Source organism: Phyllopteryx taeniolatus, chromosome 16 (genome assembly GCF_024500385.1).
Source record: "Phyllopteryx taeniolatus isolate TA_2022b chromosome 16, UOR_Ptae_1.2, whole genome shotgun sequence".
Classification (NCBI taxonomy): Eukaryota; Metazoa; Chordata; class Actinopteri; order Syngnathiformes; family Syngnathidae; genus Phyllopteryx; species Phyllopteryx taeniolatus.
In genome coordinates, this window is record NC_084517.1 from 9,330,677 (window position 1) to 9,401,118 (window position 70,442).

Genomic DNA, 70,442 nt, shown 5'->3' on the forward strand with positions numbered 1-70,442 from the left:
GCACTCTCGCTACCAAGAAGTAAGAGAAAAGCTTGGAAATTGTCCACAGCGACTGCGTGGACAGACGAGTCTTAATGTCTCCCGCGCCTAATGGTGGTTTCTCAGTAAACCTTTGTCGCTCCTACCAGGCTTTCACTTGATCCAGTCCGTTCCTTATCACGCCGTGGGCTGCTGTGGAGAGTGGATGTGGCCCCAACACGATTTCCTGCAGTCTGAATCCCACTTGGCGTAACTCCTAGTGAGGAGGGAGTCTGGGTGGGCTGATCCACGGTCAGATTAGTCTCCCATTACTGGGCAGAGCTTGGTTTGGATGTGTGGTCTGGGATCTGTATTTCCTCTCGTACTCTGCTCCTCTACTCCGCACAACCATTTCAGTCAGCTCCCCTCCCATTCCATCATTTTATTTTAATACCGAGACATCATTTGATTATTTCCATTACGTTGCTGCTCTTGTTTGTTGCATCTCCCTCATCGAAATAAAAATTTGAATGGTGAAATAGGATTAATAAATCAAACAATAACTAAACAATAAGCAAAAACACCTATCATTGTCTATAACTTCATGTAAATTGTTTTGTTGAGGGTAATGTTTCTACGTGAAGATTGCGAATGATTACATTTAAGTCAACTGTGCTGTATTCCTCGCTTTACGACGGGGTTATGTTCGTACGGCGGCGATGTAACCGAGAGTCGCAGTTAAGTCGGGACGCGTCACAGACAATCTATCATTACAAACCTACGCTTACACTGTATTAAAGTCATAATTCCAGTACATATTTGAATGAAAAAACAATTTTAGACCGTAAATATAAAATAACCAAATGAAAAACAGTCGGCCTGCGGCAGTAACTGAGTGTGCTTTCTTATATCGAGTGACGTTTGTAACATGAAATGTCGTATGTCGCACGTAAAATAAAGCCACTCTCGATGCTGCATTATCATGTTTGTAATGTTTGTGCGCCTCCTGGTGGATCGTAAGCGACAGTTGTTGTGTGAAATGTGTGTAGACCACTCAAATGAGAGAGCGAGAGAGAGATTTTGTTGTGTGAAATGTGTGTAGATACACAGGTCAAATGAGAGAGAGAGATTTTGTTGAAATGTGTGTAAAAACAGCTCAAATGAGAGAGAGAGAAGACACACAGGGTATTTCCTTTCCATCACACAACCTTTTCTTACGGGATCAAATTTGCCGAGATCCTTCACCTCAGTCGCCTGTCTCCTAGCAGATGATGATTGGTGTCCCCGAGACCAGCAGCCAATGCGTAAACGTGTGTGTGGTATTTGTCACTGTGACTCACTCGATCAAGTACCGCTTCTCCCCTGCTACCTATCCCTCTGCCACCCACTGAACCTACCATGATGGATGGCATGAGGTCACACCTACACTTCGCTGACAGTGGCACTATAATGACCATTATTGTCTTCATGCAGCCATACACACTCATGGCTCATGCTGCAAATGTGGACGGTCTCATCGCAAGATTGACATGCTTTGCCCTTAACCTGCGATGCTAAAGACAATTTGCTTGAGAGCTTGCAGTCATTGGATGTGTAGTGGTTTCCATAATGATCATACACTACTCACAGAAAGTTAGGGATCTTTAGCTGGATGGACTTACTGAAAAAGCTTAAAATGCATTTAACCTTTACATATGAATTTAATTTCAACCTTTCTCTAAACTTTTGCATGCGTATGTCCAACTCTTCAGTCTTTCAGCATAACTTGCTGTTCTCAACAAAGAACCGAATGGACCAATACATTTCCTGGTTCAATAAGAATTGTTTTTCAAACATTGCGAGGCTTCAAACAGGATGTTCTCCATTGGGAAGTTGCCACTGAGCTTGGAGTGTCACAGTGTCATCCACTGGTTGCAACAGAGATACAGAGTGATTGGAGGAGTCACAGAAAGTTATAGAAGTGACAACCTTGGAGGAAAAAAAATAGTGAAGTGAGGCTAAAAACGGCACATTCCTCCAAGTTCACCTAAAGATTATAGTGCATTTTAGGGTCATCCTGGAATTTCACCTGTAAGCAGAATACTGTAGCCCTAACTTTTTGTGAGTAGTGCGTATAAATGGAGGTAGAGGGTAGACCTCCACCATTGCTGAACTGTTCGTAAAAGTGAAAAAGTGAAGTGTTGGTTTGTCTGTTTGTTAGTTAGCTTCTTTCTGGTCCATGGAGGATGAAAATCAGACTGGAGGTGCCATTATGATTTTGGCAGGGGAAGGGGAGGGTGGGTTTAGTGGGGTGGGGTGGTCAGTTCAATTGATGCCATACTGACTCAAATGGTAAAAAAAAAAAAAAAAAAAAAACTATCTCCACCCTTGTCCTGGGCCTTATCAAAATAAATCTTTCTCTTCCTCTAATGCACCATAATGCTAAGTTCTATGTGGAAATGTGTTTAATATGTTTGTTATCCTGCTAACTGTATGTGCCCTTTTATTGAATGGTTTAAAAATGTAGATGATTACAGTGAAAAGGGTCATGATGAAAATATGTTGACCAAAACGTGTCCCTAAGTGACTCTTTTTTCTCTCAGGGGGTCCCAACTTCATGGCGGCCAGGCGTGCCAATATTTTTTAACACAACTATGAAAACACACATTACATTTTTTTTTCTTGACAGTCTGACATGAAATCAGACTGTTTTAGGTCAATTATTATTACCAAAACTATTTCTATTTGCTAAATACCAGAATGGTGAGAGAGGGATTTATATACTAGACAATACAATCATGCCACGGGTGCCAATATTTTTTAGCACAACTGTGAATGCTCGGTAGGGCGGACTGAAAAATGTAGCCCACCCCTAATTTAGAGTCTTCAATTAGCCTAACATGCACATTTTTAGAATGTGGAAGGAAGCCGCTGTAACCGAGGAAAACTCAGACAAGCACAGAGGAGAACATATCGACATAAGTGTCGAGACACACTTCTTTATCAATTAATCCATTTGGGTTGGATTCAACCTCTTATTTGCCGCCTAATTTTTAGTTATTCATCTGATAAAAGGTTGTGGCCCAATGCACAGTGCGAGGTCCTGTGGTGGAAAACCGGTCTTCCTATTTTACCTTTATTGCTTGACCTCTTTGCTCTCTATATCTTGAATGGCATCTCATGACTCCCTGCCCTCTGGGATGTCAGGAGGATTATTCGAGCCAAAGGTTTAAGGAGCTCTGTGCATGGAAGAGTGATGCTTACAGCAAAAGCTCTGGGCCTTCATCAGGGTGGTGAAAAAGAACCTGATTGTCACTCTGTCAGAGCCAGGCGGAAGCCACTTCTTAGGAATAGGCACATTGTAGCCTGCCTAGAGTTTTCCCAAAGACCCTTTCTGTGGTCTGATAGTAGTACAAAGATTGTACTCTCTGACATGAATGCCATATGTCTTGTTTGGAGGAAACCAGGTACCGCTCATCACCTGGCCAATACCATCCCTATAGTGAAGCATGGAGTGCCAAGCATCATGCTGTGAGGATGTTTAGGGAAACTGGTGACAATTTGCAGCATTGTACAGAGTCGTCCAGGACGAAAACCCGTTCTCGGGGGCCTTTGACCTCAGACTGAGGCGACAGTTCTTTTTTCAGCAAACGATGACCCTAAGCACACATGGAAGATAATAAAAGAGTTGCTTCAGGACAACTCTTGATATCCTTGAATGGCCGAGCCAGGGCCCAGACTTGAATCTGATTAAACATCTCTGGGGAGATCGGACAATGGCTTTCCACAGATGCCCCCATCCAACTTGATTGAGCTTTGAAGGTAATGCAAAGAGGAATGGGTGAATTCCCCAAAGATGCTGTATGTGTGCTAAGCTTATGGCGTCATATTGCAAAAGCTATCTAACAAGGCATTTTACGGCATGACGTCGGTGTACTTCTTGTCTTAGAGCAGGCTTTTCCAAGGTTTTTCAGGTCAAGACCTACATTAGAAATGTGGATCCTCCTCAGGAGCCAACACTGCAAAAATATCAAGTACTGCTGAAACATTTACATATAAATTAACGATAAAGATCACAATTATCATGAAAAAAAAAGCCCTTTGCCAAGTCAAAAGTGTGCATCAGTTGAAAACATTTACTCCATCCATCCATTTTCCGTACCGCTTATCCTGGTCAGGGTCACGGGCATGTGGGACTCTATCCCAGCTATCTTCAGGAGAGAGGTGGGGTACACCCTGAACTGGTCACCAGTCAGTCACAGGGCACATGTAGACACAGACAACGATTCACACTCACATTCAAACCGTCACTAAGTGGGAACTGAACCCACGCTGCCCACACCAAAGTCAGGCGAGTGTACCACTACACCATCAGTGACAACATTTACTTGATCCATGCAATAAAAACTGACCCTTAATTTTGGAAAGGCTTCGATTGTAGTCCAGTCCTAAAGACTCCAGTCAGTGTCATGTGATGCAACATAGGTTGTTCAAAAGACCTCATGACAATAGACGCTAGCACAGCAGACCTGGAGCCACAGTCTTGCGATGACAGGCTTCTTGGCAAATGACATGATGACGTGCGGCTGCAAGAGTAGGAGTTGAAGATCTGTGTTAAGACTGGAACCAGATGTTTTGCACAGATTTTGAGACTGAAAGAATCATCTCCCAGGGTATCATGGGTGACTGTTGACTTTGGGGTGGAGTGGTCAAGGGGCGTGGATGTCTTTTTTTTTAAGCTTGCATTGAGGTTTTCAGCCAAGCCTTTGTTTCCTTCAGCTCGCCCAGGCCTCTAAATACAGACTGTTATCCTGTTCAGGGTCGCGGGGTGCTGGTGCCTATCTCAACTGACTTTGGGTGAAAGGCAGACTGCACCCTGAACTGCTCACCAGTCAATCACAGGGCACATAAGGAGACAGAATCAGAATCATCTCTATTTGCCAAAAACACACAAGGAATGTGTCTCCAGTAGTTGGAGCCGCTCTCGTACGACAACAGACAGTCAATTGACAGAGAACACTTTTGAGACATAAAGTGACATTCACATGTCACTGAACACACGCTTCCTGCATGGAAGTCAGGCAAGTGAACAACTACTACACTATCCATACATCCATTCTCCGTACCGCTTAACATCCATATTCATACATTATCAGAATCTGAATCATCTTTATTTGCAAAGTATGTCCAAAAACCACACAAGGAATTTGTCTCCGGTAATTGGAGCCGCTCTAGTACGACAACAGACAGTCAATTGACAGAGAACACTTTTTGAGACATAAAGACATTGAGAAAAACAGTTACTGAGCAATAAAGGGTTGCTAGTTATCTGGTAATGCCGGTACATTTTTTATTTGATTTTTTGGACCATTGTGAAAAAAGATGCAGAGTCCTCTAGCACTTAGACCAGTTCAAATGACTAATATTGCAATAGTCCGGTGCAATGTCCATTGTGCAAAGGACGCCGAGACTTCAAGCGAGTAGTACGATAATCTGGGACAATGTTGATTGTGCAAATGTTGCAGATACTCCTCAGTCAGTGTGCAAATGGAGCAGATGCTACTCTGGCATGAGTGGCCAGTATTGGTCAACAACAGATATGCAAATAGTGCAGTGTGGTGAGACTACTACAGTGAGTGCATGAGTAATATATAATTGGCCCGACAGTAATGTGATAACAGACTCAAGACAAAAAAATTGCCAGCATGTTGCAATGCAATTTTAGGTTAGGTGTTTAAGAAGTTGATTGCAAGAGGGAAGAAGCTGTTGGAATGTCTGCTAGTTCTAGTTTGCATTGATCGGTAGCGCCTACCTGAGGGAAGGAGCTGGAAGAGCTGGTCACCGGGATGTGGAGGGTCTGAGAGGATTTTGCACGCTCTTGTTTTAGTTCTGGCAGTGTGAAAGTCCTCAAGGGTGGGTAGGGTGGTACCGACAATCCTTTCAGCAGTTTTAATTGTCCGTTGCAGTCGGAGTTTGTCCTTTTTTCTAGCAGCACCAAACCAGACTGTGATGGAAGAACACAGGACTGATTCGATGACCGCTGTGTAGAACTGCCTCAGCAGCTCCTGTGGCAGGGCGTGCTTTCTCAGAAGCCGCAGGAAGTACATCCTCTGCTGGGCCTTTTTGAGGACGGAGTTGATGTTGATCGCCCACTTCAGGTCCTGAGAGACTGTAATTCCCAGGAACTTGAAGGTCTCGACAGTTGACAGAAGGCAGCTGGACAGCGTGAGGTGCACCTGTGGCGAAGGATGCCTCTTGAAGTCCACGATCATCTCTACAGTCTTGAGCGTGTTCAGCTCCAGGTTGTGTCGGCCGCACCACAGCTCCAGCCGCCCATGTCGATATGCAGACTCGTCACCGTCCTTGATGAGGCCAATGACAGTGGTGTCATCTCCAAACTTCAGGAGTTTGACAACCGGGTGCGTTGAGGTGCAGTCGTTCATGTAGAGAGAGAAGAGCAGCGGAGAAAGGGCACAACCTTTCCTTTGTGAAAGTGTCCTTTTCAAATCTGCAGTAGAAGGTATTCAAGTCGTTGGCTAGTGTACTATTGGTCTCAGCTTGGGGGGATCGTCGCTTGTAATTTGTCAGCGATTGGAATGCATGCCAGACTGATTTAGAGTCGTTAGCGCTAAACTGTTTTTCCAACTTTGCTGCATAGTTCCTCTTTGCAATGTTAATTTCTTTAGTCAGCTGGTTTCTAGCTCGATTATACAGGGCCCTATCCCCACTTTGAAATGCGTCCTCCTTAGCTTGGCGAAGCTGCTTAAGTTTGGCAGTGAACCATGGCTTGTTGTTGTTGAATGTGCGAAATGACTTTGGTGGTACACAAACCTCTTCACAGAAATTGATATAGGATGTGACAGTGTCCATATAGGATGTGACAGTGTCCATATATTCATCCAGGCTGCCAGCTGAATTTTCAAAGACACTCCAGTCTGTGCAGTCTAAACAGCTTTGAAGTTCCATCTTTGCTTCATTGGTCCACTTTTTCACTGTTTTCTTATACATGTTATACAATGTTATACATTGTATTAAAAAAAAACCTTGAATTTCAAAAGCCACCTAAAAGCTGTGACTAACATTGTATTAAAAAAAAAAACTTGAATTTCAAAAGTCACCTAAAAGCTGTGACTAAGTCTGTTTAAACCTGTAGAATCAAAGATCTTCCGCACGAGACAGAAAAGCTGGTTAAAGGTGGTTTTGCGGCTTCAGTGCTTCGCGGGTTTTTCCAAAATATTCATAAAAAAAAAGAAAATTCATCAAAAAATAAAAATGAAAAAATACAGCCATATCAGCAGCCATATTGCGGAAAGATGCGTTGTTTCGTGTTGATGCACGAGAGAGAAGGTTTCCCTGTATGCCAAACAAAGAGATGAGTTGACTCAGAGGCTTTGTACATGCCTGTACTGTACTGTACATGCCACGACACTCATACAAGGCGCGTAATTGGTTCCCGGCGCAACATCGACCAATAAGAGCATGAATGGAGTTATCCCGTGAGCTGATTGGCTGCGCATCATTGCAGCCTCACCCAGCATCTTCCCTTATTGTGTATTGCCAGTCTCGTCCTCGCTGTTGACTGTCTCGCTTAACTTTTTTTGTTTAAGCGATAACTTTTTGGGATTAGTTAAGCCCTTACAATGCCGCCTAAGCGCTGTGCCCCTGCGAAAGCTACCTCCCGGGCGCCCAAGAGGAAGAAGAAGATGATGACCAGCAGTGAAAAAGTGAAACTTTTAGATATGATCAAAGAGGGCAGACGTTATGCATCTGTGGCACGCCATTATGGCGTGAATGAATCTACAGTGCGGTACATCACGAAAGAGAACGCAAACATCCGCAAAACTGCTTCAATAAGGAAGCGAAATGTGTAGTAACTCCATGTAATAAGAGACGGGGTTATGTCCTTGTTCAGGGGAATTTTGAAGCAAAAGAAAAAACAAAGACAACAACTACCCTTCACCATGTTTTTCTCCAAGGTAAACCCCAGCTACACCATCAGCGGCTCCAGCAGAAGAGTCTCTGAGTGAACCTAAAGCCACTACGAGTCAAGTGAGAGCCTCTCCTCCGCCACCAACGCAAGCCTCTTCGCCTCTCTCAGAAGGCAATGTTGATGAATGTTAATTACTGTATAAGGTTTTAGAATTAAAGATTTAAGTAAATACGTGTACTGTTGTAGCGGCACGGCTGTGTGGAGTTTGCATGTTCTCCCCGTGCCTGCGTGGGTTTTGTCCGGGCACTCTGGTTTCTTCCCACATCCCAAAAACATGCATGGTAGGTTAATTGACAACTCTAAATTGCCCGTAGGTGTGAATGTGAGTGCGAATGGTTGTTTGTTTGTATGTGCCCTGCGATTGGCTGGCAACCAGTTCAGGGTGTACCCCGCCTCCTGCCCGATGATAGCTGGGATAGGCTCCAGCATGCCCCGCGACCCTAGTGAGGAGAAGCAGCTCAGAAAATGGATGGATGGATGGGTGTACTGTTGTAATCTTTGTCTCAAATTTCCATCCATTTTCTGAGCTGCTTCTCCTCATTAGGGTCGCAGGCGTGCTGGAGGCTATCCCAGCTACCATCGGGCGGGAGGCGGGGTACACCCTGAACTGGTTGCCAGCCAATCGCTGGGCACATACAAACAAAGAACCATTCGCACTCACAGTCACACCTACGGGCAATTTAGAGTCTCCAATTAATGCATGTTTTTGGGATGTGGGAGGAAACCGGAGTACCCGGAGAAAACCCACGCAGGCATGGGGAGAACATGCAAACTCCACACAGGCGGGGCCGGGGATTGGACCCCGGTCCTCAGAACTGTTGAGGCTGACGTTCTAACCAATCGTCCACCGTGCCACCTGTCTCAAATATCCATCCATCCATCCATTTTCTGAGCCGCTTATCCACACTAGGGTCGCGGCCGTGCTGGAGCCTATCCCAGCTGTCATCGGGCAGGAGGCGGGGTACACCCTGAACTGGTTGCCAGCCAATCACAGGGCACATACAAACAGACAACCATTCGCACTCACAGTCACACCTACGGGCAATTTAGAGTCTCCAATTTATGCATGTTTTTGGTATGTGGGAGGAAACCGGAGTGCCCGGAGAAAACCCACGCAGGCACGGGGAGAACATGCAAACTCCACACAGTCGGGGCCGGGGATTGAACCCGGGTCCTCAGAACTGTGAGGCTGACGCTCTAACCAGTCGCCCACCGTGCCTGTCTCAAATATGTAAAATATAAATACTGTTTACATATTTTAAACATTCTGGTACCCACATACACATACACGAAAATTCCTAGGTGGGGGATCCTACTTCGCGGTTTTTCACAGTTCTGGTCCCCATTAACCGCGAAAAACGAGGGATCACTATTATTTATTTATTTGTTTTAGTTTTTTGTTTTTTTTAAACGAAGCACCAGTGCAGAATGCTGCTGTTTATGTTCTTACAAGGTCTTACAGGTACTCAGAACTGAACCCCATCACACCAGTCCTAAAATCTCTACACTGCATGGCTTCCTGTGAATCAGACAACTCATTTTAAAATGTTACTGTTTGTCTACAAAGCTCTGAATGGAAGCTCTTGGATCTAAATACGGTATATTCAAGACCTTTTCCCTTTTGTGATTTTAACCTGATTTTATGTTGGTATATTACCTTGGTTTCATCTTTTAATTTAATCTCGGTTTTGATTAGTTGGAGATGTGATGACACAACTACTATGATGGTCGAAGTTAAGAGTTCCACTTGTACTGCACTACTGTTTCCTTACGTTACGATTCTGGTTTTTGGAATGGATGTTTTCATGCGCATCCGCCCTACGTCATCGTTTGTTTTGTGTCGGCCAATCGCATCATTGAACACGCCCTAAGAGGCGGGGATTAACGTTCCTTGGATGGTTAGAGTAGAAACAGTTAGTAGAGGATTTTGACTCGGTTCTTTTACCACACAGGTACGGGGAGAAAACACGAACACGAATATAATTTGCAGATGATGTACGGCAAATATTGACTGTGTCTTTTTAATGCTTATACGCTAACGATGGTCTCTTAATTGTAACAGCGTGTGTTGCGTATGTATATTAAATGTGTGTATTGTTACAAGTGATGCCCTAACCGCGTGCTTAAAACGTTTTACAGACTCGTCGCATCACGAAGGAGTCATGGCTTTGGACGGATGCGGCCTCTTTTGCAAATATATCCTGTTCCTCTTCAATCTGATCTTTGCGGTAAGACGAATTTAGGTGTCTGGGATGTATGAAGGTGGTCGTCACAGTCGGTTTGCATGGGCCACTATCAAGCCCACGAACCACAAAGTGCAATAATCAGTTCGACAGTAAATCAATCAGACTGAAAGTTGCGTCTGGCCTCAAAATTGTATCGATAGACGATGTTAAGTGAAAGTTGAGACCAAAAAAAAAAAAAAGCAATTGCGTGGGCTGGACTGCGCTGTTTAGTTTCGTTTCTCTAGAAAAGTAGCTCATGCTGTTTGACTTCGTTTTTTTCTCTCTCTCTCTCTGTCCCCTCAGTACTAAGGCTTATTGCACAAGAGGCTTAAAGACAAATCACGTATTCCCCATCAATACGCCCAACATTTGAACAATGTTGCATGTTAAACGTAGAGATGGAAAAGTATAGAGACTCGTGTTAAAAAAAATATTTTTTTAATCCTCCTGTAAAAGTACGTAATTCAACTCCTTCACTGAAAAAAGTAAAGAAATTACAGACTTTGAAATGTACAAATTGTTGTTATTATTATTAAACAGTTGATTAGCCTATATATAGTACTCGTTTTGATGACTTGGCACAACAAAAAGTACTTCGGCAGACAAAATGGTTTCCCTCTTTTATGAACTTCTATGGCGCTTGTATTGGGAAAACCAAAATAATCACTGGACGTTTGATCAAAACAACGTGTTCACTACATGGCTGTGCTATTGTTAACGTTGTGAACTTGACTAACAAAAGAATGCTCAATTAGCTAATGATGAACACATAAGCGGGTGGTTTGACTTTGGCTCACACAAGACAACACATATTTCCATGAATTATTCTGACAACATCAAACAATTCTCCCCATTGCATTATTGCGGTCAAGCCAACCTCCACTCGTAAAGTAGCAGTCAAGCCAGCCGCCCCTAATTTTGTTCATACTAGGCATTACGGTAATAAGTCGCCAACTCGCGGCGAAGCCACCTTCAAAATAAAAGCTTCCCAATAATACGGACGTCAGTGCTCTTCGGTTTAGGAATGCAACCAGCAAAGTTAATTTGAATCTTGAGATACATTAAAAAAATGTACTTTATTTGATATCTTACGAAAAATAAATGGTAATGGACTGCACTTATATAGCGCACTTATATCATCATCACAGTGCCCAAAGCGCTTTACAAAGACTCACATTCACACACACATTCATAAACCAATAGGCGACTGCTGCCATGCGAGGCGCTGCCAGGCCCAATGGGAGCAAATTAGGGTTCAGTGTCCTGCCCAAGGACACTTCGACATGCGGACAGTCGTAGCAGGGATTCAAACCTGTTCTACCTACTGAGCCAAAGCCACCCCAACATAATCCCATTGGTATCGCAAGACAAGTCCAGATCTGTGTGACAGAGACCACCAAGGACTCCACGAAAAGAGGTTTGATGAAGATCTGATATTGTATTTCAAAATAAAAATCTCTGAAAACTGCATATTTTGCTGTCATTCCCCCTGACCGAAAAAATCTGTTAAATATTTTTAATGAGATATCGCAACACCGGTCCAGTTCTGGGGGACACTACACCTCCCCAGGTCTCCAACAAAAGAGGTCCCATCCAAATCTGATGTAGCATTTCAAAAATAAAAGTCCCCTGAAATTTGGATATTTCACTATCACTACCACCGATTTAAAATATTCATTAAAAAAATCTATGAGTTATCGCAACACCAGTCCAGTTCTGGGGGACACTACACCTCCCCAGGTCTCCAACGAAAGAGGTCCCATCCAAATCTGATGTTGCATTTCAAAATAAAAGTCCCCTGAAATTGGTATATTTCACTCACTACCACCGATTTAAAATATTCATGAAAAAAATCTATGAGTTATCGCAACACCAGTTCAGTTCTGGTGGACACTACACTACCCCAGGTCGCCAACAAAAGAGGTCCCATCCAAATCTGATGTTGCATTTCAAAATAAAAGTCCCCTGAAATTTGGATATTTCACTGTCATGAACACGGATTTCAAAAATTCATTAAAAAAAATCTGAGTTATCGCAACACCAGTCCAGTTCTGGGGGACACTAAACCTCCCCAGGTCTCCAACGAAAGAGGTCCCATACAAATCTGATGTTGCATTTCAAAATAAAAGTCCCCTACAATTGATATATTTCACTATCACTACCACAGATTTAAAATATTCATTAAAAAAATCTGAGTTATCGCAACACCAGTCCAGTTCTGGTGGACACTACACTACCCCAGGTCGCCAACAAAAGAGGTCCCATCCAAATCTGATGTTGCATTTCAAAATAAAAGTCCCCTGAAATTGGTATATTTCACTGTCATTACCACGGATTTAAAAAATTCATTTAAAAACAAATCTGAGTTATCGCAACACCAGTCCAGTTCTGGGGGACACTACACCACCCTAGAGCTCCAACAAAAGAGGACCCATCCAAATCTGATGTGGCATTTCAAAATAAAAGTCCCCTGAAATTGGTATATTTCATTGTCATGAACACGGATTTCAAAAATTCATAAAACAAAAACTATGAGTTATCGCAACACCACTTTAGTTCTGGGGCACACTACACCTCCCCAGGTCTTCAACAAAAGAGGTCCCATCCAAATCTGATGTGGCATTACAAAATAAGTTTTATTTTGAAGGTGGCTTCTCAGCGAGTTGGCGACTTATTACCGTAATGCCTAGTATGAACAAGATTAGGGGCGGCTGGCTTGACTGCTACTTTACGAATGGAGGCTGGCTTGACCGGAGTATGGCATTGCTTCTCCGAATCTGTACTTGAGTTGTAGTTTAGTTTTGTTGGTGTTTATCTAGCTGCCCCTGCATTTTGTCTGATTGGGGTCATCCAGCGGCATGGTGGACAACTGGTTAGAGCGTCCGCCTCACAGCTCTGAGGTCTGGGGTTCAATCCCCGACCCCGCCTGTGTGGAGTTTGCATGTTCTCTGCGTGGGTTTTCTCCGGTCACTCCGGTTTCATCCCACATCCCAAAAACATGCATGCTAGGTTAATTGAAGATTCTAAATTGCCCGTAGGTGTGAATGTGAGTGCGAGTGGTTGTTTGTTTATATGTGCCCTGCGATTGGCTGGCAACCAGTTCAGGGTGTACCCCGCCTCCTGCCCGATGATAGCTGGAATTGGCTCCAGCACTCCCGCGACCCTTGTGAGGATAAGCGGCTCAGGAAATGGATGGATGGATGGATGGGGTCATCCAAAGACTTTCATTTTTGTGGTGTACCTTGACAGCTGACCATACAAAAGGATGCAAAAAATATATGAAGCCAGTGTACTCCACATGAACACGTTTTTGCTGCTTTTGCTTTGCAGGTGCTGGGTTTTGCCTTGTTGGGCCTGGGCCTGTGGCTGAGGTTCAGTAACAACACCAGACCAATCTTTGAAATAACTGCCCTCAACTCCAGCACATTTGTCTTGGGTAAGTTTGGTGTTTGTCCTTTGACCTGACTCAGGGTGTGTTTGTTTCATTCACTTAAATCTGCTCTCTCCTTTTTGATGAAGGTGTGATTTTACTGATAGCACTTGGCACAGTGATGCTGGTCGTAGTTACGGTTGGAGACTACGGGGCCTGTAGCGAGAAGAAATATGCTCTCCAAGTGGTGAGATGCTTTGCTTTTTATATCATTTAAACTTAATGTAGACCTATTGTGCTAGGGATGGGCTACATGGCCTTAAAATAAAATGCCAGATTCCACCCCCACCCCTCCTTTGTTTACAGAAAAAGCTAATAACAAGGACTTTATTCAAAATAGCATAATAAAATGAGCCACCAAATTACATTGCTTGGCTGGTCCATACAGTATGTCTTACATTAGCTCCCACAATCTTTTTTTCAGAGAGTTAGTTGTACAGCTGATGCAAAGCAACAAGCTATGAAGCACATACTGTAGCTCGGGTCATAAGTTTCCAACATGTCAGTAAATCACTGCTTTTGCAACATATAAATGGGCACCATGTCTCTCTGCACGATTGACTCATGGAAAACAACGAGAAATTATTCTCCCCATGTTATCTGTTTCTTAGCAGGAATTAAACACGCTAGTCGCCGTTTTTGAAAAATAGTCGCTAGAGCGGGTGGAAAAGTCACTAAATGTAAAAAGCAAATCGGATACAGTAAGTTGGCAACACTGACTGCTTTTGTAAACTAGCTTCCTCTCTGTTTGCAGTCAGTGCACGTCAGCGGGGATGCGCTTTTAACTAAAAAAGTCCTGACAAATGCATTTGAATTAATCTATAATTAATTGCCAAGCCTTATATTATACATTGTTTTTCCACAATTCACCACAGTTTAATAAAAGGTATCTTGACATTCTCAATCACAATTGCAGCACAGCGTGGTTTTGTTTATATTTGCATGAATTAAAATGAATATCATTTTGTTGCGGTAACATGAAAACACTAAAGAGATAACCAAAGAAAAATATTCCCAACATTGCTGTACTTTGAGATCCTTGAAAACGTTAAAGGCTTTGCCAGCTCTCAATGATTTGGGAGGCTTTCATCCAGAGAAAGGTTATCTTGTTTCCAAGGCCACATTCCCTGTATTATCGAGCCTCGGGAGGAACAGCTGGACAAATGAACACATTTGTGTGAGAATGTTGTGTTCTTGATTACTTTATCCCTGAACTTTGCTCTCCCTGCACGCACGTTCAAAGTTTTTAAGTGTTCAGGTGTCTAGGCATGTCCACCAATATTACAAACTCGAAGTACAGGTTTATCTCAACTAAATTAGAAAATTCTGGAAAACACAATTTATTTTACTAGTTCAAGTCCAAAAAGTGGCTCATTATAAAAATTCACTACACACAGTGACATTTTTCATGATTTTATTTTTTACATTGATGATTCTTGCTGACAGCTAACAAAAACCCCAAATTCACCATCTCAAAAAATATGCATATTACAAAAAACACTTGGAAAGGAATCTGCCTTCTGAAAACTATTTTCATACAGTTTGTGTTTAATGAATCTATAAAATATGTGAGTTTCACTTTTTGAGTTGAACTACTGAAATAAACTATTCTATGATATTCAAATGTATTGATGCGCCTGTATATGATCCTGGGTAGCCAAAAATTATTTTGAAGGAAAATACAAACCTATAGTAATAAAAGTTTACTTTATTAAAATAGCATAATCAGTGATTTGTGTTCAGATATACAAACATTTTGGTAACCGGACCAATATTTATTGAACATATTGTAAGGTAGCATGTGTATTGTTCCATGCCATCTCCTTCCCCTTTCGTTCAAGTTTATAGAATTACCATAATTTGTATAATAAATAATGCGCACCCATGTATAATACACACCTAAAAAGTTGACCTCAAAATTCTGGAAAACACTTCTACCTATGTATGATGCATTTTTAAAATGCATGATTTTGTTTCTACCCATATGATCAAAACATGAAGTATTATCTATCTGTATTTTGTTAGTTTTTTCAAATAATTATTCTGAAGTTAAGCACTTTATTTGAACACGTAATACTTTTTATTTACTTGCTCTTATTTTGTAATTCACAGCCCTGCCTTTATTTACTAAATGAGAAAACACAGTTGTGCTCATATGTTTGATCACCAAGGCAGAATTTGTAACATGTGTACAACTCTTAAAAGAAAACGTGAAGGACCAGACGAAACACATTTAATTTTATTTTAAAGGGATTCAAATTAAACTGTCAAGCATTTCAGAAAAACATTATCATTAAACAAAACATAACCATGAAGAAATTAATGATAGTTGTTGCTCAGTCATCAGTTGTATTTAAAAAAACAAAACAAAATATTTCACAAATTCTGCCAGGGTAAACTTATGAGCACATCTGGACATGTATGCAGTCATGCGTACGTACCCCTGTCATATTGGAATGGAAGTGTAGGCTACACCTTTTTATAACCTCTAGGTGACGGTGGCATACTAGAATGAAAGTGTACACCTTTTTCATAACCTCTAGGGGGCGGTGGCATATTGGAATGAAAGTGTACAGCTTTTTCATAACCTGTATATGGCGGCATACATTTATAAAATGTGTGAGGTTTTTTTCACTTTCCCCTATACCAATGCATAATGCAAACTATTGACTTTTGACATTTTTGGGGGGGAAAAATGGGCATTATACATGAGAAATTACGGTACCTTTATTTACAGTATTAATTCTCATGGTCCGTTAAATAAATTGTGATCATCTTCAACATACAGGAGTTACTTGAACCACACACAAGTGAAATCATCTCAAAACCATGTTGGGAAAGCCCCAGCACTACAGATGTTAAAACAAGTTACCCTGAAAAATTTATAACTTGTTGATAAGTTTGTGTTTGAATAAGTGTGTGGAAGGGGAAAAATGCATTTTTCTCCCTACTTTCCTGTTAACCTATAGAGTAATTAATAAACTGCTCTGAGTATGCCGCTGCTATTCTATGCCACTAAACTACAACAATAACCACATTAATAACATGGTTAAATTAAAACCATGCATTTTATGATTATATTGCATAGAATGCTGTGGACGATCAATGTGAAGTCATCCTCAAGTGACACTGATAAATATCAACTTGCTCTTTCAGTTCTCTGTTCTCTTGTTCATCCTGGCGGTTGCCGAGACCGTTGTTGGAGTGCTCGCTTACACATGGAGGGAAGAGGTAATGGTGACCAGCAAAGAGAGGCTTAACAAATAGAAATCGGGTAATTCAGTTAACCTTTATAAGCCTAACGTTTTCCCTGTCATTTGAAGGTTGGGATGAGGGTTGTGGAGTTCTACACTAGCATCTATACTTTGTTTGCAGCCAGCAGTGACGCGGGCATTGGTGTCACACTATTGTTCATTCATAAGATGGTGAGAACAAACGCTCTTCTCTAAAATGCTACTTGATTTTTGTCATCTTATTTTCTCTACCGTTTATTGAATTTGCACCAGTTATGTAATAAAACTTACCTTAAGCACACAATGGAGGACTAAGACCAGCTCTCATGGTGCAGTGCTTTTCTACACCACTACAACCACAAACACATGGATGAACAGGACAACAATTACCGTATTTTCATGACCATAGGGCGCACCATATTAAAAGGCGCAGTCTCATTTACGGGGTTTATTTCTGTATTTAACACATACATAAGGCGCACTGTATTATTGGGCGCAGGCATGGTAAAACATATGCTAGCTTAAAACATACGGTAGCATGCATGCACGCTAAAACAATGTTTTTAAAAAGGCAGCGGGAGCAAAACCGAGTTCGGTTGTACTTTATTGAAGTATTTAACAATGTACTCACGTTATTTTTTGATCAATCCTCATCCACAAATCCATCAAAGTCCTCATCTTCTGTATCCGAAATGAACAGCTGTGCAAGTTCTCCAACAAACACGCCGGGTTCCCTCTCGTCATTGTCGGAGTCAGTCTCGTTGCCGGGGGGCTGTTCAGCAATGATGCCGGCTTTCGCGAAAGCTCGGACAACAGTCAAAGCAGATACCTTAGCCCAGGCATCCACAATCCATTCACATATGGTGGCGTAACTAACTTGGCATTGCCTCCCAGTCTTAGTTGAACTTGATTTTTCACAGCGGCTGTGAGATGGGCGTGCATGGAGTCACAGATCAACAGGGACGATGACGCGTGGAAAAAAACATCCGGTCTCTTGACGTACACCTCACTCAGCCACTCTCTCATTTTCTCCTCGTCATTGATTGGCCTTAACAATGACTTCGGCTGGAAACTTTTCTTTAGGCAGCGTCTTCCTCTTAAAAATCACCATAGGTGGCAGTTTCTGTCCATTACCATGGCAACCAAGCACAACAGTAAAAGGCAACTTCTCGTGCCCCGTTCTGCGTATCGCTACCGTGGTGGTCCCCTTATTCTCTACAGTGTGGTTCACCGGGATGTCGAAAGTGAGAGGCAGCTCGTCCATGTTGGTGATGTGGTTGGGCTGGATGTATTTGTCGGCAATCTTTTTATTGCAGAAGGAGCGGAAGATGGCCAGCTTTCCCTTGTAATCCGCTGGAAATTGCTGCGCCACGGTAGTCTTTGCCCGGATGGATAGATGCCACCATTTCATAAAACGAAAGCACCAAGACTGACCTCCTTGAAAATGTTCTATTTTCATTTCTTCTGCAAGCATTATTGCCTTCAATTGAATGGTGACTGTAGAGACGCTTCTCCCGGCTGTTCTTTGATCATTAATCCATTGCTCGAGTTGGTCTTCCGACTCGGGCCACCTCCCCTTGTTTCCGCGGAAACTCAGCTTCGTCTTCTTGACGTGGCGAAGCTCGTTTTCCTGCTTCCTCCACTTGCGAACCATGGATTCGTTGATCTTGAATTCTCTCGCGGCTGCTCGATTCCCATTTTCCTACGCGTAACTGACAGCTTGCAGTTTAAACTGTGCTTCGTAAGCGTGTCTCTTCGTAGGTGCCGTTTTCGGGGGTCCTAAGCCAAACCGATGTTGTTTTGCACAATGCACATACCGGTGCTATATACCTACTGGGGGGGGTGGCTTTAGCATCCGCCTTCACATCCGCATGCTGTACTCAGTCACGTCCGCCTTTCCTCTATATAAGCAGCGTGTCGGCAGGAAATGCTCCCAGTCACTCAAGCGGAGCGCTCATCACACAACAACATTCATAGATTTTGGAACTCGGTGCACACATAAGGCGCCCTGTCCATTTTGGAGAAAATGTAAGACTTTTAAGTGCGCCTTATGGTCGTGAAAATACGGTACTGCTGATTGATTTGAGTGGAGTGGATGCTGCTTACCTGCACGCAGAGAAAATATTTGGAATCAGTTGCTCAAATTTTCTCACTCGACAGTGATAAGAGATCATCTGTTTTTAACACACCTTCATCTTCCTCCAACGTGTAGCTTCACTGCTGTGGTGTGACAGGGGTCACGTTGTTGGAGGCTGTTTCACAGACCTGCCCCGAGCCAAAAAGCTTCTTCGAGAACATTGCCATGCGTGTAAGATGGTCCCCACAGAGATTTTTAGGTTTCACGTTTGCCTATTATATCGTTTCTCCAAATGTGCTCAGTGTTCGCTGTCTGCTTTCAGACATGTCCTGGGGTCATCACTGATTTCTTCAACAGCAACGCACCTATGGTGATGGGCATCTTCATTGGAACTGGAGCTCTTTTGGTAAGCAAAATGTTTAAAAGTTGAAAATCATGCAACAAATTGGGACGGGGGGGGCGGGGAATATAGTATCAAAATTGTATTTGTATTAAATGGATGGTTAGGGTTAACCCGAACCTTGTGGGCTACATACCCGCTGAGTTCTTTAATCCGATCCACTGAACATTTTTATTATCAAGAGTCCTGTAATATTTTTGCAGTCATTTAACCTTCTCCCTTAAAATTGGTTAAGCAAAATGTTGTTTTTCCTTCATTCATTTAGTTTATTAAATAATTGGTTATTTGACTGATTGTAAATAAAAAAAGTTCAAATTAAATCAGGTATACATTAAATAAATATACATACATTTACATATTTTACTATTTTTTTTTTATATACCTCATCTGCAAATGGCATGGTCCATCTATGTTTTAATAATTAAATGTGGCCTTTGAATGTAAAGGTTTGCCCACCCCTGGTGTAAATTTAAGATGTAAGCCAAGTTGTCTGGGGTCATTTACTGGCTGAAAAATATGCCTTTTCCACTTTTGACAGGCTGAGTCAGTAAGTAGCACATTTGAAACATTTCTACAAACATCACTTTATACAAAAGAGCTGAAAAGGTTAGAAATTATTATTTTTAAAGATGAATGTATAACATACTTTCATAACATACTCTTTTGCATTTGCACCCTTAATATTTTGGAGTAAATTTAATCATACTTTTGTTTTGGTCCCCCAAAAAATTGTCATTGACAAACTCATTTGTTTCAAAGCCCAAACTGTTACCATCATAAAACCTTTAATTGTATAGGCAATGTTTAGTTACAAATAATTTAACATTGTATAAGTACAGTATATGTATAATACCTATAGTTCGTTAACTAAGTTCGTCTTTAAAAACGTTCTTAACCTTAACAAATGGGGTAGTAAACCTAGCATCTCTGATGCACCTCACACATCTTATTCTCCAATAATAACAACACACAAGTATAAAAATAAATCAATGATAATCTCTACCTCACAGTTTTGAGGTTCATGGCTCAAATCTAAATTTGGGCCTTCCTGTGTGGAGTTTGTATGCTCTCCCCATGCTTGTATGGGTTTCCACTGGGTATTCCGGCTTCCTCCCACGTTCCAACAACATTCATGTTGGATTAATTGAAGACACTAAATTGTCCTTACGTGCGAATGTGAGTGTGAATGTTTGCTTGTTTATATGCCTTGCGATTGGCTAGCTACGGGTCCAGGGTATACCCTGCCTCACACTCAAATCATCTGCAACCCTAATGAGGATACAAAGTATAGAACATGTATGGATTGATTTACAGTATATAGCACCTTTCAAGGGACCGAAGGACTCAACAACTGGAACCATGGTTGTAACAGCAAACGGCATTTCTAGAGTCCTAACGTGTAAATGCTGCGATTGGCTGGCAACCAGTTCAGGGTGTACCCCGCCTCCTGCCCGATGACAGCTAGGATAGGCTCCAGCACGCCCGCGACCCTAGTGAGGAGAAGCAGCTCAGAAAATGGATGGATGGCTAACGTGTAAATTGGCATACATTTAAACCCAAATTAGATATGATCAAATGTAAAGAAAAGATAGAGATGGTGTTACTTTTTAAAGACGTTGTATACCAAGATGTAACGGAAAGAAAAACATTAATCCTACTATGATAAAATATGAGAAACACGTTTTAAGAGACAGCTTCATGGCGGAGCTAAGTCATGTTCAAAGTTCTAACTAATTGAAACTCTGTCCCCCTCTTTTCTTTCATCAATTCCAATCATTTTCTTGCCTTTATTTCTTTCACCCCAACCCCTTCCAAAGATCATTGCTCTCATATGCAGCTTGATCCTCAATCAGAAGCTTCATGTGTCCAGCTCATCTCCTCAGTACATCATGTTGACCAACGCTGCTCCATCCCTGCCCAACGTTTCCCAGCATGGACATGTCTCCAGCTTGAACCCTGACCAAGAACCAGTCCTCTTCAACCCTCTCACTGAGGGCAATATCACTGTGGTCCAGACTTAGTCTGCTCAGATTACAATTATTCCACAATTGAAAATAAAAGCTTCTCCTGGTAGGAGCTGGGATATCGCATAACCTACAACCTATATAACCCGCTGCTGAAATACCTTTACTTGCATTAGGAACTACGACAAAACAAGTTACATCAGTGACATTAACAAGGCTACCCAATCATGGCATGATAAAAATTGAATTTCTTTCTAATAAGCACTTGCATATATATTTTAAACACTTTCATGTTTCCTTTTATAAATAGGCCATTTCCTTCCTGTTCATGATCTGCTATCACTACACTCTGTTCTAAAATATCATACAAATACCCAAGTCCAGACTCGATAATATTTTCACTCTCTTTGTATGGCAAGTTTCATCTTAGCTTTCAGAAGGGGGGTCATTCATTGCTTTATTTCCCCTCTACTTTCTATGTCGTGCATGACAGATCACTGCTCTGGGGTGCGCCATTATCCTCTTGAGACAGATCAAGAAAGACCTGATGGCTGCCGCTACCCACTACTCCACTGTCTACTAGGTGGAGGATTCCAATTTCAGCCCAGACTCTGCAGCAAACTATCATTTGCACGTGTGCTTTTTTTCTTAACTACCGACATGATGCTTTGAATCACCATTTATCACATTAATATAGGATTTACATTTCACATTACATTAGAAAGGAAAGCTACACTGAAAGTTGAACCAATCATATTGCATTAAACATGTCCAGAATAAATTACCCTCTGTACTGCTTTGGTGGTAGTTGCACAATTAGTTTTATTTTTGCACCTTGAGATATGTGAAGTAGAAAGTGGTGGGTTTTTGGAAAGATCAGATTTAACGCAGGGCAAAATAAAACCGTGCTAACAACATATGTCATATTTTGTTCTTTTGCGGAGATATCCCTATAGAAGACTTGCTGCTACTCAATGCCTAGGATTTGTGTTCTTTTTCTGTTTTAGAAACTTTGTGTTGCACTATATTGTTAAGACTGCTTTTCCTAAAAAAATAAATTGCCACTTTGTTATACTATGGAAGTGATTTCTTCAATTCAACAATTACTGATTTAATTCCAAAATCTGTCATTCAAATGTGCTTTTAGATAATTTATTGCTTGGAACAAAAACAATTTTGAATTTAGCATTTGGGTTTTTATATATATATATACACCAATTTTTACAGCTTGTCTTGAAAATATAGGCATAATGTACTCCAAACATGGCAATGTTTAATATGTTCTCTCAAGATAAAGGTGAGGACATCTTGGTTATTTATAAAGTCCCAAATTGCTGAAGCAGACATTGCTTGTCTTATGCTACTCTGTGTTAGAATGGAGTTGGGATAAACAAACTAACATTATTACTGTTGTCTTTCACTCATGTAACTTCCAAGAGGTTTATGCACTTAATGCAATAGACAGTGAGAAAGGTTTGCAGTTGTGTACCAGGTTCTTTATTTCCAAGTTTACACATCACTAGTGGGACCTGTGAAGATAAAAAGAAAACATGACAATTATTTTTTCCTTTGCATCTTAATATAGGATTTTTTTTAATGAGTTGCCTGTTTTGAGTCATACAATATACTATATAAAATATAAAGACAAATGTTTCAGGCATGTGTCACATTTTTCAAAACTCACTGCGGATGCAGCCTACAACGCAGTCATGCTCTGCTGCAGAGCACACTTCTGTCACACAAAGTAAATCTAAGGACAGGGAAAGAAATGATGTTTCTTGAATTTAGTTACAATTGTGGTCAACAATTTGTCAATGCTTTTAGTTGTTTGTACCGTACCACTCTGTAGTTTAAAATAGTCCATCGGAAGTTGTATGATGTGTTCTGGGTGAGGTACCTCTGGGTCATCCAGGTGAGACAGCATGCCATAGTTCATGGAGGCAATGTGTAAGGGTAGTGACAGAAAGTGAGAGATTAAGATCTTCCGGATGTGGTGGGGGTCGATGTGTGGCAAAGGAAGCAGCTGTGAAGCTCCTCGGCTGGGGCAGCTTAATTTTCAATGGGAAAATGAAACATTTCCTTTAAACAGAAATAGCATTTTTGAATGCACATTGAACAGGCCAAATGTGCAGCTCTCTGCACACCAATTAAAATCAGTACTATTCGTTTGTTGTCAAGGCATAAGAAACATTTAAGAAAAAAAGGTAAAACTGAGCTTTTCTGTCAAAGCTTCAGGAGGCCAAATAGAAATTCCAGCCATTTACATATTTCACCTCATCAGATGTGAGATCATATGATCACAATGAAACTTGGCCTGACAGTCGAACTGTACATACAGGTGATACTTGCTAGAATATAAAGAGCTAAACAAAACCGACATTGTCTTGAAATGCAAAATGATACTAAGCAAAACCCTGTCAAGAATGTGTGTCTTGTTTCATGATTCTTCCATAACATACCAATCATCGATAAGAATGTAGGAGTGATATGAAGGTTGTGTGGAAGCCACGCAGGAGTGAACCAGCAGCATGAGGTCAGGCTCTTGGGGGTCAAGCAATCTCACTTCCAAATATACTTGTCTTCCTTGCAGGTAGCTGAGAGGCAGGTGGCCCTCAGGATGGAAGCTGGCAAAGGATTTGTCTAAAAGAAAGTATGCGGTAATGTAACATTTACAATTAAGTATGTAAAAGGCAAAAGGTAAATAAGGCCGATAATAGTTGCTATGACATCAATAGGCATTATTTCAATCGCTGAAAATGTAGCAAGGGTGGGGCATGGTGACCCCACTACTGGGTGAAGAGTGTACTGCCATCTAGCGGTGGTCTGATGTAGCGTCAGCCACTACTACAACAAATATAGTTGTGCGTGACGATGTATATGGATACAAATAAAATAGCCTGATAGTCTTGTAAGATAAATGGCAAACCGCTGTACAAGACCGCAATAAGTGCCTAAAGCCTCAATCCTGACTTACACACCTGCTGTGGAATGCTGGCTTACCGATCGTTTCATCGAGCTTGTCCTCTTCCCCACCAGCATGCTCAAAAAAATCATATGGCTGTTGTTGACTGATAAAATTTGGATGCATGTATAGAGGCCATGATTCTGATGAGGCAGTTTCTTTTTCAGAGTGGACATTGACAGGGTAGTAGAGGTGGTGGAGGTAAGGATGTGCTTGGACCTTTTGAACATTATCCATCTCTTCTGTGGTTAGTGGGATAGAAATGTGTTGAAATGGTGACTGTTTAGGAGGGTGCTGGGAAGGTGGAGCCACAGGATACATCTGATTGTAGCGATGAGGGTGGTGGGGGTATACATGAGGGGAAGGATGGTCAGACAAGTGAGTAGTTAAGAAAGCTTGCTTAAGAAAAGGAGCCATATGAGGAGTGTCTGATTCCAGAGTGTCATGAGAAGGGAGGAAACCTGCATTAGACTCAGGCATGGAATTACTCTCCATATAATTCAGTTGTGCTTCATCACCAGCAAACAAAGGACTTTGGATCAATTTAGAGTTAGATTTTTTGAGAGGATCTTTTTCAATTTCACCTGGCTCCCCTAAAGAGGGTTCCAACTCACGTGCTGGACTGACAGAAGGCCAAGGAGGTGCAGAAACATGGCTCCTCCTCATGTTTTTCGCATGACTATCAGAGGACTTTGTCGTCATGTCTCTTTGTGGATAGAGAAGAGGCAATGAATTTGAGTCATTCCAAGCACTATGTGGAAAATCGTAGTAGTGGTATGGATAGCGGTGTGGTGATTGAGAGAACATTGTCTCAGCTTCAGACTGTTGATTGACGCGGAATAACTCTGTAGACGCCATGTTATAGTATTTTGGGGACAGCTCCTCCAGAGCCACAAGGCCTGGATCAGAACCTCCGGGTGGATCAGATTGAAGGATTTTGGGGTGATGGTAGTAGTGGTAATATGAATTGAAGGCATGGCTTGGGGGTTGAATAGTGGCAGTTTGAACTTGAACCGGGGAACCAGCTGTACCATGCTGCTCAGACAAGCCTTGTAAATCTAAATCCACAATTTCTGGATCTGTTAATCCAGGAAGACTTTGAGCATCAAAATACTTTAATAAGTCCTTCACAGAATTCTGATGAGAGTGGTCATGATCCGCCTGCTGGGAGCCATCGAGAGGGTGAGACTGTGTATCAATTGTAGGTTCAGGAGTTGAAGATGTGTCCGTAGAAGAAGTATATGCCTCTTGGGGAGTAGGATTCCTGTGTCGGTAAGTTGGATGGGGGTAGTAAGGGGGTGCAAGGAAAAAAGGTGGAGCCCATGGATGAGAATCCACAGTTTTTGATACAGTTCTTGATGGCTTACTAGGTAAATGAGAGCTGCCCATCAGAGGCTGAGGAGTTAAAGGGGGCTCTTGGGAGGGAGACATGGGACAGGCCAAAGTAAAGTTACTGTCTCCAATTTGAAGATGAAGTGTGTGTTTGCCATTCTGAGGAAAAAAAGATCAGATATCTTTGTGAGGCCGTGTGGCAAATAAAACAGCAATACAAATGTCTGTTGAAATTATAGACATTTAAAGCCTTTTTATTTAGGGTCATTGTCTACTTTTTATATCAAATCGCTGGATTTATTTCAGCGATATAGACTACCCTAAAGTGTGCAATGTATGTCAATTGGAGATAGTATTTCAATAAGCTATTCTATGATTTGCTATTGAGAAAAAGTACAGTAGCAGGTTAGCCTATTTTTTTTTTTTTTATTTTACATTAAACTATGCTTCTGACATAAAATCATTTAATCGGGTACACCCGCAAATCTTAATGTGATTGAATACAATAGCTGTATAAATTATTATTATTATTTTTTAAATCTGTCTTTACCAAGATAACACTGTTTTGACTAACATAACGGGAGAGAAGTAAACTAGTAGTTCTCTATTTTATCCCTTTGGCGTTGCCAAAAAAGGATGCATATATAGAAAGTCCATCAGTTGGCTGCAGTGTAGTTCTAAAATCCACCTGAAACAGTGTCTGAGCATTATCATAAACATTATATATTTATTTACATTTGATTTTTTTATTAGATTGTATAGGTGTACTGAAGATTTTGACCAAACGATTTGGATAACTTGACATACCTAAATTTTAACTATCATACTGGATATTTGATGTAATTATCAGTATTGAGAAAAATACAGGTAGACCCACCTTTACAGTGATGCCACATGTAATGAATGGAGCAGCAATTAACATATCTGTATCTTGTCTGTCCAACGTGTAGCCACACTGCTGAGCCAGTGATAACACTGGGGTCCATTCTTCTCGAACTGCATAACAGTTAAGTCAAGAAACTCGTAGAGCAGTCATGAATATTCCATTCAAGTTGCTACCTTGTGTTAATATGGCTTACCTTTAACACTCACTTCTTGTGTAGCTGGAAGTCTGACATTCATGCCATGAAGGGAGCAACAGAGTGAAGAAGGGCTCATGCCCGGCTTGATGGGAGAGACCGGGCATGACATCTTGACTGGAGTCCCCCTCCATAGCAGAGGTAACACATAACTGTCTCCCTAGTCAATGCAAATCTTTAATTATTTTTGGGGACATTGAAACTAGATTTATTATTGATGATGTGCAACCAGGGGTGCTGCTTGGAATTTGGGCCCCACCATTCAAAGGGCACAAATCGAAAATACCTTTTTCTAGGGCCTGGCACTGGCATCCATATACAGAATGTATTCTAGGAAATCTGCTGTACCTGTTGTGTGACATGACAGGCACTGTACTGAGCTATCAAGCTGAGGTCTCTCCATGTGGTCTCCACAGAGTAGCCACACCGAGGGGGCAGCTGGGAGAGGCGAATGGATGAGTCATTCTCTGATTTAAAAAACAAAAAAAAGTCTTAATTCAATGAAATACTGTACTGTCAATTAACAAATGTACAAATGTATGTATAATTCAAAAGAAAATCGAGGTGAGTGTGCAACAAAAACAAAAATCTCAAACTAAACCTGGAGGAAGCTGTTGCTTCACCTCGGTCCAGCAGGAGCTGTACAGCTCGTCGCCTCCTGACAGTGAGGGTCATGGCGTCGTCTGCACAATGCACCTCAGGCTGCAGCTTCTGCCAGGTCTCCTCGGAGCTGCCCAGCTGCTCACCTGGCATCCTCGCTTTACCTTTTCCTTGTGGGTGGACTGACAAGTCACAGCAGTCACATGACAGAAGAACGTTGCAGCGCTGTCTAGGCACTTCCCTGTTCGGACAATCTCACAAACCAATCTGACATAGTAAATTCACTGGGGATCAAACTAGTGTTGACTGAGTCAAGCATCATTATTAACTGATTCGACTTCTTGAATGCCAACAGCACGTCCATTTACTAGTACACTATTACCTCACTAGTAAGAAAATCCAGTGCACTATTAGAATGACTCTTAGTAAAACGACTGTCTTACTAGTAATGTTTTTGGCTTACTAGTCCAAAATTAAACTTTACTAGTAAAATTACTGTGCTGTACTTTTAACACTACTAGATCCAACTAGTAGATGTGTCACGCACTTGTAGCTTCCAACGAGTTGGGCCTAATAGTGTAGATGGGGAACTACTAGAGAAAACCTGACTAGAAAGCCACATTCGTTCTGCCAGTGTGCCCAAGTTGTTCTACTGAAACGCTGAATTGTTCTACCGATGTAGACCAAAAAAAACAACCAAAAAGGTGTACTAGTACAGTATATGGCCCTTGAGATGGATGTTAAAGATCTCAAATAAATGCACAAATGGCTTTCCAAGGGTGTACCAAAAGTCAGCTGGAATAGGGTTCAGCTCACCAAATGAGGACGAGCGCTTTTGAAAATAAACATATGGACATTCAGTGTCAGCTACATAGTTTGAAAGTCCTCAAACAAAACCCATAGTAAGATTTGTCACAAGAATTCACACAATCAAAGCTATTCGTAAGAAAATGCACACGCGTACACACTTTGTGTCTGTCCTTACCTGCGACATCTGAATGAGACTGGCGGTCCAAATGAGGAATGTTTGCTTCAAGTTGCCCACTGATGAAAAACTTTCCATAGACCACATGTTGGATTTGACCTGAGCTGCAGTCCTCATTTGTAAGCTTCACAGAAACACTAGTCTCCTCCCTTCCCATTTTCTTTGCCTCGTCACAGGGTTTATCAAAGGTTTGGGCAGTTTCAGAAGAAGACGCCATGTTGTGTTTGGGCTTCTGGTCGGTCTCTTGGTTAAAAGTTTGACTCCATGTTCTGCCATTGTTCTGAAAGTTGTCTGTGACCATTGTAGATATTGTAGTCGAGTCTTTTACTTGCCTGCTCGAAAGTAATAGATGTCTCTTTGCGTCTTCTGGGCTGAAATTATTGTTGTGACTTTTTGCCATTTCACTGTTATCCTTGTGTTGAAGAGAGGTCAGATTTAAACTGAGGTGCGAATAATGAGACATAGGTTTGCAGATTGCATAGGGTAGCGTTATTGTTAAGATGGTGGAAAGTAGGAAGACCACGATGTGATATCGTTTGGCTTTCAAATGCATTGCCAAGTTCAGTTTGTTTCTCTGCGTCAAAACGCTGGGGATGAAGCGCCTCTGCAAAAAAGCTTTTAAGGCCTCTTGGCAGCACACCTGTTCACTAATTGGCCCTTAATTGACCACGTGACCAGAAGCAAACACAATACCTGTATGTTAATGTTACACTGTTGTTTAAACGCTGTACTATAGTTGGAAATTAACACAATATAGACAGCTGACTTGGTTTTGACAAAAAAAATAAAAAAAATGTTAAATAATCTTTTTCAACATGTATTGTATTTTCTCATTTTGTATTTGACCATTTGGCTCTCTTACGGCCAAAAGGGGGAAAAGTAAAAGTACTTAAGCACGACTGCTTATGCCGTACAATGGAGTTGAATTTTGTTTGTTTGTTTGCCCACCATATATTGCAAGGATGGGGAAACTTTTTCATTTAATTTTTAAAACAGACACATGGGCCAGGTCATTCGTAAATAAGCTAGAAATAAAAACAGTTAAAATGTGTATGAAAAATATTATATTTTGGATTATTATATAATGAATTTTATTTTTATGTATAATTATTTCATTATTTACAGGAAACTAATTAACCAATTATTTAATTAACAGCAAAATTATCTGCTTCTTTCTATCCATCCATCCATCTTCCGCTTATCCAAGGTGGGGTCGGTGGGGGCAACAGCCTCAGCAGGCTAGCCCAGACTCGAAATTAATGCAACAAATATAGCACTCTTGATCATGTAAATGCTCAGTGGCCAGGTTAAAGAAAGGAGCAGACCGTATGTGGTCCGGGGGCCATAATATGCCCATCCCTGCCTGATATCCAGTATACACAGTACACATGCGCAATTTTATGAGATCACTACTCCGTTCCGTCCACTAGAGGACGCCCTACTGCATTCTATCTATCTATCTATCTATCTATCTATCTATCTATCTATCTATCTATCTATCTATCTATCTATCTATCTATCTATCTATCTATCATTACCTACTGATCCATAAAGGTTAGTTTAGAGAGATTAAACTCCCATTGACCATGTAGTGGAAATGATATTTTCCTTCTTTAAACTTGATAAAATGTGTGACAAATGCTTTCCACTGCCTTGATCATGCTGGTGTCCTCATGTTGTCAAGATGGCTACCGGTACTATGTCTCATTTTGTAACATGCCACTAGTTAGTTGGGAGTGAGAGTTATAACCTTTTTTTTTTTTTTTTTTTAATTCTTTTTCCTCTCAAGTTAAACTAAATTTGAAGACTTGATAAGTCATGTCTTTCCAAAATGTTTGTGCGTGTGTTGGCGGAAGAGGGGCATCATCAGTAGACGATGGGTGCGGCAGTTGGATGACTCACATTTTAGAGTTGCCTAGTTACCGCCCAGTGTTGTTTTCTTTTAGTCGAAGTGAGAATACAGTGTGCATGTCTGCATTTCAGAGAGAGAGAGAGAGAGAGAGAGACTTTTGGGAGGCAGGGGTGGCACGCAGCCGGAAGCGGGCGGAGTCCAAATGTTCCCAAAAAGGACTCCAATCACGTGAGGAGAAACTGGAGTTGAATGTAGTTATGCCGACACAGAAAAACCCAGCAGTGGGGGTGAAGTAGTGAATCAAGAATCAAAAACCGCTGGCCAGTAACCATGGAAACGGGTCAGCCTGGGCAAATGTGAGGTATTCCTTTTTTGGAAACTGAATGTAAACAGTGACTTGGACCCACTGGAAGCCGTAATGTAGCAAAACACAAGTGCCTCGTGTCAGCTCTACAGTAGCCACTAAGTCTGTTTTTAAAAAAAATACATTTTTTTTTGTAATGAATTCCTCAATTTTCTTATTTTCTTCAGACCAAAGGCAAGCTGCCAACAGGAGTGATGCAAATGATAAGACTGGGTCCCAATTTGCTTATCTTAATGTTTGATGTTTTAATTTGAATTTCATCGCATGTTCAGTGAAGCTTTTCCTCACTTTGTTTAAGCTTCTCTCTCTCTTTTTTGTCTTAGCTCTTTGCACACTGAGATATTTGTTTTCCATACATACTGTACAAACACCAATTCGTTAGTGGTGAGTCACTGAGAATTAGAGTGGGGTAACTCAATTTTTGTCATTTTGCAGGAGAGTAAGATTTTATGGCGGCAACAAAATCTGGGGACTCTTGATTATTTATATGTCAATTTATACTTCTACTGGATACTTGTTTGTTTTTTTAACAGAAATTGTGGTTTTCCACAGAGTTTGGTTTATTCCAAACAAATTATACAACCCCAATTCCAATGAAGTTGGGACGTCGTGTTAAACATAAATAAAAACAGAATACAATTATTTGTAAATCATGTTCAACCTATATTTAATTGAATACACTACAAAGACAAGATATTTAATGTTCAAACTGATCAACTTTATTGTTTTTAGCAAATAATCATTAACTTAGAATTTTATGGCTGCAACACGTTCCAAAAAAGCTTGGAAAGGGTCATGTTTACCACTGTGTTACATCACCTTTTCTTTTAACAACATTCAATAAACGTTTGGGAACTGAGGACACTAATTGTTGAAGCTTTGAAGGTGGAATTCTTTCCCATTCTTGCTTGATGTACAGCTTCTGCTGTTCAACAGTCCGGGGGCTCCGTTGTCGTATTTTACGCTTCATAATGCGCCACACTTTTTCAATGGGAGACAGGTCTGGACTGCAGGCAGACCAGTCTAGTAGCCGCACTCTTTACTACGAAGCCACGCTGTTGTAACACAAGGACAATGTGGTTTGGCATTGTCTTGCTGAAATAAGCATGGGCGTCCATGAAAAAGACATTGCTCGGATGGCAGCATGTGTTTGTCCAAAACCTGTACCTGTGCATGTACCGTTCAGCATTAATGGTGCCTTCACAGATGTGTAAGTTACCCATGCCATTGGCACTAACACAGCCCCATACTATCACAGATGCTGGCTTTTGAACTTTGCGTCCATAACAGTCCGGATGGTTCTTTTCCTCTTTGGCCCGGAGGACACCACGTCCACAATTTCCAAAAACAATTTGAAATGTGGACTCGTCGAACCACAGAACACATTTCCACTTTGTATCAGTCCATCTTAAATGAGCTCGGGCCCAGAGAAGCCGGCGCCGTTTCTGGAGTCCGTGTGGTGATATCTTTACACATTGATGTCGGTTTTTGATGCAGTGCCGCCTGAGGGATCGAAGGTCACGGGCATTCAATGTTGGTTTTCGGCCTTGCCGCTTACGTGCAGTTATTTCTCCAGATTCTCTGAACCTTTTGATGATATTAGGGACCGTAGATGATGAAATCCCTAAATTCCTTGCAATTGTACGTTGAGGAACATTGTCCTTGAACTGTTCGACTATTTTCTCTACATTTGTTCACAAAGAGGTGAACCTCGCCCCATCTTTGCTTGTGAATGACTGAGCAATTGAGGGAAGCAATCATGGCACCCACCTGTTCCCAATTAGCCTGTTCACCTGTGGGATGTTCTAAACAGGTGTTTGATGAGCATTCCTCAACTTTCTCACTCTTTTTTGCCACCTGTCCCAACTTCTTTGGAACGTGTTGCAGCCATAAAATTCTAAGTTAATGATTATTTGCTAAAAACAATAAACTTTATCAGTTTGAAGATTAAATATCTTGTCTTTGTAGTGTATTCAATTAAATATAGGTTGAACATGATTTGCAAATCATTGTATTCTGTTTTTACTAATGTTTAACCCAACGTCCCAACTTCATTGGAATTGGGGTTGTAGATAACATTCACTAACATGCAGATGCTCTGGCACCCAAGCTAAAGCGCTACTGTACTTCTATCAATCTCTGAACTTCACTGAGGTGAAGCCTGGTTTCACAGGTGCAGCCATTTTTGAGATGGGAGTTGGCCCAGTTGTTACACATGAATCGGGAATTGTGCTGAATACCATAACTGACTGTCCCGTGTATGTTACAATTAAAAGTAAAGTTTGATTTAGACCAGTATTCATCCTTTTGTCTATTCATTTATGCACTTACGTGACTTAAAAATGACCAAAAAAGGAGTTAGCCCACTCTAGTTCTCAGTAACTCTTTATTGTAGGGTAAGTCCTGAAATGGGGTCTCTTGTAGTAGAATCATCTATAGTCCCACTTTTTCTATCAGTTTTATTTCTGGATTTATTATTAAGTTCAAGCAAAGACAATCATACTTTCAGGAAGGGGTAATACATATATCCAGCCCTTAGAGAATGATATTACAGAGTTCTACCCAGTCCCTTCGACTGTGTGGCACACGTGCCAACCACATGCAGCGCACAACATCAAAAAAAGAATTCATTTACGCCATTCTTCGTTTCGTATTCATGTTCCAAATATGCACATACTGTATGCCCCCCGAAATAGCAAGCATACTCAATTACATAATGTGAAGTTTTTCTACGGTAGTAAATTTTCATAATGCGAAGGGCAACAACATAAACAAACAAGACGTAAACACAAAGTACAACAACTAATGACCAATCCTGTGAAACATATTGCGGGGGGGGGGGGAACAACATATTTCTGTTTCCTTGGTGAATGAGTAAGTGTTTTGCCTTTGTTTGTCTCGGGAGCAGATGTGTCACGAGCCAAATGTGTGTTCCGCATGTAAGACTGTGCGATTAGGTTTGTGAGAACTTGCGTATGTGTCACTCGGGAGCAAGCCCGTGCAGTAGCGATATTATTATCATCAAAAGCCGCTCGGCCACACCGGAAGCGAGGCCAGTAGCACCGCTAGACTCAAAAATGAACCTTTGAGGCCCCGAGCTTGCCCTTCTAACGTAAAACCTCCCACTTCAAAGTCCAAAATACTTCAAACTACTTTTAATAGAAACGTTCCTGTTTGCTTTTTCAAAATTACAATTCATATGTGTTTTGGAAGGGTGACGTGCAAGGCAGCAAAGGAATGAGTGGCTTGAATAAGGAACCACAGACGAGGAGTTTTACTATTGTGTAATGCTGCAGTGTTATTGCCTGCGGTCAGGCTCGCTCATCTGGCATGTGCACGCTGCTTTACTTCCCACAGACATGTTGAAAGCCACCCTCCCTTCGCAAACACCTTCATCAAGGAATTATTGTCCAACAAACATTTGCCACATGCCATGCTGCAGCGCTTGGATATCAAATGAAATTATAATTGAGCTGAGGCTTATGTCAAACAGATGAAAATCTCATATTAGTGATTAAAATGCCACAGTTTTAAGAGAGCAGCTGTGGCATTGTGACTCTAATAAGGGAGCATTTCAGTTGTGCGAAGCTACTGAAATTCGTATCGTGACGGGGCTCATAACTCATTCTGGGGAAATATAAAAATGTCAAAACGTTGCATAGCTCAGTTCTGCGCGTTGAATAGCAGATTGTGCCCTGCATTCACTTCTCATAAGATCCCACAGTAATTTCCAAACAGGAACTTTATGGAACCACCCTGAAGTAGGCATGCTTGGGAGCACTTAATTTCATGGATTCGTTATTTCTTCATGTGCGCTCGGCATTTGGTATCGCACACACACACACACACACACACACACACACAATATCACACTGCTCAAAGTGTCCTTTATGATTCTGGTTTTTCCAGTACTCATCGGCATTGCAGTATGACAAAGGGCTGTTTGTTGAGCAAGCTACCCCATTGGTCTCCTCAATAGTTAAACAGGCATGTGATTAGTTGACTTGTGCTTGGTTCAAAACAGCGTCTTGTTAGCCAAGTCTCTGTCTGCCCCCGCCCCCCTTAGACAAGTAGGCATTGGTAGCAAAACACTTCCTGCATCATCCAAGTGCCCCCCCAAAATTAGCATGTCCACAGGTTTTATTCAGCGCAAAAGATGTCACAGAGTGTTTGATCACACTGTATGTACGGTACAGTGCAAAAGCTTGGTTTGCCTCGCCTAAAGGTGGGGTCGACACGCCCAGGACGCAATCGGGTTCGGCCACATTCTCTCCTCTCTATCCTGTCTCACTCTTCTCTCTGCTTAACGCTCCACACTACATCATATTCACTTGCGTCTCACAATGCATTTCTAACCAAGATTAAGCACCGTGTTGTTTATTGAATCTCTTTAAGGTTGTGATGTGAGCATGGCTCTAGCGCAGCAGTTCAAACGGTTTATATTCCATCACGTTCACATGAATGAAGTGTTATCTATGCGGTACTATGAAAAGAATATTCTTTTTTTTCTGACTTGAGTAAGTCATAGGAATGGATAATGTGTTTACAAATCCAGCTCGATGTGAGTGAAATGATTGTGTTTGCATTCATCCATGTGTGCGTACTGGAACTGATAGCATTTCCATGACTTACAGCAGGCAATGGTAGCCTTTTATCGGGCAAGGAACCATATTTGGTAATAGGACAATTTCGAAAAGCCCTTCAGCAACATTTGGAAAAACAAGTTCAAACAGGTTTAAAAAATATTTAAATAAAATATAATTCTCCTTAAAAAGTAATGGCTCCAAAGCTAGTCAAAATCATTCGCATGGTATCCAAATGGCGTAATCAGCCACTGCTCATTCCTTGTCCTAAACTGTCAGGTCCAAGCAAGGCCTTCTCTGCTGTCCTAAACTGACTGACAACATCCACAGCCATAGTTCGAATACTTATGCCATGAAATTGCATTAACTTATTCCCAACAGTCTCGTCTCTTCATATCGTAGCATGACTGCGCTGCTTCCAGTACTTGTTTGTGGGTGTTAGATTCTTTTTTTTTTTTTTTTGTGCCATCAGATTTCAGCCTCTACCCTGTATGTGGTACCAGTTCATCTACTATGCCCAGGGTCATCAGAATTAAGAGTGTTGCCTGACGTAACGTAAAACTATTAGCTATGGGACTGTTTATTTAACCAATCAGATTTCGGATTCATCCTCATAGTTAGCTGGTCCTCGATGATGTCAGCATTTTTTTTTAATTTATATTTTTTTGAGCAAGGCACAGACCCCAACCCTCCAACTTAAGAGGTGCAGCACTGTTTGCACTCCCCTTTAACTCTGACATATCTCTATGCATGCCAGAGATTATGTTGAATTTCCCCTTGAATTATAATGACTACAATAAATTAGGAAATTAAATAAAAATAAAAAAAAATTAGTGGCCTTTTCTGAAGATGGGTCCCATACTAATCATCCTAATGCTTCAACTACTTTCTGGCATGAGTGTAACCCATTACACATGTGCTTCAAACTGGGCACACCACTAAATAATCACAAAGCATACAGAACCATAGTGACAACACAAATCCTTTTTCAGAGTTTTTTGTTCCCATCCCAATCCTCGTAGTGGTTCACCCTCTGTCTGGGATGTCTCCCACAACAATTAGTTATCCCAATGTCACAAATTACTTCTCTCCATCCCACTTGCGACACCAGTTGTCACAAAAGGCAGGAGAGCATTTCCCTTCATCTTGATTTTAACCCGTCTTTTGAAAGTTTTGTTGTTGTTGCTTTTTCCCCCCCCAATTTCCACGTGATGTCAGTCAATCTGCCCTACAAGGGCTTAAACACCCCCCTCTTGTGTATCAGCTGCTTCACTGATACTGTATATTTGTTGGGCCCTTTTTACATGGATGCTTTTGTAGAATGGTTTTTTTGGGGGATGTTTTTATCTTATGTTATTCTCCCCTCTAACTTCTGTCTAACGCGTCATCCTAGCCTTAAGCTCTTTACTAGTTTCCAGTCACCCTTCTGCATTCCACCAGTTCCAGTTTTCCAAACTCCTCCAGCGCATCTGCCCATTCCCCAGTCGACCCCGTCGGAGCAGCTCCTTGCCCCTCAATCTTCCGCAATCTTCTGCCTCATGTGACCTCCAGCTGCCGATTGCACCTCATCCTCAACTCTGGTCTTACCCCCTACTCTTGGACTAGATTACTGTCTTCCTTCTCCAGAATGAATGCACTCATCTGAACTGCCTTCAGTTTATCCGTTAGTCACTTTTAAGGTCACTTTCCTGGCTGTTAAATAACCTGGTTCATGATTAGCATACTGCTAGATTATACAGTACACGAAAACAAGGCTCTGAATAGTGAAATGTATCAGTCCTGCACTGCCAATTTATCCTAAGTAGTTCTGTGTATCAAAGGGGCACAAGCAGATCACACAAGTAAATATATCAAATATTTTGTGCATATATACAACCCCAATGAAGTTGGGACGTTGTGTTAAACATAAATAAAACAGAATACAATGATTTGCAAACATGTTCAACCTATATTTAATTAAATACACTAGAAAGATATTTATGTTCAAACTGATGAACTTTATTGTTTTTAGCAAATAATCATTAACTTAGAATTTTATGGCTGCAACACGTTCCAAAAAAGCTGGGACAGGTGGCAAAAAAGACTGAGAAAGTTGAGGAATGCTCATCAAACACCTGTTTGGAACATCCCACAGGTGAACAGGCTAATTGGGAACAGGTGGGTGCCATTGTTGGGTATAAAAGGAGCTTCCCTGAATTGCTCAGTCATTCACAAGCAAAGACGGGTCGAGGTTCACCTCTTTGTGAACAAGTGCATGAGAGAATAGTCGAACAGTTTAAGGACAATGTTCCTAAACGTACAGTTGCAAAGAATTTAGGGATTTCATCATCTACGGTCCATAATATCATCAAAAGGCTCAGAAAACCTGGAGAAATCACTGCATGTAAGCGGCAAGGCCGAAAACCAACATTGAATGCCCGTGACCTTCGATCCCTCAGGCGGCACTGCATCAAAAACCGACATCAATGTGTAAAGCATATCACCACATGGGCTCAGGAACACTTCAGAAAAGCAATGTCAGTAAATACAGTTCGACGCTACAGCCGTAAGTGCAACTTGAAACTCTACTATGCAAAAGCAAAAGCCATTTATCAACAACACCCAGAAACGCCGCCGGCTTCTCTGGGCCCGAGCTCATCTAAGATGGACTGGAAAAGTGTTCTGTGGTCCGACGAGTCCACATTTCAAATTGTTTTTGGAAATTGTGGACGTCGTGTCCTTCGAGCCAAAGAGGAAAAGAACCATCCGGACTGTTATGGACGCAAATTTCAAAAGCCAGCATCTGTGATGGTATGGGGCTGTGTTACTGCCAATGGCATGGGTAACATCTGTGACCATTAATGCTTAAAGGTACATACAGGTTTTGGAGAAACACGCTGCCATCCAAGCAACGTCTTTTTCATGGACACCCCTGCTTATTTCAGCAAGACAATACCAAACCACATTCTGCACGTGTTACAACAGCGTGGCTTCGTAGTAAAAGAGTGCAGGTACTAGACTGGCCTGCCTGCAGTCCAGACCTGTCTCCCATTGAAAATGTGTGGCGCATTTGAAGCTTAAAATACGACAACAGAGACCCCGGTCTGTTGAACAGCTGAAGCTTTACATCAAGCAAGAATGGGAAAGAATTCCACCTACAAAGCTTCAACAATTAGTGTCCTCAGTTCCCAAACGTTTATTGAATGTTGTTAAAAGAAAAGGTGATGTAACACAGTGGTAAACATGACCCTGTCCCAGATTTTTTGGAACGTGTTGCAGCCATAAAATTCAAAGTTTATGATTATTTGCTAAAAACAAAGTTTATCAGTTTGAACATTAAATATCATATCTTTGTCGTGTATTCAATTAATTATAGGTTGAACATGATTTGCAAATCATTGTATTCTGTTTTTATTTATGTTTAACACAACGTCCCAAATTCATTGGAATTGGGGTTGTATATAACCATATTTATATCTGGCTAAAATAACTTATGGAAGTGGTGTCATCATACATGGTTGGCATGTTCTGCTGTGAGGATTTTTCATTCTTTACCTCTTGAAATTTACCACTGTAGGAAAGCAAAGAGCTCAGTGACAAAGAAACGTGCAATGATGTGCTTACTGTATATTCAGCAACATGATATGATTTGAGAGACTTTGGCCGTTAAATTTTCCGTTTTACTCAAAGAATGTGGTGCCGCTACACGTGGTTGAGGGGCAGATGACTGACTCACTGGAAACATTTTAACCATATAATCACAAGATGTAAATGAGCAATGTGGAATATTAATATATTAATCCTCCTCCTCATTACCTTTTGCCTGTAGTCTTTATCTTCACTCCACCCCTCTCTTTCCCACCCCTTTTTTCTCTCCCTCTTTCTTACTCAAGCTGTGACTCGCACTCATTTGCCCCCACCTCTTTCTCGATTGCAACCAACAACATTCTTTCTTCCTGAAACTCCTTCCTCTGAAACAAAAGCAGGAAAAGAAGGGTGTTGATCCGGAAGAAATGCTACTGGAACCTTATGTTTCTGTTCGCTTGTGTTTATATATACTGCAATTATACACTACATGAATACAAAAATATATGTACATAAACTGACCAGCCATAATATAATTTGCGATAGTTTTCAGTGGCCTGTGGCCTTCTGGATTAATGGGCAAAAAAAATCCCAAACACACCCCACTATTCTCCAGTAGAAGCTGTTAAAGATGTAAAATCAGAGACATTCTGTTCAATTTATGCGCTCTTCCTGTAGGCGTAAGGTCCAATACCTGTGTCTGTATAGAGTGTGATTATGATTTGGCCGGTCTGTCACCATGGTAACCTCTGCACATTCATCAATGTCCACTGTTTGGGAGTTCCCCCACCAAACCTCAGTGAGTCATCTGCTGCCCTCCCACAACAAGATCGCCATCAGCTGAGTGACAAAGTCAGGAGACACCAAATGAGGAAAGTATGTTGCGTGAAAGCTGTGTATGTACGCGTGTGTTTGTGTGTGTGTGTGTGGACAGAAAGAAGAGGGGCTGGGCCGGCAGCATCAGGGAATGGCGGGGGTGCGAGGCGGGCGAGTACAAACTTGGGGTGGGTCGAAGACAGCGAAACAGAGTGTTACTTTTTGCGTCAGAGGAGACAAGAGGGGTGTGGACTTGAAAAAGAAGGTGGGGCAAAAGTAGGCGGACGGGTAGTCTCTCATGTTTGTACTTTGCCAGACTGAGTCCCAAATTAGTGCTCGAGACAGACGGCCATCAAACAGTAAGTTGAAGATTCCTATTTACTATCGCTTAAACAACAATGATTAAGTTTGATGAATTGTTGTTTATTGTATTGAGTAGTTTCAAGGGTGACTGTGTGTACCCAGTAGTTCTTTATCAATAGTGTCTTTAAAAATGCCATTTAAGATGTTTTATAAAAGTGTTCTACTTCTGTAGAAATATCAATTCTAGCTTTGAAATGTTTGGATTAATGTCATTAATGTAACGTGTGTTTGTTTAAAGTGTAGAGGAAAATTTAGTGTGTGTAAGTGTGTGTGCATGTTTTTCCATTTCAAGTATCCAACTTCTTGGCATTCCTTCTTTGATATATTTTTCCAGCAACTTATTAAAACAGACAGAAAAAGACGTCTGTATTTGTGCTCCTCTCGCCTCAGGCACAGATTATACAACACAAATATTTGGGAACTCAATCGCTCACTTTTCTGTAGCAGTGCAAGGCCAATACAAGGTGGGAAAACATTTATGTAGATGTGTCGGGCGTGAACACGTGTGTCGGCGTTCACGTTTGCAATCATGGCTGCGTGCGTGCGTGCGTGCGTGAGACAGAGGGATTTGGCCCAACCCTTGACCGCTCCTTTTTACTGCGGAGAGAAGCAGCACATTCCAGATGCGCCTCTTCCATACTTCGCACCCAGTCTGACCACTGTAAAAAATACCAATAAAATCTAAAAAAATAAATAAATAAATATATATATATATATATATATGCCAAAAAAAAAACCTGATTAAATATGTCATTAAAGTACTCACTCAGGGAGGGGCCACCTCTTTACATTGATGGAAATTACAATACATCTGGAACGTATGTTAACTGGTGGTTTTTCTTTGCTTTGGGAGTGAGTATTTGTGTGCAGAAATTCAAAATCGAGGAGGGATAAATTTAGGCCCAGTCACGTGGGGGAATATTCTTTACAGTTATTTTAAGGAGTGGCAGGTTTCTTGCAGGCGTCGGCAGGCAAGTCCGAACTCATCTTCCCGCCATTAGCTTTGCTCCTTCAAACACTCAAAAGTTTCCTCAAGCATAGTCAAGATTTGGTTTGTTGTATTTCGTCCTCACAAATAATTGTGCTTTGGCTATAACTCAAAGTAATTAGAAGTTAGAAAACCAAACGGATGAGTGTGAGCCAGGAACTGGCTTTGCTCTGCTCATGTGTATTTATGAAGATGGGTGTGTATGTGTGTGTCTTGGAGCTGACATTACTGGCTCATCTTCAGAAACCTAGCAGCCATATTTAACTTTTACTGTCTTCTTGTTTGGTTACAAATTAATGAGAAAATTATGCTGAAGTGCATTCGAAAAGCCGCACAACAACTTTGCTGTCCTCATCTCACACAGCACCGCCATCATGCTGATTCTCCTCGCCGCCATCTTTGCCCTGCACATCATAGGCATCATCCTACTCCTGGTGGCTACCATCGACAATGTGAGTGTTTGAGGTCATACATACCTGTGCGCGCGCACACTCACATGAACGTAAAGCGTCCTCCTAGCCCGAAGGCTTAAATGCATGCCAAACCACAGCAGAGTTCAAAATGACTGAGACGCATCTCTGCAGTGGTATGTTTTGGTGACAGCAAAGAGACGCCCTGACGAGTGACTGGCAACCCTCTCATCACGCAAAGTCTTCATTTCCACTCAGGCCGTAGCCCAATGACTTACTCTTTTGGGGCCGCTAGGGGGGGGAGGGCTCATATTTGACATTTCACGATGACAGATGGATGAAGCACGTACGTAGCTGTCACACTCTGTTATTGCTTCTGAATTGCAGGTGACACTTGAGGGAGACGGTGTGCCTGCACGTACTCGTCATTCACGCACAAATATGTCACATTGTTGCCTGCGTTGTAGTGAGCGCTGCATAACGAAGTGAAACTTGTGGAATGCCACACTGACCGACGCATTCCGCGCTCTGATTTTCGATTCCAAACATGTCAGAACACGAGGACTAAACAATTCTTCACACGGTCCCGAGCAAAGTTTTCTACTGAACACTGAACTTCAACACGTTTTCCACTCTATGCACGCAAAGGGGAGCCACAGGCGCTGATGCACTTTCAGTCATTTATTGAACGGGACAAAAAAGTCAAACTCACAAATACAAAATGAGAACACCAGCTCAAACCCACACCCAGATGCTTAGGACTAACCAGGCCGAGTTTCGACATCACTCACTAGGCCATGCCCCTTAAAGGCACACATACAGTTGTTGTCCCAACGTGCACTAACTACACTTTATAAAACCACTTTACTTTATGTCTTTTATTAGATTTTTTATGCAATACAGTGCTATTTTTCTTTATTAAAATAAAAACAGCATGATTTTTTGGGGTGTTTTGGAGGGGCTGGAACAGATTAATGACATTTTAATTTGTTTCAATGGAAAATATTGATTTGATATAGAGTTCTAGTGTTTGGTCATGGAATGACTCAAACTTGTTACACAAGATACCTAGGTAACATTTATACTAGACAAATGATCAAATTGTCTTTTTACCTTTTTCCTCAGGCTTGGTGGGTGACTGAAACCTTATCTACTGATGTGTGGGCCCGGTGGATATATATGAATGAAAAGTGGAACTACACTGATCTTCCAACAGGCTCACACTACCCACAGGGTAAGACACGCACACACACACACACACACACACACACACACGGACTTATATCACTATCAGTCAGAGGGAGACCCTGTTTGTGTGCTACACATGCTAGTCCCCAATTTTCTTACACCTTCAGCATTAACGGAGTCGTGGCTCAACCAATCAGCGTGCAAGTCAATTGTGAAAAGCAACAGCAGCGTCTTCTACCTCATTTGATTTCTGTTCCGCATTGACGTTGCCTTTTTTTCCAAATGAATTTAACCTTGAACAGGGTCAAACATTTGCCACGCGCTTGTAATTTGACCGACATCAGTAATATTTAAGCCAAGTGCTGCACATATGTATTCTCACATCATCCTTGAACATTGATTCAACACGATGGGGCAATTTAAGCCGCCGTTGGTGACATTCCTTCGACGTATGCTGATGTTTCGTATCCTAATGATTGGAGTAGTGTTGGTTTATGTAACCCTGTCATACCCAACCAATATGTTGAGCATTTTCAAAGTGCTTACTGTATTGCTCTTTCTGACTCCCCCTGCAGACTACCTCCAGGCAGTGCAAGCCAGCTCAGTGCTTGCTTGTATATTCTCCATCCTGGGAATCTTTGTGTTTGTAGCTCAGCTCTTCACTTTGAACAAAGGACAAAGGTTCACCATCTCTGGCATTTTCCAAGCGCTCGCCTGTAAGTTTGAGTCCGTTCTGTGATTGTACCGTCTTGCAAGTGTATTCTTTCTATAACAACTGAATCGCTTCTCCATCACCTCAGGTCTCAGCATAATGATTGCAGCTTCCATCTACACAGACCGCTTCCATCTTGATGAGAGTTTAGGTTCATACGGTCACTGCTACATCCTTGCATGGATCTCCTTCGCGCTCACATTCATCTCTGCCATCACTTACTTTGTGCTACGCAAGAAGACTGCATGAGAATAATACTAAAGTTAACACCATCAACCCAAAAATGTTAGACTGGATCGAGTCTTTTGGCAATAGCAAATTGTAACATTCCATGATGGCAGTAAAACATAGGCACAACCAATTTAAGTTGTGTTGGAGTGTAATATTATTTCCAGATAGTTTGGTCTAAGTATGCGTATGATGCTAAAAGAAATTAAGATCCATCATTATTTCCAGCCACCAAACAGGCTTTGACAAGTCAAATCTGTGGTCTTCCCTGTACGTACATTTAAATATGGATATAAGTAGATAAATAATAAGGGGTGACTATTATTTTTCAAGTTTTTTTTCCCATTATTTTATTGTAAATTCATATATGTTCTATGGTCTTGTTTCATGATAAGTGTTACTAAAACTAATTCTGGTGCTGCCCCAACATGATGACATCAGCCCAAAATGACATGTTATAGATTTGAGGGTTATTCAATGACAGGACAATGCAATGTCAATATAGCTCAAACAATATTTATGTATCAAGGTTGTGTTTGATTTGGAATTATTTAATATTAGAAAGAGTATAAAAGTACGAATTCTAAAGACAAAAAACTCCATCATTTTAAATCCCTTCTAAATGATCTTTTTCCATTTAGTGCTTAGGGAAACTATAAAATGTTAACACTTTGCTATGGTAAAAACAACAAATGAACAAACGATCTTAAAATGTAGACCTTCACTGCCTTTCAAATGTCATTACTGACTTAGGAATTGACACACAAAACTGCCTTTACATACTATATGTAAATATGTTTCCTTTTATTCTTTGTGTATCTAATGTTGTTTTATTTTGTTGTTTCTCATCACGGATGACAATGATTTTTACTATAATAAAAAAAGGATTTCCAACCAATAATTGCAATTTGATGGGTTTGTTCTACAACCCCAATTCCAATGAAGTTGGGACGTTGTGTTAAACAGAATACAACGATTTGCAAATAATTTTCAACCTATATTTAATTGAATACACTACAAAGACAAGATATTTAATGTTCAAACTGATAAACTTTATTGTTTTTAGCAAATAATCATTCATTTAGAATTTTATGACTGCAACACGTTCCAAAAAAGCTGGGACAGGTGGCAAAAGAAGACTGAGAAAGTTGAGGAATGCTCATCAAACACCTGTTTGGAACATCCCACAGGTCAACAGGCTAATTTGGAACAGGTGGGTGCCATGATTGGGTATAAAAGGAGCTTCCCTGAATTGCTCAGTCATTCACAAGCAAAGATGGGGCGAGGTTCACCTCTTTGTGAACAAGTGCGTGAGAAAATAGTCGAACAGTTTAAGGACAATGTTCCTCAACGTACAATTGCAAGGAATTTAGGGATTTCATCATCGACGGTCCATAATATCATCAAAAGGTTCAGAGAATCTGGAGAAATAACTGCACGTAAGCGGCAAGGCCGAAAACCAACATTGAATGCCCGTTACCTTCGATCCCTCAGGCGGCACTGCATCAAAAACCGACATCAATGTGTAAAGGATATCACCACATGGGCTGAGGAACACTTCAGAAAACCAATGTCAGTAAATACAGTTCGGCGCTACATCCGTAAGTGCAACTTAAAACTCTACTATGCAAAGCAAAAGCCATTTATCAACAACACCCAGAAACACCGCCGGCTTCTCTGGGCCCGAGCTTATCTAAGATGGACTGATGCAAAGTGGAAAAGTGTTCTGTGGTCCGACGAGTCCACATTTTAAATTATTTTTGGAAATTGTGGACGTCGTGTCCTCCGGGCCAAAGAGGAAAAGAACCATCCGGACTTTTATGGACGCAAAGTTCAAAAGCCAGCATCTGTGATGGTATGGGGCTGTGTTAGGGCCAATGGCATGGGTAATTTACACATCTGTGAAGGCACCATTAATGTTGAAAGGTACGTACAGGTTTTGGAGAAACATATGCTGCCATCCAAGCTGTACATCAAGCAAGAATGGGAAAGAATTCCATCTACAAAGCTTCAACAATTAGTGTCCTCAGTTCCCAAACGTTTATTGAATGTTGTTAAAAGAAAAGGTGATGTAACACAGTGGTAACCATGACCCTGTCCCAGCTTTTTTGGAACGTGTTGCAGCCATAAAATTCAAAGTTTATGATTATTTGCTAAAAACAATAAAGTTAAACATTAAATATCTTGTCTTTGTAGTGTATTCAATTAAATATAGGGTGAGCATGATTTGCAAATCATTGTATTCTGTTTTTATTTATGTTTAACACAACGTCCCAACTTCATTGGAATTGGGGTTGTAATAGCGAATAATCTTACACCACATTTCCATTATGATACCAACTTTTCTTGAGTCAACTCTTTTGGGCAGCTGCATCCTGTCATCAACAGTACTTCCGTTGCACCCAAGTGGATATTAAATGCTTTCACAGCTATGTGCTTTCTCTGGTCCCAATCACCTGACTTGGCTACAGGCACCATGAGTTCAGTTTCAACTCAGTGATGGTGTGAGTGGTAGTTTAAATGGTTGTCTGTCTCTGTATATCACCTGTGATTGACTCGTGACCATTGCAGGGTGTAGTCTACCTTTTGCCTGAAATCAGCTGCGATAGGCTCCAGCTCCCCGTGAGCCTCAACAAGCGGTAAAGAAAATGGATATATGGATAGTCTAACAAGATACAGGATTGGATCTGCACTTTTCTTTTGAACCGTAACCAGGCTGCTGATTTATTTGGTCTGCACCTGAGTTCTGTTACTGTGCTCACACCTGACCAAATGAACTGCACCGAGGAGAAACCTATACTCTACTATCGCGCCATAAGAGTTCAAAGAGGGCTGTAGTACTCCTGTGGCATGTAAAGAGGGACCATGTTCTCCTCGTGACCTGTCAGGAGTCCGTGGACAACAACAGGCGAGCTGGTTGAATGAGAAGGAGATGGGAGGGACAAACGGTGAAAAGAGGACACGGACGGAGGGTGGGAGGATGGAGGAGGGAAGGACACCGAGTGGGATAGAGGAATGGAGTGGGAAGGCTTACCGGGCGGTGGTAACTTGGTTGATGACTGCTCGTAGTAAGGGGACAAATGGGAGATTTGCGCGTGGGACTGGGGATAAGCGTGGACCATGCCAGCGTTTGGTGCAATGAAGTAAGGAGCTGGGGGCAAAAGCCCCACAAAGTTGAAGGGGTTGAGGCTGGAGTTAAGTCGGGCTCCCACCATCAGGACCTTCTTTGTGTAGTTGTTCAGGGTGGAGACTCCGGCTGACATGCAGATAGTGAAGGCAAACCAGGCCATACTGAAGGAAACACACAAAAGGAATATGCTAACTACAGCACTACAAACATCCAGCATTCTCATTTGAGATGAAGGCCATCATGCAAAACAAATATTTTTCACCTGATCTGAGAGCAATTATGAATCGGTAGTACATATGAATGGGCACTCATGATTGCTGTGATCCTAATTACGTTGAGTCTATGACAACAAAACTTTATAGAAAGACATTTTTGGCCAGGGGTGAGATCTTCCTGTAGCCAACACACAGAATTTGAATGAAAATACAAAACAAATAAAACTGATCTATGTTCTGTTTTGGCAATAACTAATTTGTACTGTACACTGTTTGGCAACCTTCTGTTTGAATACCTACAGTAGTGTAATGGTAGTTGGGGCGGGGCTACAAACTTGGCAGTCTTGATTCCTCTCGACACAGGAATGGGTTGGGAAAACAAATGCTTTCTGCCAATGAACCTTGTTTTCTTCTTGCAATAAAGAGCCAAAAGGATACTTTACGTACCATTCCATTATGATTGACACTCCAGGGGAACGTGGTATGCTAATTGATATAGTACCTTTCACAACATTTGAAAAGTATACAGTACACAACAGACATGCACTGCTTGGAAGAAGAAAATCTTACAACCGAGTACACCCAAGCCTGGAAGAGCGATTCATCGTAAACTAAAGTGTGCGGTGTACGGTGCAAGGTGTACACATACTACAATGAACGGGCTTAATATGAGTACTCCCCTCTTTAGATGTCTCTGAAAGATTGAGTGATTGTCATGAGGTGTGGGGGTGTTGAGTGATTTGCCCCTCATCATGTATAGAGCCGCTCACATTTTGAAAAGTTAAAATATGTGTGTCACCGGTTTAAAGGTCTGGCCATCCAGTGCGAGTTATTTGTGTGTGCAATGTGTGTAATGGACTCACTAAAAGGCCCAAGAATAGCCGTAACTGTGGGGCTTGAAGTCCTCTGGGCCAATGGACACTGTAGTCTGAAACACCTGCATGAACATCATGTGACCCACCATTCCAAGCAGACCTGGGGAGGCCCAAACAGAGACAACCCAAATGAAATACAGCTGAATATCACAGGCATTGGTACTGTATGTCATATCGTCCGTAAACCAGTTCTGCACCTCCCAGGACTGTGAAGACCGCAGCAAACGCGTTGAGCAGCTGGCCCCAACGCTGCGTGGAGGGAAACCAGGCCCTGATGCACAACTGCACAGACAGCAGTATGCAGCTGATGAGCAGCAGACCCACGTACATGAACTCCAAGGACAGCGACAACCACATCATTGCTGAGAGACCAGAGACATAATGAGAGAATGACGAAGCGTCATAAAGAATTTACAAGCAGTTTACAATGTGAGCAGAGGAAAGAAAGCAATTCACCTTTTTCAGAACCTGGAGTCAAAGTGTGGAACCCTCGACACTTCTCCTCTGGAACAGAAATTTTGGAAATTTTATAGTTGAGTGGAAGTCATACAATTTTGAAGTTGACCAAATTATGCTAAAAAATACACTTCTGAAGTCATCCATGATTTCACATGGGACTTCAGCTCAATGAGCGTCGAAAGATGCCACATGATGGTGCCAAAGCCCTGTCTAAGTGGGAATTGGTCTCAAGAAAGTATGTTGAAGTGATATGGGAACAGACCAGCTGTATACTGTATATGTTGGGGAGGAGCTAAATTTAGCATATCACTGATGGTGTAATGATACACTCACCTGACTTTGGTGCAGGCAGCGTGGGTTCAGTTCCCAGTCAGTGACGGTATGAATGTGAGTGCGAACGGTTGTCTGTGTCTATATGTGCCCTGCGACTGACTGGCGACCAGTTCAGGGTGTAGTCCGCCTTTCACCCGAGGTCAGTTGGGATAGGCTCCAGCGCCCCGCGACCCTAACCAGGATAAGCGGTGTTGAAAATGGATGGATGGATAAATTTAGCCTTGGTTGTTATGGTGAGTCTTTGCCGCACGTGCATCTACACGTGCAGTTCGAAATGATCATATTTTGTGGTATAGTTTAAAGTATTATATAGGCGGCACGGTGGCCGACTGGTTAGAGCGTCAGCCTCACAGTTCTGAGGTGCGGGGTTCAATCCCCGTCCCCGCCTGTGTGGAGTTTGCATGTTCTCCCCGTGCCTGCGTGGGTTTTCTCCGGGCACTCCGGTTTCCTCCCACATCCCAAAAACATGCATTAATTGGAGACTCTAAATTGCCCGTAGGCATGACTGTGAGTGCGAATGGTTGTTAGTTTCTATGTGCCCTGCAATTGGCTGGCAACCAGTTCAGGGTGTACCCCGCCTCCTGCCCGATGACAGCTGGGATAGGCTCCAGCACGCCCGCGACCCTAGTGAGGAGAAGCGGCTCAGAAAATGGATGGATGGAAGTATTATATAGGCAATTATAAAAAGATTTAGGGGAGACGACAATTGTTTTTTTCTCGCTGTCGGCGGTAGGACTCTGTCGCAGGGGATTACTGTATCGCAAAAAGCCAAATACAGTATGTGCCAAACTTAATATTTAATGAAAAATCACTGCGATGTGCATGTTTCCCTTTTCTGCAGAAATGAAGCATTAAAGTTTATCATTGACAACAAACTTAAATTTTGCTTAAACACTGAATCTGGAATAAACAAACTTTAATATTATAAACACGAGAAATCCAATTTGCGATAAAAGACATCAGTGGTATTTGTTTGTTGTTTTGTATTTAAATAGATAACATGAATTCTTCTGTCTCTCTATCTTCTATTTATCTATCTCCAACTAGCTTTCTTTTTTGATGTAAATCTTTTTTCAAAGGCCAACAACAAAACAACCCAAAAAAAATAAGAATACCCTTTAATAAAAATCCAAACTTCAAACTATTAAGAGTCGCTGTTGAGGAGTTGATAAAGGGCATTAAAAAAAAAAATTCAATTATGTTATGTTCTTTATTACAGCCACGTTGCTCTGCACACAACAAACAGGTCTGTCTTTTACTTTAGTGAACAGACAATCTGCCTCCCACCTGTCTTGGACGTTAACAGTTTTCCATCTTTCATTGGGCCATTTTGCCTTAGCACATTGGAGAAAGAGCACAAAAAACATGACTAGGTGGTGGAGTTTTTAGCGACTAACAAAGAATAGGTTCCACCCAAAAAACTGCAAATAGGAAATTCACAAATAGCGAACAATTAATAGGTGGGGGATTACTGTGCAATCACAGGTACAAGTGATGAGCATAATTACTTATGTAAAGGAAGACTTTTGAGAGGGATCTTATATTGGATCTCATTATTGTATATTATAGAGATTTATCTAACATCCACATTTCATCTTTTATTTTCAGGTATGTACATTTGGATCGCATACAACAACTTGAAGAAGAAGACAAAGAAGATTATTTTTAATAAAACACCAAATTTTCAGGTCAGGGTATTGCAAATGAAAATACTGACTGTAACATTTAGCTGCATATCCTTCACCAAACATTTGCATTCTTCTTTTGTGATTTCGTAAGATGCTTTTTTTTTAGGTGGGGGTGAGGGGGGGGGGGTGGTAATCCCCTTTTGTCCCCTCTTTAGCAAGTAAAATGCATGCTCGATAGGGTTTTAAATCCAAAGATTCACTTGGCCAGTCTACAACCTTCCACTTATTTTCCCTGATCAACTTCGTGTACATGAAGTCTTCCCAGGCAAAACCCAAATCTGAAACTGAACAGAGACATTCAGTGCTATTTATTGTTTGAATAATCAGTGTCATACGACACACCTTGGCAACAAAACACAGCTGTCACTCAAATGTTCTGATATAGAGTTTTTTTTTCCCATTACAAAGCTATAAGCTATGAGTTATCTTCTAAGTTGTGTATCAGATGTACTGTAGATGTAAATTCTTTACCTGGAAATAAGATGAAATGTTGATCTCTTGTGTCATATCTTGTGATGACAAACCCAAATGTAGTCATTCTACAGCAAAAATAAAGGAATTGGCCTCTCTCTTCCAATAATTTTGGAGAGGGATATAAATGGCCACTTACGTCAGTATCATTCAAAGATTAAAAAAAACAACAACAACAACAACAAATCAGCTGATACTCAGACCGCAGCCGGTGTTTGTTGTATCCTATTGACCTTTTGCTCTCCGGATTTCTGATCCATGATTGAGGCATTCTGCTGAAGACTAAATCTCCACAAGCAGAACACACACTTAAAATAATCCCCTTTAAGGCTGAGCACACTCACGCACACATGCATACATGTACACACACACACACACACACACACAAATTCCAACGAACACAGACCGGGAGCTCAGTCCCTATTATCACCTTGGATTTCCACTCCCTCTATGACCCAATTTGCTGTCTTCGCTTCCTGTTTTTTTGTGGATCCTCATCTCACCTTGAGAATAATGCTGTGCTACACCCATGTTAATACCAGTGAAAATCCCATGACTGTGGCACTGATTGCTAACTATAAAAATGTTTGTGTATTAATGTAAGGAGCTCTCGTTTATTAAATTCCTTGCCTTTCAAAGCACCTGACTGAATGTTAAATCTGCAAAATCTAATGAGATACAACCAAATTAGTTATGTCGAAAATTCTGCCTTTTCAAGGATAATGATGCTCTTTTTTTCCAATATAAACAATACATTTATTAATGTGGGTGTAGGACTGCATTGGATTTCTGATAGTTCAACTATCTTTATATTAGATCCAACAATGGCGGGCCCTGCATTTGGTACCTGGGCCTTCAGTGGGGATTTACTAAACTTAATCCACCTCTTAACACCACCACTATCATGTCATAATTACAGAAACCATCAATGGTATACAAAAACGTAATAACTATAATTTATCTATCTACATGACAAAAAAATGTAAATAAATTAATTAATTAAAACATTCCATCTAAATGCTGATTATTAAATGGATTAATGTGTGTCGGTCATAACTGACAAGGTTTGCTCTGACCAACCAATCAGATGACGGAAACATTTTGATATTATTATGGACCAGCTAGTGAATTTGAAATTGGATTTGTTAAACAGTTCCATTGTGAATCTAGTTTAATTTTACGTCAGCCAACACTACTGATTCTGAAGGCCCTGCGCAGATTAGATTAAGATGGCTGCACATAGAGACTGAATTCTGATTGGACAAAAAAATCTGAAATGCTATGAAATTAGGAGAATAAACTGTTGGCAGTCATGTATCAAATATTAGAATTTAGGTTGTAAATAAATGTAGGTCAGTGTGTGGTGTCAGTTTAAGCCTCGCTGGCCCTGTTTGCTCACCACTGGTATTGAGCTAATAGGAGCAAAATTTTAGGAACGGCTCTCAGGATGATACACTGTAGTTTATTACTGCAAACTACAATCATAAAAATAAATACTGTACATTATAAAATGAATATCTCTCTGACAGTTTCAATCCAAACATCATTATCTTTGTATTGGCAGAATTATAAACAGCTCTGGCACTGGTTATCGTTCAGTTTCATAAGAGTACCAACTAATGTTGTTTCTTTGTCATCTGTTATTTGACTAATTTACATTTTCTCAACATTTCACAGCATCCTTTCACTGCTTGAATCATGTGTTGTGTTTTGAACCCTCACCCCATTCATCTGTGTAGATGTTCTCCTCACAAGTGATAAACAGACCCGTGTGGAACACGGGGAAGACGAAGCGGTCGTCTCCCGTCTCCCAGGAGAACTGGATGTGGGAGGAGTTGGACACGCCGGGAACTGGGATACATTTGCTATGCTTGATGGGTGAACACAGAGGCTTGGGGAGCTTCTGTTTACCCACACACCAGTAGGAGGACATGAGCGCCATGGCAGCCAGGCAGAGAGACAGAACAGTCTGGATGAAGGAGAGCGGAGGGGAGCGCATTTGCTGTAGCAACGCCATCATGCCTGTGTGAAGGAGACATTGGTGAAGGGATGCAGAGAGAAATCTTTGGCAAGAAAAATAAAGTTTTGAAATACTGTCCTCTATGGGGGAAAGAAAAGCATGACATGGACTGACTATCAATTTGTATTTTTTGTCCCCATGTACACACACAACTTTATATTCTGGTTATGAAAAAATATATACTGTACAGTATTGGGGAATTATTGGTCCTAGCATCATGTGTTGATCAAATTTGTGATTTAAGGCATTTTCAGATTTCAAATGGGGACCCAGCAATCTTTTTGTTTGAGAATCAGCTTTCCCCATTGAAACAAATGGAAATACTATCATGCCGTTCCAGCCTCCCAAGGAAAAACAACAAAAAGTTTGTAATGTGTTAAGAAAACATATATATTATATTAAATATTATACTTTGTAAAAACATACAGTAATGACGTGATTAATTAGAATGTAAAGAATTAAAGTTTTTGCTCCAATTCAATGGATATTGTGTTGCTCTTTCTGCGTGCCTTGGCCACCTGCAATAATATACTGACATACAGATATACATTGAGCCCTCAGTCCTCAGTAAGCCACGGTAAAATTGACCGTTCTTCGCAGAGGATAAAGAATACATGCCTGTGAATGTTGCTATATCACTTATCTAAAGCGAAGCTATGTGGTTGTTTCAAAAATAGTCATCTCCCCCGCAATAGGTGAAATCAATGAAGTAGCGACCACATTTCCCCCCCAGATTTATGGATACATATTTTAAAGCTGAATGAACCTCCCCAGACTCTTACTAATTTTCGCCACATGCCTATTAACCTCTACTATATGGTTATAAACACTTTCAATACTCTCAAACACCTTTTAAACTCCTAAACATACAATACTGCACAGTGGTAGGCGCAGAATGGCAGCCACACTTCAGGCAGACCCCCTCAGGGGAGCTGTGGCTACACAAGTAGCTTACCACCACCAGGTGTGACTGAGGAGTGAATGAATAATTTATGCAATTGTAAAGGATCTTTTGAGTTCCTAGAAAAGGGCTATATAAGTGTAATGCAAGATAATATTATTATTATTATTATTACTGTTTACAGGCGGCACGGTCGCTGACTGGTTAGCACATTTGCCTCACAGTTCTGAGGACCGTTGATGTTCTCCCCGTGCCTGCGTGGGGTTTCCCCGGGTACTCCAGTTTCCTCCCACATCCCCAAAACATGTGTGGTAGGTTGATTGAAGACTCTAAATTGCCCGTAGGTGTGAATGAGTGCGGAAATGGTTGTTTGTTTACAACCCCAATTCCAATGAAGTTGGGACCTTGTGTTCAACATAAATAAAAACAGAACACAATGATTTGCAAATCATGGTTAACCTATATTTAATTGAATACACTACAAAGACAAGATATTTAAGGTTCAAACTGATAAACTTTATTGTTTTTAGCAAATAATCGTTAACTTTGAATTTTATGGCTGCAACACGTTCCAAAAAAGCTTTGACAGGCTCATGTTTACCACTGTGTTACATCACCTTTTCTTTTAACAACATTCAATAAACGTTTGGGAACTGAGGACACTAATTGTTGAAGCTTTGTGGGGGGAATTCTTTACCATTCTTGCTAGATGTACAGCCTCAGCTGTTCAACAGTCCGGGATCTCCATTGTCGTATTTTACGCTTCATAATGCGCCACAGATTTTCAATGGGAGACAGGTCTGGACTGCAGGCAGGATAGTCTAGTAGCCGCACTCTTTTACTACGAAGCCACGCTGTTGTAATACGTGTAGAATCTGGTTTGGCATTGTCTTGCTGAAATAAGCAGGGGCGTCCATGAAAAAGGCATTGCTTGGATGGCAGCATATGTTTCTCCAAAACCTGTATGTACCTTTCAGCATTAATGGTGCCTTCACAGATGTGTAAGTTACCCATGCCATTGGCACTAACACAGCTCCATACCATCACAGATGCTGGCTTTCGAACTTTGCGTCCATAACAGTACGGATGGTTCTTTTCCTCTTTGGCCCGGAGGACACGACGTCCACAAGTTCCAAAAACAATTTGAAATGTGGACTCGTCGGACCACAGAACACTTTTCCACTTTTCATCAGTCCATCTTAGATGAGCTCGGGCCCAGAGAAGCCGGCGCCATTTCTGGGTGTTGTTGATAAATGACTTTTGCTTTGCATAGTAGAGTTTTAAGTTGCACTTACGGATGTAGCGCCGAACTGTATTTACTGACATTGGTTTTGTGAAGTGTTCCTGAGCCCATGTGGTGATATCCTTTACATATTGATGTCGGCTTTAGATGCAGTACCGCCTGAGTGATCGAAGGTCACTGGCGTTCAATGTTGGTTTTCGACCATGCCGCGTACATGCAGTGATTTCTCCAGGTTCCCTGAACCTTTTGATGATATTATGGACCGTAGATGATGAAATCCCTAAATTCCTTGCAATTGAACGTTGAGGAACATTGTCCTTAAACTGTTCGACTATTTTCTCACGCACTTGTTCACAAAGAAGTGAACCTCGCCCCATCTTTGCTTGTGAATGACTGAGCAATTCAGGGAAGCTCTTTTTATACCCAATCATGGCACCCACCTGTTCCCAATTCACCTGCGGGATGTTCCAAACAGGTGTTGGATAAGCACTCCTCAACTTTCTCAGTCTTTTTTGCCACCTGTGCCAGCTTTTTTGGAACGTGTTGCAGCCCTAAAACTCTTAAGTTAATGATTATTTTCTAAAAACAAAGTTTATCAGTTTGAACATTAAATATCTTGTCTTTGTAGTGTATTCAATTAAATATAGGTTGAACATGATTTGCAAATCATTGTATTCTGTTTTTATTTATGTTTAAAACAACGTCCCAACTTCATTGGAATTGGGGTTGTGTATGTGCCCTCCGATTGGCTGGCGACCAGGTGTACCCTGCACTCGCCCAAAGATAGCTGGGATAAGCTCCAGCACGCCCGTGACCCCAAGTGAGGATAATCTTGCAGGCAAGAGCATTTGGTTTTTTTCGTGTCACCACTGGTCATTTAAATCGGGATACTTACGCGTTACTGTCAGTTTTGACAGTTGAGTTATTTACGGTAGTTCTTGGCCACTACGGAGAGGAGTAGTTGAATGTGCGTGAAATGATAATTTGCTCATAAAAGTTGGCTTACTCCTGGACAATTTGACCCCCCCCCCCCCGACTTTTGTGGAAGGACCTTTCTATTCCAACATTACTGTCACAGAGTATAAAAGCAAAGTCCAATTTGGTGTGCTATTCGGTCATGCCTCTTGAAGAATAACATGCTGTCAGTTTCCAAGTAAAAGAACCTTAGTCTGTTTACTTAAAATGATTTATTAAGGTTTCTAAAAAAGAAGGTACAGGCTTTTAGACAATTTAAGGTCTGGCAAAAAAATAAAATCCTGACAGAAAAGTAGAGAAGACATCCGGTAATTAGAGATCAATTAGGAGCAAAGTAGAAGAGAAAATGTCAATTTCTCCACCAGGTTTAATTTAACTTGAGTAACCTTTGATTACAAATAAGAAAAATGCACTCACCTTCTGCTGTCTCTCTACGTTTGTCATTCCTGCTCCACTTCCAGTCTGCTCTCCCTCTTCATCATATAGTGAGGAGGAGTGCTAAATGAGGAAGCCAGTAGTCAGACACAACTGTGTGCATGTTACACACACACACACACACACACACACACTCCACTTCTTTAATCCATATTAATCCAAACTCTTTTCCATCTGTTTTCATTTTGGACCCGCAACTCATTTTCAACTATTCCATTCATCTCCTCTCCTCATCATCACCGCCGCCGCCTCCTATCCCCTGTGGTCTCCTTCCTCTGTTTTGATCGGGACATCAGCATGACCTTGTATAGAGTATTACATGAACATTGCTTTGCACCGCCATCATTTTCCCTGATTACGACTGCGTTTGAGTCTGAGAGGTGGTGACACCAATGGAGAGCTCCAAGGACGACTTATTTAACAACTCCACTCATTTCACCACAAAGATTTATGTTATTTTCAGCAGAAGATAAGGCATCAGTCACTCTGAAAACCAATTTATCTGTTACTAGTGGCCCATACTATGTTAACCTAACATAGAGTGGTCACTTGCATTTACATTTCTTCTTCCATTGTAGAGGATGACAATTGGATTTTACCTCACAATATTTTAAACTTTTTTTTTTGTGCAAAAAATGGAAAATTCTATCCAGTTTCTAAATATTGTATTCTTAAATGCTATTTCATATAAGTTTGATGTCGTGCCAAACGCATAACACTGATGCCATGATGTCCGCTAGCCCAGTGGCGTCGCTAAGCTTTATGGGGGCTTCAGCCCTCCACAAAACATTTGGTAGTATGTTTATGGCAAAATTGTATTTTCTTAAACCTTACCCTGTCATCAATTGCACCACATCCACATTTATGAGTGTGTGCGCAGTAGTACAACCACCTTATCTAAGTTGTTTAGTATTACATCCCCCTCAATTTTGTTGTTGTTGTGTTGTACAGGTTATAGGCGGCACGGTGGGCGACTGGTTAGAGCGTCAGCCTCACAGTTCTGAGGACCCGGGTTCAATCCCCGGCCCCGCCTGTGTGAAGTTTGCATGTTCTCCCCGTGCCTGCGTGGGTTTTCTCCGGGCACTCCGGTTTCCTCCCACATCCCAAAAACATGCATGAATTGGAGACTCTAAATTGCCCGTAGGCATGACTGTGAGTGCGAATGGTTGTTTGTTTGTAGGAGCCCTGCGTTTGGCTGGCAACCAGTTCAGGGTGTACCCCGCCTCCTGCCCGATGACAGCTGGGATAGGCTCCAGCACGCCCGCGACCCGAGTGAGGAGAAGCGGCTCAGAAAATGGATGGAAGAAAAAAAATGTACAGGTTATAGGTTAAGTAATAGCAGTAACAAAAGTTTTAAATACAGTGGTATGGAAAGTTTTCAGACCCCCTTAAATTTTTCACTCTGTTATATTACACCCATTTGTTAAAATCATTTAAGTCCCCCCCTCATTAGTGTACACACAGCACCCCATATCATCCTTAAAATGGTTCTACATCTTTATTGGAGTCCAGCTGTGTTTTATTATACTGATTGGACTTGATTAGGAAAGCCACACCCCTGTCTAGAAAAGACCTTACAGCTCACAGTACATGTCAGAGCAAATGAGAATCATAAGGTCAAAGGAACTGCCCGAAGAGCTCAGAGACAGAATTGTGGCAAGGCACAGATCTGGCCAAGGTTACAAAAAAAATTCTGCTGCATTTAAGGTTCCTAAGAGCACAGTGGCCTCCATAATCCTGAAATGGAAGACATTTGGGATGATCAGAACCCTTCCTCGAGCTGGCCGTCCGGCCAAACTGAGAAATCAGGGGAGAAGCGCCTTGGTGAGAGAGGTAAAGAAGAACCCAAAGATCACTGTGGCTGAGCTCCAGAGATGCAGTCAGGAGATGGGAGAAAGTTCTAGAAAGTCAACCATCACTGCATAACCTCCACCAGTCGGGACTTTATGGCAGAGTGGCCCGGCGGAAGCCTCTCCTCAGTGTAAGACACATGAAAGCCCGCACGGAGTTTTCTAAAAAAAACACCTGAAGGACTCCAAGATGGTGATAAATAAGATTTTCTGGTCTGATGAGACCAAGATAGAACGTTTTGGCCTTAATTCTAAGCGGTATGTGTGCCGAAAACCAGGCCCTGCTCATCACCTGTCCAATACAGTCTCAACAGTGAAGCATGTTGGTGGCAGCATCATGCCGCCGGGGTGTTTGTCAGCTGCAGGGACAGGGAGACTGGTTGCAATCGAACAAAAGATGAATGCGGCCAAGTACAGGGATATCCTGGACCAAAACCTTCTCCAGAGTGCTCTGAACCTCAGATTGTGACCCAAAATGCCTGTGCACGGGCTTGCTGCACTAGACCATCAGCAGCCAAAATACATACCTCTAATTATACATTTTCCAATCATTTTAGTAAGCATCACACTCTCAGTGTAACCCATGCAACAAAATAGAGAGAAACTGAGGAGAGACCTGACTCATCCATTATTTTACTCCGGCTCACAGTAGCTAAATTTGCAGCGTCACAAACTTTTGAAGTCTTTCATTGCATAGCATTGATTTATTTCTACAAATTATATTTAAACTATTTTTGGTTTCCTTTTGTAAGTTAAGGCAGCTCTAGCTGTGAGTAAAAGAGAAATGTTTTTGCCAAGTCAGATTGTGTGCTGAAAAGTGTTAGCTAAAGCGAAGAGTGAAGGTGAGCATGAGTATAAGCTGAAAGAAAAAATTGGAAAGCATTAATTTTATAAGGGGTGCCATAATCTATTGATTGGTTAATAAGAATTCTTTGTTGTGTGGATTTGACAGTTGATTCTTAGTGTCCTGATGCAAGTGAGGCAAAATGGAGTGCACTCCCCAGCTGCAACCTGTACAGGCGCTGTTGAAACAGTGACAACTAATTTGTGTTCCGAGCAGAGGATCAAAGCTATGAGAAGTTAAGATACAACCACAAAGACCTGCGGGCATTTTTCTGCTTAAATACAACACTTGCACAGAAACAGAACTTCAGAGATTCTTCCACCCCTTTAAAAATATTTAAAAATTAACAATCAATTGAGCATGAATATTACTCAGAGTAGAATAAAATGTTCCAGCAAAATGAAAAGCATAGTTGAAGCATTTTAAGTGTATTCATAATTCATATACATATTGACAACTTTAGTGATACAACATGGTTCTGATAGTGTTACTGCCGTCTTTTAGCTTGATTCTTTTCTTTTTCTTTTTTTTTTTTGTACAAGAATAACAATAAAAAAATGATCAAGACAACATCATGTATGACTGACACAGTTTAAAATGGCAATGCCTCTTTTCAATGAATGAATGAATCTCCCCGCTGTGCTACCGTGGAAACCTATCTGGTGAAGCTTGGTCCCCATTGGCTCGTGCAGCCAACTGGCCAATCATACCCGTCCATGACATCCTCATAACTCATGTTGTCCTATTTCCAAAGTGTTACTATTGGAATGGCTGACGCCTGCCAGTCACAATTCTTATGTACAACCCCAAGTCCAATGAAGTTGGGACGTTGTGTTCAACATAAATAAAAACAGAATACAATGATTTGCAAATCATGTTTAACCTATATTTAATTGAATACACTACAAAGACAAGGTATTTAATGTTCAAACTGATAAACTTTATTGTTTTTAGCAAATAATCATTAACTTAGAATTTTATGGATGCAACACGTTCCAAAAAAGCTGGGACAGGTGGTAAAAAAGACTGAGAAAGTTGAGGAATGCTCATCAAACACCTGTTTGGAACATCCCACAGGTGAACAGGCTAATTGGGAACAGGTGGGTGCCATGATTGGGTATAAAAGGAGCTTCCCTGAATTGCTCAGTCATTCACAAGCAAAGATGGGGCAAGGTTCACCTCTTTGTGAACAAGTGCGTGAGAAAATAGTCGAACAGTTTAAGGACAATGTTCCTCAACGTACAATTGCAAGGCGTTTAGGAATTTCATCATCTACGGTCCATAACATCATCAAAAGGTTCAGGGAATCTGGAGAAATCACTGCATGTAAGCGGCAAGGCGAAAACCAACATTGAATGACCGTGACCTTCGATCCCTCAGGCGGCACTGCATCAAAAACCGACATCAATGTGTAATATCACCACATGGGCTCAGGAACACTTCAGAAAACAATTATTTGCTAAAAACAATAAAGTTTATCTGTTTGAACATTAAATATCTTGTCTTTGTAGTGTATTCAATTAAATATAGGTTGAACATGATTTGCAAATCATTGTATTCTGTTTTTATTTATGTTTAACACAACGTCCCAACTTCATTGGAATTGGGGTTGTAGAACATAAGCATTTAGAACACAGTTCCACAATGCTGAACACTGCTCAGTGTCCTTCGTCTTAGTCCGCTCCACATGGTCAAAAATGGCCTGGACATTGGTCCAATCTTTTTACCTTCTCCGTGCACATTAGGGACATTTGGACTCCAAAAATAAGACCGTGTCCATCTGATTTTTCAGGAATACTTGCTGTACCGTAAAAAGCTCATGATGAAAAATAAGAACACTTTTCAAAAAGGACCAGAATGGTATAGCACTTTCGTCCTCTCTCACTCATTCACTCACACTCACTCACACGCTATTGAAAGGCAACAGATGTCCGTTCTCCAAGGCAATAAATGTCTTTGTGGCAAAATCGACCCTGACATTCCAGGACATCAATTTGGCTCAAGAAGGGAGGAAAAAGCAGCCAATTAACGTTGTGACTGAATATAAAGTGAGATACATCCATTTCATCATTGTGGGTAAATACTGATGAGGATACAAAAATAATAAAGAGGGCTAAAATATTAATTCTTCATCTTGATATCATGAGATACAATACTATTTGCAAGAGAAAATCCCAATCTCTCTTTTCTCAGTTTGACACCCTGTTTTCTCCCAACAGGCCTTCTGAAAACAATCAAAAGAATATCCAGACAAAAAAAGTTAAATGTTAAAAAGAGGTGATGATAAACAAGAGTTTAACACTTAGAAGTTATTTCAAGAAAATCAGAGTAAGCCCAGTAAAGAAATTTGCTTCTTTTGTTCTTGACGGAATAAGTTCCTTTGTTCTGCTGTCATTCTATTCCACTTCGGTCTCAGTTAGTGTTTTCTTTTTAAGTATTCTTCCATCAAGCTGCGTGTCTTTGTCTTTTTCTGCTTTGTAGTAAAAAAGCAATAATAGCGGCTTCTTTTCTGCAATGTCTTGAATGTAAATGATGCCGATTCCTGTTGAATTTGTACATTCCCTTTTGTTGTTGGGCCTGTGCAAGTCATCTTCACAACAAGTCTAATTTCTTAGCCGACTCTTGTCCAAACCTGCACACAAAGAGAACACACATTGATATACAAATACTGTCTCACAAACATTGTGAAGTGTGAAAATGAGTCACTGCATTATTTGAGTGGTTCTCTAACGTTTGACATCAGTTACCACACAAAAGAAAAAACTCCGCGCTCCAAGTACCAACATCAAACGACAGTAGGCTAGTAGGCCTGTGCTCATCAAAAAACAGACATTTTATTCCAAAGTATCTTTAATATTGTAAGCCACTGTTACGTTACGCACAGTTTGGACATTAACACTGCTCTTAAATAGAGGAAAAAAGAAACAAACCTGTACATAAAAATAGGGGTGTCCCAATCAGATCTTTGGGATCAGAAATCAGTCCAATGTCAGCAAAAAAATTAGTATTGGCTCAGACTAGATCTAAATTCTCAGATTTTACCACTCGTATACAAGAGTGGTAAAGTCCATTCCAAGCTCTACTCCAGCACTTCTATCTAGCAGCACCCGCATGGCATGCAAAGCCCACGTGATCACAACAGGTTGCTAAGATGCTAGCTAACATATTAGCAAGGAGTAAGAGTGAATGTTGCTTGCTTAAAGTCATTTATTGACACTCCAGTTGAAGTTCACTGTAAAATCAAACATAGATAAAATAATTACACCTATTGAATGTTCAAATACATCACAGACTTTGTTTGTTCGTTTTTGTTCACAAAAATCGCTAGTTCAACGCTAACACACAATGAATATAAAAACACCATTGACAACCTGACGAAAATTAGCATTGAAGTTGCGGCTCTTATATCGCTCAAAAGAATGAATATAACAATATAACAAGACTCTCTGGCATATATTTTCATCAAAGTCTGTGAAAAAGGAGTTATAATAACAATATTTGATCTTGACTTCTACTTTCTTTGTTCCTGCAAGTCTGTATCACACTGCGTGTATCACACTGCCCGGCAGAGGCCAAAATGTGCACAGCAGGACCAGTGATTGTCAATAAAACTAAACCCCATTTGTATCAAGATGTTCGAAAGTGTTTTCCGCACATGTGGAGAAAGTAAATTATGTTCCCACCACAGAGTGAAAGTAAAAAAAAATTTTTTTTAAATAACTGAATTGAACTTTGTTATTTTGCACTTTAGAAAAATAATTTGTATATTATTTACTGAGATTATTTTTCATTGTTTTGTAATTTTTCAAATGTAGAATATGCTTATGTTTAAGTTAAGCAGTGGTTATGTTGCAATTTAAATATATATGGGTTTTACTTAAGTTTTAAGTAATTTTTCAGGATTTCCTAATATAATTTTTATTTATTGTATTAAATTGTAGTACATTCCTATTTTTAAAGTTACTTTATGTTAATAACAAATGGGTCAGTTTTTCTCATGCCTACTTTTGCTGATTATTTTATTATTTATCTTAATCAAGCCTTTTCTAACATTCCATACTACAAAATAAATATGTATGATTACTGTTGATATCAGATCGGTCCGATATCGGTATTGGCCAAAATTCTAGGCCGCATAGGTAGATAATCATAAAACAAACCCCTAATCATTCACTTACATTCACTGAAAATTAGGATACCTTCGATCAATATACAGTGGTAACTTGACATACAAGTGCCCTAACTGAACTGTCGTTTTGTTATTTTTTGTTTTGCTTTGTGTTGAGTCCAAAATCTGAGTTAAGAGCGAGCTTCAGATACAGCGATACTCAAGTGTCATGACATTAAAAAATAAATAAAAAAATAAAAAGAGCAATTAAGGTACTGTAATGCCCAAACATGTGGGCAAGGAGAGCCACAGTCACTGATTCATTTTTAGCAGTTCATTGAACGGAACAAACATCCATTCATCCATCCATCCATTTTCTTTTCCGCTTATCCTCACTTAGGGTCACGGGCTACGCCCGGAGAAAACCCACCCAGGCACGGGGAGAACATGCAAACTTCACACAGGAGGGGCCGGGATTTGAACCCTGGTCCCCAGAACTGTGAGGCAGATGTGCTAACCAGTCGTTCACCGTGTCGGCACGGGCCAAACAGTCCAAAACAAATTCAAAATATGAACGCTCGCAAGGAGCTGCTGTAGGACAACTCATTCACTATTTTTCTTGACTTAAAAACAGAACACATTTTTTTATTTTATTTTGGGGACTACAACAGCCTATTGACATTTCAATTAATTTTATTGGGGCAGAAGGATTCTTAGGCAGCTACTTACCAATTAGCAGTCACTACAGATGCTGGGAAGGTGCTAGTATTGTCTGGGGGGGGGGGGGGGGGGGGGGGGGGGGTTGAATGTTGCTGAATTTCATGATCTCAGGCCAGTACTATTTAGATTTTTCATCTGAAGAATAGAAGAAGTCAATGGGTTTATAAAAGGGATAGATATGGCTCTGGATCAGGTGTGGAACAGAATAAGAAACATAACAGCTACATGGTGCTGGCTGCCTAAGCAACACGTATTCACCGTTCATTCACCATGGTCTTGTGGTTAAAGCGTTTGAACTACAGTTCTGAAATTTAGGGTTAAGGGTTCCAGACTCAGCTTTGGCCTTGTGTGTGGAGTTTGCATGGGTTTTGTCCAGGCTTCTTCCCACATTCCAAAAACATGCTTGGCAGGTTGGTTAACCTGTCCATAGGTGACAAAGTGAGTGTGAATGAATGTTTTTCTATATGTGACTGTGTCTGGCGACCAGTCCAGGGTGTACCTGGCCTCTTACCCAAAGTCAGCTGGGATAGGCTTCAGTTCACCCAAAACCCAAATGAGGGCAAGCGCTATCGAAAATGAATGGACGGACACTTGTGCCTGCTGCTGACCAATAAAAAGAACAGGGTTTGTTTCAAGATATTTACGGTTTGCTTTTATTTATTTCTACGTTTGAAAAAGGAAACACAGACAAATTCATAAACTGATTTGGACCACAGAAAGCGAATAGATGTGAAAGCACATCAAACTATATATTTTTTATTCTTACCAACCTGAGCTGCAAACACACCAGCCCAGCTGAACACAACAGCCATCTAACGCGTCACGTACTTCAACCAAATGTACAGATAACAGTGAACAAGAAACCTTCGTGGCAATATGCAGATTTACTCAACAGACATGAAAATTGGAAAAGCACCTCAGAACTTGGCACGATAAATCTATATGAACAATTCAATAGCGGCCAAAGGTAAACATAACTGTTACTATGGAATTTCACTAAAAGTATTAAAAAGGGGCAAATACTTTGTGCATGAATTACATATCGCTGGCGTTGGGCAGAATCCTCTTACCGTCACTTTTCAGGAGACCAAAAAAAAACAAAAAAAAAACAGCATGTTTATCAAACCATTAACATAACATCGTCAAAGATCCTCATCATTTTCAACACTATAGATTGTTGAATAATTTGTAAAAAAATATTACACACATGGGTAAAAATATGAAATGTATTACATTTTGACATGAGGTTTTGGCTCGACTTCAATACATAATATTATGAAAAAGAAACTTAAATAAACTTACTGCTGCCTGACTGAATGTGTCTCACCCTCTCTCAGACTGCTCCAGGTATACCGACTTGGTAGGCCGAACGCTCTGGGTAACCTGCAGGAGGAAGAGTTGACCAACCAGCTCAAGCAATAATAGTCTGACATAGTACCGTGTGATATTATGATATAACTCTGTGCGCGAAAAAAAAACCCTCTCCCGTACGATATAAACCTCTAACGTTTATATTGTTATTTAGATTTTTGGGGTCTTGGGTTAGGTCTGTTGCTCCACTAATGTAGCGTCTGAGGTGTAGGTCATCTGAAATCACTCTGTCAGACAAAAACTCAAACTTGTACCCTCTACACCTCGGATGCTACACTAACATTGAATGAACAATGAGTGAAAGTTAATGTATCTGCAGGATAGCTACTACTTTGCAGTAGCATTTTTACATCACTCGCAAAATACTTGTTTACGGCACTTCTAGAGGAGCATGAATGTAAACAACATGCCAAATGCAGGAATCTTAAAGAAAAAGTGGAGACAGCCCAAAGAGGGAACTGAAAAGTCAAGCACTGACCAGAAAACTAATCTACAAAACATACAGCCAGTAAGTCGTTACTCGCGATATGAATATGAAAATCGACTTTGTTATTTTACCTTGTGCTTCGGACACCGGAGTGAAAGGTTATCTTCATTGAGAGAACAATCTGGAAGGGAGAGGAAAAAATATCAATACATAACACAGCCATACAAAACTCATCTTTCAAGAATGCCAGATGTCTCTCTTGAAAGGGACAGGGGGAAAGTGACAGGGTTATCAAAAATAACAGCCAATAAGGTTATTAACATTCTGAAGATGATTTATTATTTGTACTTTTTGATGGGTCACTATTGAAGCCTAATGCTCACCTGTTTCAATTGCACACAGATAGTGATATCGACGTATACAGCCTTTACTGTAGCAGCCCAGGGTGGAGCCAACCATCTCACAGTATGAACAGCTCTGAGACACAAAAGCAGAAATTAACATGTGCACTCATGACATTATAACACAACCACTTAACTCAGCAGCTTCCTTAGCAACAGTTACAAAAAATGTTACATACACTAGAAAACATAACAAGTGAAACAAATTACATGGATATACTTACTGTGTCTCTAGCACCATCTAGTGCCTCCTGCAGACCATACAGTCTCCCATTGACAAGGTATACTCCACTGGTCCACACGATGCATCCTTCATGAACCCACAACTCCTCTGGGTCCATGGGCATCTGAGGCAACTGGGCAAGTTGTGCCAATGGTCCCAGGGTGTCCAAAGCTGGCGGCGGAGGCTGGAAGGGCAGGGAAGCCTTACTGTTGGATGGCACCATCCTGGGAGAGTCCTCACTAGATTTGTGCCTCCGTTTAAAGCGTGGATGTGACGTCAGCTTTCGGTGTTGTGGTCGTTGTTGGGCTTCATCTGCTGGCTGCTCTTGCTGCTGTGTTAGCAACTGCTGCTGCTCAGTGTCAAAGTCTGCCTCTCTCTTTAGCTCTGGAATAGGTCGGATATCAAGGTTCATGTCCCAGGATAAAGATGTGGTTTTACTGGCGGTGTAAGAAGAGGCAATGGTACTGGACTCGCCAATCAAATCCTCTCTACAACCTAAGGAAGGAGCTCTTACTGTAGCGGAAAGCGATTTTATATTTGACTCCAAGCTTACGGTGCAGTTACTTATAGCTGTGGGTCTGGACAACGGAACATGTTTTTGTACGTTTTGCAAAGTGTCTAAAGCATTTGAGCCACTTTGCAAGCTTGGTACAGTTTTGGCTGCGCCTGTGGTTGTATGACATTGTCTAACCTGGGGCTGGTTTTTGGGGAGCTTTGCAGCGTATTCGGCAGGATAGTAAGGCCCATAAAGATCTCCAAGGTGTTTGTAATTGGCCCATTTTTGACACAGACAGCAAAGCTGTCGGCCAGAATGTTTCGTTTCTGTAACAGCAGGTCCAGAAACAACATAGCTGGATGAAGGGAGTGCTTTTCCTGACTGAAGTGTAGTTTCCACCTGGTCCGCCTCCCTCATCTCCGATTCTCTCTTTGATAACTGTAAGTAAAGAGTTGAGGTTGGTTGAGAATCAGTTCCACTCCCACCTGTTTTCCCTCCAATCGCACTGCGCTCTCCTTTCAACTTGTCATCTTCAGCATTTACAATCGTGCACACTGACCCAATCTCTGGTATTTTGTTCTCTACATGAATGTGTGGCACGAACAGGCCTTTAAGATTTTGATCCAGGAATGCTTTATTTGTGCCGTTAGCCCCTTTTGCCCCTAACAAAGTTTCTGGGTTATCTCTAGCTGTTGATTGTGATGCTGGTGCCCCTCCTCTTCTCATCCGCTGACGTCCTCTTCTTTCCGGTGAGCCATCTTCATCTTTCAAACCTTTGCGCCGCCGTCTCACAGGTTTGACTTCGATCTCTGGTTGAATCGGTTCACTCTCAACATCCACTTTTACTACCTGGGTTAAAATGGGTGGGGTCAGAGGAGGAGTGCTTTTGCTTTCTAAGATGGAGTCATCTGTGCTGGTTGTAGTTTGAACTGTGTCAGGTATTGTAGGGGCAGTTGTAATGGGAGTTGGTGGCAGTTGAGAAGAATTCTGATTTGTGTTTTGAGGTTGAGCTTGAGACTGGATCTGTGTTTGGATTGGGTTTTGGGCACGTTTTTGTTTATTCACACTCCCAACTGGCCTTCCCTTCTTTTTGCCAGATGGAAAATAGCCTTTCGGCACATTATTATCTGAAGTCTTACAATCTTGTAACGACAGATTTGGCCGAGGAGAGGACATCTGATGTCTGCTCAAAACATGTCCTTGAGATTGGCTATGATGGGGTGAGGTAGTTCTATAGTAGTCACTGCCAGGATAATCATCAAATCCCATGCCAGATTCTTGAAGTTTTTGTTGAAGAAGGTTTGCAGCAGACTGCTCTCCTCGTCTTGTCTCAAGCTCCTGGTAAGTATTGGTGAAATGTTGAATGTCTGACAGCGCAGAAGAAGATGGAGGTGGGGAACCCTGAACTGGACGAGGAAGAGGTGGAGGAGGGGGTAAAGGTCCGAGCAAAGCAAAGTCCTCCTTGTCACCAGATGCTGACACCACAGCAGCTCCTAATCCAAAGTCAAAGTCTTTTTGTTTCCGAGTTTGTGTATCACATGGGTATGCAGACAGTGGCAATGGGCCAGTCTCATCTACACCTCTGAAGGGCATCATGTCATTTAATGAGTGAGAGTCTTCAATATAACAATCATCCCCTCCTACAACCCTTGGAAAATGGGTTATGTCTTGGTCCTGTGAATCACTAAACAATGGGGTGCTTGCGTTAGAAAAGCCTGGGTAATGATTAGTTCCATCATCACCGCTGCCTGCAGGTTTTGTAACACTTGGTGATATTTTCTGAACTATTGCCTCTAGTTTCAAACCACGTCCTTTCTTTGGAGCCAAGGCCTTTGTATTACCACTTGATGGAGATAGAGATTTAGGAAAGGTATTATCACCGGGCAAAGGGGAAGAGAGACATGGAATATTAGAAGAGGATGATTCATCTTCTTTGTGATGGTTTGACTCTGAGTGCGCCCCAGGAGCGTGTGAATTTGTGGCAGCCCTCTGCTGAGATGCATCCTGCAGTAGCCTTTTGGCAGGAATAGGAGAGATAAAAGAACGCACTCTCCTTCTCAATATAAGAGGATTTGTCTCTCCAGGACCTCCAGACTTAGTTTGACGCTGTACCTGCGGTTGAGTAGAAGTTACGTCAGTTTGAGGTTTAGTAGAGTTGCATGGAGGAGGAAGGCAGGGGTGCTTAGTTTCCTCGTGTTCTGCTGTATTTGAGCCATGAGCTTTAGAAGGAGCCAAAATCCCTTGTGAACCTGTAGTAACGGCTGATGGTGGAGGAAGTGCCTGTGTCCTATAGCAAGAATCACCTTCAAACATTCTAACACCATCTCTACCCGGGGGTGTTGTCTCCCACATTTTCATGTCATAGTATAAACCTTGTTGATGGAGTAGTGTTTTGGATCCATGTTGATCACTGTGCATGTCTGTTTGAGGGATCATTCTCTGTCTGTGCTCTGATTGGCTGACTTTATGTCTTCCTGGGGAAGAAACTGGTATCATCATCTTATCCTTAGCAGGCCTGTTCATTGCTTTCACCCAATCATTTATTTCATGTGAATGCTGGAAAGGACCACGAGGATGAGGATACATTTGAAGCTTATTTGTAGTTTGAGCCTGGGGTGATAAATTGTGGTATGGATGATGGGAAGGAAAATGAGGGTGTCCACGTGGCATATTGCTTTCTCTTGTCTCTCCAAACCGATAACCAGGAAAACTGTTGGCATTGCTTGTTACTATATCCACACCATAAAGATACGACTGATGTCTTGACGGTGATGATAAAGAATTGGGCGGCAAGTGCCTATAGTGATCAGAATTTAGCACAATGGATGAACGAGCAGATTTTGAATATTCCATATCAGTCTCATTCATTCCACCACTGCCGTGGAAGTCAGGATTTGGACCAATCTCTTTGGATGCCGTTTCAATTTTTACCACTTTTTTCTCTAAAATGTCCTTTTTATTCAAATCATTGGCTGATGCTGGGGAGGAAAATGGTTGCTGAATCACAGAGGCTACACTCTGATTTTTCTCTCGCTCTCTGTTACTCTCCCTGTCCCTCTCTGGTGTGCTACGTCTATTTGGCGACACATCACAGATGACAGAGCGACGTTCTGATTTCTGAGATTCTGCTTGACCAGTACACCCTTTCAGTGGCTCTAGCTCTTGCAAAAGGAGCTCCTGTACAGCAGACGATGAAGTGGACACATTCAACGTTTTTCTTTGTGGAAGAGAATAGTCAGCTAAGTTGATATGTTTTGGTTGGAGTGGCTGTGTATTTGAGGCGCGTGATAAATGATCCTCAGAGAAATCCACTTCTTTTTTTGCAGTATTTTGCAATATCTTACTATTGAAAACCTCTGGCTTCATTGAAGATTGAGGTCCTGTGCCAAAATTGGTTTTACTTCCAAGTCGGTGATTCTGATGTTGTGGCTTTCCAATGGTTCCCATTTGGGCCAAAGTATCACTGGCTCCACCTTCTACCATCCTCATATTTTCTGTCATACCATATGGGTATCTCGTTTGAAATTGTTGTTGAACTTGGAGATGTGCAGGAAAGGCCTGTTCTGGTCTTCCATAACGTCTATCTAAATTATAGCCTTGAAGAACTTCTTGTAAAAGGCTAGGGAATTGTTGGATTTGAGAAATGTCCTCTTGGCCTTTTGTTCCTATTGCTTGCCCTCGCTTCCCGAATGCCTCTGCTAGAGAACTCAATTCTTTTGAATGCGTTGGACCATAACCGGAGTGAGATTGCTGATAGTTTCTGGAACTTGATTCCAGTCCACCTGCTGGGCCAGTCCTTCCTTTTTTCATCATAGGCAAATCTGAGCCATATGTTGATTCGATAAAACCATACTTATGTGATCCAAACTGGTTCAAATTGTGGGCCTGTTCAAGATTTGATTTTGGGTGCTGGGATGTATATCGACTCAGGTCAATACCTTCCTCCCCATTATGACTCATCGATTCTTTCAAATA

At 41.3% G+C, this 70,442-nt stretch overlaps 6 protein-coding genes and 1 long non-coding RNA gene across 20 annotated transcripts in view; 3 read left to right on the forward strand and 4 right to left on the reverse strand.

Annotated features, from left to right (window-relative positions):
• Positions 1-373, reverse strand: part of LOC133466346 (RNA binding protein fox-1 homolog 2-like) — a 66,749-nt gene extending 66,376 nt beyond the window's left edge. For 2 of the 9 annotated variants that reach the window (XR_009784922.1, XR_009784923.1), the window contains exon 1: positions 1-373. This exon is cut by the window's left edge and continues 639 nt beyond it. The gene's annotated coding sequence lies outside the window, so the exon portion shown is untranslated. The other 7 variants (XM_061749942.1, XM_061749937.1, XM_061749940.1 and 4 more) reach the window with 5 other exon arrangements.
• Positions 374-9,780: 9,407 nt separating this feature from the next.
• zgc:65811 (uncharacterized protein LOC393524 homolog) lies at positions 9,781-22,333 on the forward strand. Of its 3 annotated transcripts, none has more exons than XM_061749949.1 (9): positions 9,781-9,879; positions 10,067-10,155; positions 13,483-13,588; positions 13,672-13,769; positions 16,739-16,813; positions 16,906-17,007; positions 19,028-19,123; positions 19,215-19,298; positions 21,110-22,333. In XM_061749949.1, exons 2-9 carry the CDS (start codon positions 10,090-10,092, stop codon positions 21,311-21,313), a joined length of 831 nt encoding a protein of 276 aa, XP_061605933.1. In that variant the 5' UTR covers positions 9,781-9,879; positions 10,067-10,089; the 3' UTR covers positions 21,314-22,333. The 3 variants fall into 3 exon arrangements, with proteins under 3 accessions (XP_061605933.1, XP_061605935.1, XP_061605934.1); XM_061749951.1 differs by having other exon boundaries at positions 9,783-9,879; positions 21,750-22,333; XM_061749950.1 differs by having other exon boundaries at positions 9,875-9,922.
• Positions 22,334-22,415: 82 nt separating this feature from the next.
• On the reverse strand, positions 22,416-28,889 carry LOC133466345 (uncharacterized). Of its 2 annotated transcripts, XM_061749933.1 has the most exons (10): positions 28,215-28,888; positions 27,253-27,411; positions 26,978-27,096; positions 26,630-26,789; positions 26,428-26,546; positions 24,257-25,709; positions 23,716-23,896; positions 23,096-23,304; positions 22,941-23,006; positions 22,416-22,785 (listed from the first exon to the last, which is right to left on the reverse strand). In XM_061749933.1, exons 1-10 carry the CDS (start codon positions 28,765-28,767, stop codon positions 22,766-22,768), a joined length of 3,039 nt encoding a protein of 1,012 aa, XP_061605917.1. In that variant the 5' UTR covers positions 28,768-28,888; the 3' UTR covers positions 22,416-22,765. The 2 variants fall into 2 exon arrangements, 1 of the variants encoding a protein (XP_061605917.1); XR_009784921.1 differs by lacking the exon at positions 22,416-22,785 and having other exon boundaries at positions 22,939-23,006; positions 23,096-23,335; positions 28,215-28,889.
• A 10,732-nt stretch (positions 28,890-39,621) lies between these two features.
• Positions 39,622-44,183, forward strand: LOC133466075 (epithelial membrane protein 2-like). Its single transcript, XM_061749416.1, has 5 exons — positions 39,622-39,752; positions 41,109-41,196; positions 42,280-42,388; positions 42,918-43,058; positions 43,143-44,183. The coding sequence occupies exons 2-5, from the start codon at positions 41,119-41,121 to the stop codon at positions 43,301-43,303; spliced, it is 489 nt and encodes a 162-aa protein (XP_061605400.1). The 5' UTR covers positions 39,622-39,752; positions 41,109-41,118; the 3' UTR covers positions 43,304-44,183.
• A 199-nt stretch (positions 44,184-44,382) lies between these two features.
• LOC133466074 (germ cell-specific gene 1-like protein) lies at positions 44,383-56,633 on the reverse strand. Its single transcript, XM_061749415.1, has 6 exons — positions 56,010-56,633; positions 52,176-52,475; positions 47,959-48,006; positions 47,700-47,864; positions 47,491-47,602; positions 44,383-46,573 (listed from the first exon to the last, which is right to left on the reverse strand). The coding sequence occupies exons 2-6, from the start codon at positions 52,471-52,473 to the stop codon at positions 46,105-46,107; spliced, it is 1,092 nt and encodes a 363-aa protein (XP_061605399.1). The 5' UTR covers positions 52,474-52,475; positions 56,010-56,633; the 3' UTR covers positions 44,383-46,104.
• Positions 48,454-52,330, forward strand: LOC133466076 (uncharacterized). Its single transcript, XR_009784834.1, has 3 exons — positions 48,454-48,527; positions 49,903-49,982; positions 52,193-52,330. It is a non-coding gene; the product is annotated as an uncharacterized LOC133466076 (long non-coding RNA).
• A 4,519-nt stretch (positions 56,634-61,152) lies between the features above and the next one.
• tcf20 (transcription factor 20) overlaps positions 61,153-70,442 on the reverse strand; it is a 15,036-nt gene continuing 5,746 nt past the window's right edge. For 2 of the 3 annotated variants that reach the window (XM_061748685.1, XM_061748686.1), the window contains exons 2-6: positions 65,973-70,442; positions 65,731-65,824; positions 65,479-65,528; positions 64,852-64,932; positions 61,153-61,353 (exon numbers count right to left, since the gene is read on the reverse strand). The exon at positions 65,973-70,442 is cut by the window's right edge and continues 3,462 nt beyond it. In XM_061748685.1, the coding sequence (XP_061604669.1) occupies positions 64,873-64,932; positions 65,479-65,528; positions 65,731-65,824; positions 65,973-70,442 (4,674 nt within the window). In that variant the 3' untranslated portion in view covers positions 61,153-61,353; positions 64,852-64,872. Of the gene's footprint in view, positions 61,354-63,643; positions 64,625-64,851; positions 64,933-65,478; positions 65,529-65,730; positions 65,825-65,972 lie in introns of those variants that run through there. The other variant, XM_061748687.1, reaches the window with a different exon arrangement.

Excerpts from the sequence above, each read along its gene's own strand:
- zgc:65811 (XM_061749949.1), top strand. The coding sequence starts at position 10,090 with ATGGCTTTGGACGGATGCGGCCTCTTTTGCAAATATATCCTGTTCCTC. Across the intron at positions 13,770-16,738 it reads AGAAATATGCTCTCCAAGTG|TTCTCTGTTCTCTTGTTCAT; the intron begins GTGAGATGCTTT and ends TTGCTCTTTCAG. Across the intron at positions 19,124-19,214 it reads TCGAGAACATTGCCATGCGT|ACATGTCCTGGGGTCATCAC; the intron begins GTAAGATGGTCC and ends GTCTGCTTTCAG.
- LOC133466074 (XM_061749415.1), bottom strand. The coding sequence starts at position 52,473 with ATGATGGCGTTGCTACAGCAAATGCGCTCCCCTCCGCTCTCCTTCATC. Across the intron at positions 47,865-47,958 it reads GACTCCAGGTTCTGAAAAAG|CAATGATGTGGTTGTCGCTG; the intron begins GTGAATTGCTTT and ends CTGGTCTCTCAG. Across the intron at positions 47,603-47,699 it reads GGTCTTCACAGTCCTGGGAG|GTCTGCTTGGAATGGTGGGT; the intron begins GTGCAGAACTGG and ends GGGCCTCCCCAG.
- LOC133466075 (XM_061749416.1), top strand. The coding sequence starts at position 41,119 with ATGCTGATTCTCCTCGCCGCCATCTTTGCCCTGCACATCATAGGCATC. Across the intron at positions 42,389-42,917 it reads AGGCTCACACTACCCACAGG|ACTACCTCCAGGCAGTGCAA; the intron begins GTAAGACACGCA and ends CTCCCCCTGCAG. Across the intron at positions 43,059-43,142 it reads CATTTTCCAAGCGCTCGCCT|GTCTCAGCATAATGATTGCA; the intron begins GTAAGTTTGAGT and ends CCATCACCTCAG.
- LOC133466345 (XM_061749933.1), bottom strand. The coding sequence starts at position 28,767 with ATGCATTTGAAAGCCAAACGATATCACATCGTGGTCTTCCTACTTTCC. Across the intron at positions 27,097-27,252 it reads ACAGCTCCTGCTGGACCGAG|AGAATGACTCATCCATTCGC; the intron begins GTGAAGCAACAG and ends TTTTTAAATCAG. Across the intron at positions 26,547-26,629 it reads ACAAGAAGTGAGTGTTAAAG|TTCGAGAAGAATGGACCCCA; the intron begins GTAAGCCATATT and ends ACTGTTATGCAG.